We start from the raw sequence: 52,336 nt of genomic DNA on the forward strand, positions 1-52,336 counted from the left end.
AGGGATCAAAATCATGTAAATCTAGTTGAAATTTAGTGACATAAAATAATATACCACTCATATAAAAAGTCCAAGTATTGTTGCAAAATTAGTAACAGGGTTTACAATTTTTAAAAAAGAGTACTGTTAATTTTTTCAAATCAAATGGGTTGTTTTACATGTAACTTTTGTGTACATTTCTTATACATTACTGATTTTATACTGATTATACTGATTTTCTAACACTGGAAAATAACAACATGTTAGAAATATTCCAGTGTTAGAAGATCAGCACTGCCCAGTGTTAGCCATTGTTAATCTTCAAAACTGACTAGGTTACTTTTAAACATATAACACTGTCAAAAGTGTTAATTTAACACTCAACAGTGTTGTATTTAACACTCAGAGGAGTGGCCCCATATAGACACGCTGTAGTGTTAATTTAACACTGGAGATCTTGCTGTGTAGAGAGGTTTTGGAAGTAGACTGTTACTCTGACACTAGCAGACACACGACTGGGAGCCTTCACAGGAATGGGGCCTCGGTCATAAATCTGCTCTTATGGAATGCACCCTTTATGCAGGTCCCAGGAGGGTCAGAGGTGGTTGCCATAGTGAAGTGGCCAGAAAGCTGGAGAAGAAGAAACCTGAGCTGACATCAGACTTGAGGTCACTCTAAACTGTTTTTGTGTTTATCGCACATAATATAAAGCACTTATTGTCTGGGTGTGGGCTTTCTGTTTGTTTGGGTCTCCTCCGTGAGCAGAGACACGGCAGCCTTTTTTTTTAACTTGAACCTTCAACTGCTTAATACATGTAAGAAAATGCACTTTGAGCATATTTGTCTTTCCTCTCTCATAAAATGAACCCAACATTATCCTCAGTTACGTTAACACAAAGGCATCTGCTGTGATGCTCACACCTCTGATGTTTGCTGATTGTTTTTATGCACAGATATAAAAATATGGATATGTACTGAGAATGATCATAATAATAATGATTCTGACTGACTGAGTAAAAACTGAATTGAACCGGGACCTTTTGAATCAGAAATGGAATCAAATTGATTATAGAAACTGAAATCAGTACCCAGCGCTAGTTGTTTAGCTCTGTATGCCAGCTTGATGCTTGAATAGAGCTGATCCGGTGTGTTAGCTCCTCTGTTAGCGTACTTGGTGTGCTGGTGAAGTTTAGGAGACGCTGCTTTTAATTCTTGCGTCAGTAAAGTCACCTGCAATGATGAGCACAGCGTCAGGATAGTGGTTCTGCTGGTTGCTAATGCTACTGCACAGGTGTCTAAGGCCCGAGTTAGCATTAGAGGAACGTAAACAACAGTGATCATCACTACAGTGGACTCCAAGTGTTGTTCAAGAAATGCACTTCATTATCTGAACATCTGCAAGTGGTGCGACACCACATCTATAAAAATAGGTTGTGGCAGTTTGTTGAATTATTCTATTGTGTGTTGGCACAATGCCCCAGTCAATTAGACTCAGAAAAAAGACTCCCAAGAGTTAATTTCAGACATTACAGGCCACATGAAGCAAATTAATTGTGAAAAATAATGACAGTACAATTAGAAAACGGCTGAAAAAGTATGGCTTGTTTAAAAGGGCTATCAAAGAAAGCCTTTTCTCTCCAAGAAGAGCGTGTTCACATGGCTTAGTCACACCTGAACAACCCACCAGCACGTGAACAAGGCAAACGTGGCTCTATTACACAGAAATGTCTATAAACATGCTCATTTACTCCAAATATCGATGCAGTTACTTCCGACCCTCCCGTCTTTGGACAGTCAACAATGAACCAGCTAAAGAACAACAACAGATGGATATAACATGATGTCAGCTAATGTTAGGCTAGAGTGTCCTAAAAACAGTCTCCTGCTGACAGTTTGTTTACATTCTCACATAATATGACAGCTTATCTGCAATTCAACAATTTTACATTTATTTAGGTATTTATTTTATTTATTGTCATTGTCAAAGAACAATGAAATTGCGTTTGGGGCTTCCGTACAACCCGTAAAAAAAACAAAAAAAAAACAAATACCCCTTAAAACCCAAGTGTAAATATTTAACCCAGTGTGACTTCAGTGCAATGAGACAATCCTTAGCAACAACATGAGAACAAGACAGGTAATGTTCATAGGACATTCAGACAAAGACCTGAGAAACATGACAAACTGCAACAATGCAACCCGTTCAATATTATTGTACTGTGAGATATGATGGTTGTCTATTTAAGAAAGAGGGGGGGGGGCAGGGGGGGAAGAGAATAAAGATATAATGCACCAATGCAAACCAGTTCAGTGCTATTAAGAAGTTGGATATGGTTATTGTCCGTGAGAGGGGGGCAGAGAGGGGAGGGGGGCAGAATTCAGGAGCCTCACAGCCTGTGGCTGTTGGCCAGTCTGGATGTTCTGGCCTGTATAGACCTGTACCTGAAATCCCCTTCAAAGAAAGTCGTACTAATGCTCGCTAAGTTTGAGAGCCTGATCCAGAGTAAATACTGACAGCTGAGCCTTCACTCATCACAGATGAATGACGATCCGAGTTTCTGAGGTGACTCAGGGGTAAAAATTTAATTGCAACACATTTAATTTACACTTTTGATTGCTAAACTGATTGTTAAATGTTGATATCATTAAAACATTTTAAAATAAAGTGTGTACAAAATGGTTTTATACATAAACAGTGCTAGAACACACCATCCATAGCAGGGCCGCAGTCTTTGATGCATCTTGGTTGACTAAACTATGCGATCGTGGCTCAAGAGTTGGGAGTTCGCCTTGTAATCGGAAGGTTGCCGGTGTTGTGCCAAAAAGTGATTGTCTGCCAAAAACTGATTTCCGGTATTTGCCAAAAAGCGATTGCTCATATTTAAAGTGCTATAAGTAACTTGTTGGGCTATAATATGTTAAACATATGTCAAATGCATCCCTTATGGATGACATAAAGTCATCTTGAGCCACAAACAACATTCGTGTAGCAAGATACAAGCCGCAATCAGTTTTTGGCAGCGACTTTTATATAACCTTTATTTATGCAGTAAAAAAAAATCTCATTAACATTAAAAATGTATTTTGTAAGAGTAAGTTGCCCAACAGGACAGCAGAAACGGCAGCAAATATTACAATAGTTCTGTAAAAATATTTTAAGTGGGGATAAAGGACCGGATTGGTTATAATGTAAGTACAAGTTGTAAAGATACTTAAAAAACAGATAATTTTTTAATTCTTTATGTAACCCCTTTGTATCCCCTGTTCACTGAAGTCTATTTACGAACATACGTAAAGATATTACACATAAAAAATACACAGAAACACTGGAAATCAGTTTTTGGCAGACAATCACTTTTTGGCACAACACCGGTTCGAGCCCCGGCTTGGACAGTCTCTGTCGTTGTGTCCTTGGGCAAGACACTTCACCCATTGCCTACTGGTGGTGGTCAGAGGGCCTGGTGGCGCCTCGCCTCTGTCAGTGCGCCCCAGGGCAGCCGTGGCTACAATGTAGCTGCCATCACCAGTGTGTGAATGTGTGAATGACTGAATGTGTAAAGCGCTTTGGGGTCCTTAGGAACTAGTAAAGCGCTATACAAATACAGGCCATTTACCATAAGCTTGTCCTACAGCAGCAACGTTATAAACTAGGAGGAGTAAGAAAACAGAATTCAGTTAACTGCAGTCTGCAATACAAATACCAAGTCTCCCTCTGACTGGCTGCACTTTCATGAACTTAGATTTAAATAATAACTGGACTTTGATTTTCTGACACCTGCAATGCTCATTTTAAGATTTGGAAGTCAGTTAGAAGGCTACAAAATCCATCTGCTTCCAGTCTTCCTCACAAGTTGAAATATGGTAACACTTTTATTGTTGATATAAAGGATATGTCAACTCTACTTAATGTCTAAGGAGCTTGGTAAGAAAAGTTTCTGGACTACTTTAAGTTTCCTTAAAGAAGCTGTTTCAGCTCTAGGATCAACTGTTGGAGAGTCCCAGATTAAAGCCCTGTGGGAGTGTCCCCTCAAGAGGGTCATGGACCCCCTGTTGATCCTCTACCTAATCACATGAGCCTAGGTGTGAAAACAGGTGTGGGTCCCAATCAGCAAAGCATTTGGGTGAGCTCACTGTGAGACCTAGCCCCACCCCCACCCACCCACTTGGTCATTTGTTGCTGAGAACAAATGACCAAGCATGTGAGTGGGCGCTAAGGCGTCTGGGAAGTGTCTCAAAACATGGATTATAGACAGTTGGTGTCGTAGGCTCTGTTCAAAGATGGTCGCTCACAGTGGACATAGATGCTTCTTTCACTCCTCTGTCCTCTCTGTCCAAAATGTGAACATTGGCATCCTCAAAGAGTGACCTTTGACCTTTAGATGCAGATGAACAGCTGAGTCTTGTCCCGTGGAGGTGGCTCTGCCATGTTGTGCGTTTATGAAGTGGCTGTTTGGTCTGAGCATTCCTCTACACTGTGCAGCAAACACCACATTGTTAAGTTTGTGTTCAGGAGTTTTGTCTTTGTGATGAACCAGTTTGTGTGTGAGTGTGTTGCTGGGATGTTTCTCTGATAAACCTGCTACATGGTGATAACAGTGTTGTTCTGTTTGTCCTTCTGATTCTCTGTAACACTTGAAAATAAACATTTTTGCTTGGCTGTTTATTGACCTAACAAGGTGTTTGGATCAATGTTATATTATCAGTATTATACAAAAGCTTGGTTTTAGTACAGATCAGATTAGTTGGATTAAAAGCTACTTAACTAACCACACCCAGTTTGTTTGGTTTGATTCTGTGCTGCTTCTCATCAGAACATCCATGTAAAAGACATTTTATAATCTCAATGGATATTTTATTCCTGGTTAAATAAAGATTAAAATAATTGAAATAACAAAAATAAAAATCTACTCAAAGTGATCTAATGTCATGGTCTGAGTGAGCAGACGGGCATTTCCATCAGTGCCGGAGCACCCTTGGCTCCGCCCGTGGGCAGGACTTCCTCAGCTTCACGCATCTGGAGCTAACTGGGACCATCAGGCCAAAGGGGATTTAAGCTCTGCGCTGCCATCTCCTCTCTGCCAGTTCGTCAGCTACCTGATGGTGGTAACCGGCTCTCACGGTCATGCTGCTATTCTCAAGTAGATTGACTCACGCTGTTTCTTGTGCTTCAGGACCTTTTCTCCAGTGTCGACTGCTGCTCACCACTTGGATCTCGGCTCCTTTCCACCTCACTGGGAAATATTTCCAAACCTGACCTGCCTGTCCTCCTGCTCACTCACCACTTTGGATCCAACAAACCCCAGGTCAGCCGTTTCACCTTTTTCAAATTCCGAGGAAGTGCCTCACCTCCCCCTCATTACCACACCTCCACCTCCTGCAAGTAAGCTGGAAAAACTGTTATACTTACCCTCTCTGGTTATCCACTTTAACCCAGCTCTAACCCTGCTCTCCCCATGTGATTTAACCAGTCAAGCACAAACGTACAGAAAATGCTGCATCAAGCCTTGTAATCATAGCTTTCCTAGTTTTGTTAAGCCTGGATTGACAGCTTGGTGTGATGGTTAGTGCTGTTGCCTCACAGCAAGAAGGGTCTGGGTTCAAATCCACAACCTGGCTGGTTTGCAGTGTGTAATTGTGTGGATACCCTCAAAGGCATCCACACTATTTGAAGGAAACGGTTTCCAGGGCCTAATCCGTGGATCGACTTCCTTCGAGGCGTGGACGTCTATCAGCAGAGAATGTACCTTCACCTATCAGCAGAGAATGTCCCTTAGTCTGTAACACAGTCAAATATATTCTCAAGTAATATTCAAGCATGCCATTCAGTGTGTTAGTACGAGCTCGGGAGCAGCTTGGGAGAACAAGAAAACAGAGACTGCTTCAGATTGTCTTCCCAAATTGACTCAACTTTATTCACAAGTACAACAGTTTATATAGAGGGTAAAATTCATGAGACAGCAGATTATCAGTTTAAACCAGTACAGACCAAGATAAGGGAGCGTCTTCCTGCCCTTGGGTGAAGAAGCATCCTTTGTGTAGTGTATCAGTTCAGCTACAATTGTGATTATCTCAGCGACATATTTTCAAGGCACAAAACAAAGAGTTCTTACATTAGTGAAATCTGAAACAAACCATTTGGCCTCAACAGGCTTCTCCTAAAAGATTAAGAAACTAATGTAGCTGAGGGAGTGATCTCTGTGGTATTTCAACCTTGTACCAGCCTGTGATTCTCACACATCAATTCTTGGGTCAAATAGAAAAATAACTAAAACAAATGGGCCTTATTGAATAACAGAGTTTTCCTGCATAATGTCACTATAAAACAATATCCAGTAAATGCTACCATGGTACTAAAATACCTAACACTATTGAGTTCCTGTTTCTCTTTATTATTCTTCATCTGCAAGTTGCTTCCGTACGTTTTTCGGCGCTTAACTACTCCCTCAGTTTTTGTGCTATTTTCACCATTCAAATCTTAAGAAATTCTGCTCTTTCCTGCTATGACTTTGGTGCTCATAACTTCTATGCTTTTTGAGATATTGAATTTTTTATGCAATATTTTTTGCCCATTTCTTCCACATTATCATTCTGGTCACTGGTTTTCCTTGCCCGGTTGAGCTGTGTTTTAGCTCAGTGAGATGAGCAGCCGTTCTCAGACTGGGAGGCCTGGGTTGAAATCCCGCTTATGGCAACATTTCTTTCAGTTAACAGTTAAACTTTTTTAACTCTTTTCAGCAAAATTTTCAGTTTTTTCTGCTGTTTTCAGAAAAAAAAAACTATTTTCAGCAGAAATTCTGCTTATTCACCTCATTTCTGCAAAAATTTTCAGCCTTTTCACCTCTTATCAGCACACTTCTCAGCTGTTTTTAGAAAAACTCTTTTCTGCAGAATTTTCAGCCTGATTCACCTCATTTCTGTAGAATATTGAGCCATTTCACCTCTCATCAGCACACTTCTCAGCAGCTGTTGTGGATAGGCGTAGCTTTGGGTCACGTGTTGTCGGTAATAGTGATTGTTATATCACCTGTTCACGGCCCGAGGGGAATTTTTGTGAATGAGTGGGTGATGGGGGAAGTCGACTTTCGCTGACCGCTCAAGCTTAGGTTGTGTTTGATCACTGTTTTTCTACGGATTTTAAGGATTTGATAACAAATAAAGGAGTTTTAACCTGGAACTTTGACTTACGTTTTAAACAGCGGGCGCGTCAACATTATTCCCCTATTCAGCTGCTCGGCAACTCAAAGGCTTGACAGTCGCCAATAGCAGCTTCTGCTCATTTGAGCAGAATTGTCAGTCTCTCCACTTCTTTGTAAGAATGAGTTTGGCTCAGTGGAGGGCCAGGTTTGAATCTTGCTCAGGGCAACATTTTTTTCACCTGTTTTCAGCAGAAATGTAAGTTTCTTCACCGCCATACAACTTTTTGCAAGTTTTCAACTTTTTCAGCTTTTTCAGCAGACAGCTTCAGCTTTAAAGCGTCTGAAGGAAACGGTTTCCAGGGCCTACTCCGTGGATCGGCTTCCTCCTATCAGCAGAGAATGTCCCTTAGTCTGTAACACAGTCAAATATATTCTCAAGTAATATTCAAGCATGCCATTCAGCGTGTTAGTACGAGCTCGGGAGCAGCTTGGGAGAACAAGAAAACAGAGACTGCTTCAGGTTGTCTTCCCAAAGTGACTCAACTTTATTCTCAAGTAAAATTCATGAGACAGCAGATTATCAGTTTAAACCAGTACAGACCAAGATAAGGCAGCGTCTTCCTGCCCTTGGGTGAAGAAGCATCCTTTGTGTAGTTTATTAGTTCAGCTACAATTGTGATTATCTCAGCGACATATTTTCAAGGCACAAAACAAAGAGTTCTTTCATTAGTGAAATCTGAAACAAACCATTTGGCCTTCAACAGGCGTCTAAAAGATTAAGAAACTAATGTAGCTGAGGGAGTGATCTCTGTGGTATTTCAACCTTGTACCAGCCTGTGATTCTCACACATCAATTCTTGGGTCAAAGAGAAAAATAACTAAAACAAATGGGCCTTATTGAATGACAGAGTTTTCCTGCATAATGTCACTATAAAACAATATCCAGTAAATGCTACCATGGTACTAAAATACCTAACAGTAAGTGTGGTGTCTTTTTGGGAAAACGTATTACAACACACAAAGTGAGTTAAATAGTGGCTGTGCTTGTGATGCTAACACACTCTTATAACTGTTGGAAGACGTTAACTTAGAGATCAAAACTGTGTTTTTAAGGTCACACATGAGGGATTTGTTGCTTTTACAGCAGTAACTCGGTAAACTTTATAGAAGATGAGGTCGGTGGTCTTTAGCTGAGACTTCAGCCTCCTCTGATAGGACTGAGGCACAGAAGCTGCTGCTTTTTGTTTTCTTTTTCTCATTCAGAGTTTTAAAGAGAATACTGAGAAGTAAAAGCTGCACAACTGATCTACAGAAACACTTGAATCTCCAATCAGTCATATTATGGTACACAGCACAGATGCTGCTTCTAGGGTTAGGGCGAGGCAACGGGAATCACATTTTTATGAGTCGTTTGTATTTAGGTTGTTTCTGATAGTATCACTTCTATATATTGCATGTGTAAAAGAAAGCAACACCTTATCTTATAGTGAAGAACCATCATTAAACACTGGAATTCAAAGTTAAATCGAATAAATATTCTATAAATATTATTTTAAGAATTACTGTCATGTAGATGAAAAAAAGAGACAGCTCCATTCATTCATATCAGCACAGAGAGAGAGAGGTGCACTGTGCTGCATTAAAATTCAAACTGAGGGCAGATTTTTCAGCTCTGACACGGTTTGCTCTTCAGTTGAGTTGAGTTTTCTATTTTTAAAAGAAAACGTTATTTGCTGCACAAAGTGACTTCGTCCTTATTCATCCATCCACAGCTCTGACGTATAGAATATATTTATACTGCCAAAATAAAAGCTAGAAAAATACATCCAGTAATTACAAACAATATGATTCTTAACAAGTTTTTTAACATGTTTTTTCCTTTACGTTACCTTTTTTTTTCTTTTTTTTGTTATTTCCTCAGAAATAAACCTGAACCTGTATCTGTGAGTGTTGTGACTGTCCTGCTAATCGGACCTTTTGTGTGTAGATCTTTCCTAAATCCTGGTTACGGACTACGAGAGGAGCTGGAGTTGTACAGAAAGTATGGAGCACCTCTTACCGACCCCTGTTCCCCCATGGACCTTGGAGACCCGGACCCCTTTCCCCTGCACATTGCATATATCCACTTGGTGTTTGTTGTTCACTGTAAATAAACGCACTGTCTTTCGCCTAAGCAAAGTCCCTTTAACAAACCTTATGAACAGTGTTCTTCATTTTCTTTCAATTTCACAATTATGCACCACTTTGTGTTGCATTGTGTTTGTATCACATAAAATCCTGTTGAAATACATATAATTTATGGTCTGATAGTTATGCTAATGTTGCTGTCACTACAATTATTACAGAGATTCAAAGAGTGAAGAACTCACATATGGCACGCACAGTCCTCAGCTGGTACAGGACTGCACTCAAAGGACTTATGATGCTTGAAGACAGAATAATAATAATACACAGAATAAAAATAAATATCAAACATAAAGAAAGAAAATCTTGGCTGCTTGTAAGTTATTTCATTCATACTGTTTGTGCATTCTTCTTCATAGCATGCAGGTAAACGCACACAGGACTGATTATTCAGTGACTTTGTCCTCAAACTGTGGAACCCGGTTTTATTCTAATCCAGTATTAATGTTCTCAAGGATATAATTTCTGGTTTTGTTGTTTTTCAATAACACATTTCGATGATACACTGAATGTTCTGTTAGAAATAAAAATATTCTTTTAGTTTTGATATAGTGTTTTTAACACAGTCATTACTCAAAATTACAAAAAAAATACTAATTAGTAAATAATTTTTTTTATAATTAAGTGTTAAATAACCACAATGATTTTTTTATATATAATGAATGAAACTCCAGAAAATAAAAACTCGAAATAAATCAGCAAGTTATAAAAACTGAAACGGAAAATCGAATTGATTTGTTAACATTTGTGTGACTTTAATGATCCTTTGATGTCGCCTGTTTTCATGAATTGAATGAATGGCGGTGTTTTATTCCACGCTACAGGAGGCGAACATGACTGGATGTCCTGTCCGAGAAACTAAACAGTTCTTATGGCCGCCAACCGGATCCTTCCGGGTCACTGTCCTTAGTGAGGACCCTTCAGACCGGGAAAGGTCTGAAACACTAACAGACTTAAACATTTAAGGGGATCTGTAGTGATACACTGTTACAAAAGTCCTCTAATTGTCGCACACTGGGGAATGCGAACATTTCTGCAGCGTGAGAAGAGAAATCACAGCTCGCACCTGATTATCTGCAGCGCATCTTGACCTGAGTTCATTTTTGAGCCAGCAAAGGACGAACATGTCCGCTACACTGATGCAAAATGGCTCACTGCTGCTCCTGCTTGGAATTCTCTGCACGTCCCTGATGGTGTCAAACTCACGCAAACGGACACACAGAAATAGCGGAGGGGGAGGGGGATGCTGAGCCGCTCCAGTGAACCCAGTATGGATGCTGACGTAGGAAACTGGGATGGGCGGAGCTTGGGGTTCGTATTGAATCTCCGGGGACACCGGCTGGTCTGTGTCGTTCATTCATCGGTGGAATTATTCTGCTCCGAAATTAGCCGTTCCACCATCAGCCATCCTGACTCCTCCGAACACCGACTCTAAGGACGCTACTCCTGGCCATCCTCTGTGGTAAGACCCGAACAGCGTAGGGCTGGAGGCTCGGCAGCAGATGCTGGCTCAGCGCTGTCCTATATGTTGTCTAAAGGAAAATTACCAGCTTATACTACCATCCTATACGGGCTGCGGGGCGCGCGGTGCTCAGCAGGCCGGCTCGCTTCGTGATGACGTTTTGATGGATGCGAGTTATTTTAATGGGCAGTATTGCAGTATTCTATTTTTGGTAGTATTGTTGCAAAACAGACAACTGCATCGTGTTCTGCGTTATTATTCTTATTCTTATTGTTGTCCCTCCACGCATATGTCCTCCCGTTAATCGGTAATACCACTGTTATTACTGTGATTACGTTTTTCTCTTTTGGAATTTCGTAATAATTTGTCCGCATGATTTAAGGCCAGGGTTTACTTATTAATCCACAGCGTCACATAAGCAGAAAAATGTATTATGCTGTAACGCGCTGAACATTTCAAAATAAAAGCCCTTATAGTTAATTTTAGAAAATTCATCTGATTTTGAGAAATTGCCACATTTCAAACATAAAACGATCTTTAGGACTTCGTTAGTGTCAACCTGCTATCTCTACTCACATCTTTTAGACGACCTATTCAATTTTTTCACAGCGAGGAACAGAGAAGTTCTGACAGTAACACAATCTGCGTCCTTAAAAAGGACAGTGAGTGACTTCATGTAGACCTTTTTGGGCGTTTCTTGCTAATATTCTTGAACATTTTTTGTTTTATTACCTACCAGCTCATTAAGGTCTAGTCTAATTCTTCTGTGGTTTAATAGATGATTGATTCAAACTGAATCAATTCAACATTCATAAAAGGTGAAAGCCTTTCTACTCTTCATCACTCTGGAAAGGATGAAGAGTGGAAGGTGGTTGATCCAGATCGTGATGCCCAGGAGAGTGGGCATTGGACCTTTTGACCACATTGTTAAGCATAGTCTTAGAGAGGGTCAGGATGCCTGAGGAATGGAGAATATCTTTCCTGGTACCAATTTTCAAAAACAAGGATGTTGTACCGTGGGATAAAGCTTATGACTCATCGCATCGAGGAAAAAGTTGTTGAGGCTATGCTAAGAAGAGAGGTGATGAGCAGTAATTAGCAGTGCGGCTTTATGCCCAGACAGAGCCCCACAAATGTGATAATTGCTTTGAGTGTTGAAGTGTAGAGAAGGAGTTGCACGGTGTCTTTGTAGCTGTGAGAAATCACTCCAAGACAGGCATGTGGGAACGAGAAGTGTCAGAGACATATGTCTGGCTGGTGCAGGACACGTATATGAGGACAAGGAGAAAGCGATGAGGTGTATGTAGAAGGGACAGTTGGGTTCAAGGCGGAGGTGGGATTACATCAAGGATCTGCTCTGAGCCCCTTCTGGTTCACAGTGGTGATACAGAAGAGGCCAGGCTGGACTCTTTGTGGACTAGGATGGTTTTTAGAGATGGTGGGACTAACATAAACCAGAGGCTGAACTGGAGCTGTCAGGGGTATGACCAATGGGAATGACCAGAATGGACAGGATTAGAAATGAGCATATCAGAGGGACAGCTCAGGTCAAGCATTTTGGAGAGGCAAGGCTGAGGTGGTTCGGACATGTGCAGAGACGTAGTGGACATGTAAGGATGCTGAAGATGGAGGCAGAAGAAAGAGAAGTTTATGATTCATAGATGCAGTGAAAGAGAATATGCAGAGGGCTGGTGTGACAGAAGAGGGTGGTAGGAATAGGATGAGATGGAGATGCAGATGATCTGCTCTGGGAACTCCTAAAGAGAGAAGCCAGAAGGAGGGGAAGTTTGAATAATTATAACAGAAGGACCTTAGTAAACAGCAGGATGAGGGCTCAGTCTGCATTTTCAACCCAGCTCATCTACCGTCACACATCTCAGAGAGGGATCCACGCTTAGTTTTTGGGATTGGGTTTTTCTCTTACCCAAATTAAGGCTTCCACTGAAAAGGTGTGGCCTTTCGTTACTGAGTAATATATAGCAGCACAGTTACTTCATGACTCAGTTACGTAGTATTGATTTGTCACCAGGTTTTGGTCATCTTTCAAAAGGTTTGTTTTCTTGCTTTTTCTATTCTTTCAGGAGTAAAGGAAGAGTGTTGATGTGATAACAGTGAACCAAACTGCCGAAGTGTACATTTAACAAACATTCTTTTTTCCTCATTAAATATTTAAAAGCATTTTGCATACTGAGTCAAATAACCCTTAAAAAATAAATGAAATAAAACTGACTGAGTGTGCACAGCTCCACTGTTCCTCAAAATCAGCATTATGGCAGGTTGAAATTCATCATTAAATGTCATAGCATTTTTTTCTGTTCCTTTTTAATCTAGCACATTGTTAAGAATGATATGTTTACCATTCATTGAGTGTCTTGGTATTCAAACAATTTTCTAATGCTTAACTATAAATGAGTTGAAATTCTTGAGTAAACATGAAAAACATTCAGAGACTAGTACAAACAGCCATCACTTCACCCAGCATTCTCAGCCTGTTATAGGCCAATCTCCAACCTTCCTTTTATCAAACAAATCTCCAAAGAATTGTTAAACAGCTAACAGATCGTCTGCAGAGGAAGAGTTTCATCAGGATTCAGCTTTAGTGAAGGTTACTAATGATCTCGGCCTCTGACAGTGGACTCAGCTCTGCGCTTGTCCTGCTAGACTTCAGTGCATCGTTCGATACTGTCGACCAAAGTATGTTAGTATATAAAGTAGTGCATGCCATAGGAAGTAAAGGTGCAGTGGTTTGAATCATATGCAATAGACTCCTTTTAATTTTTCCAAGTAAAGTCACACACCACGTTAAATTCCACAGGATCCCGTGATGGGACCAGTTCTGATTACATTATGCGTAAGAACTCGATGACCTCTAATTTCCTGCTTCTACATTTAGATAAACTGAGGTCATTGTGTCTGACCAGATACTTATTGTGCCTGGAATTAACTTCACTGCCAATAACACTGAGGAATCCTGGAGTCGTGTTCGGATCACCCTAGTGGAGCTAGGTTGCTCTAAGACTTACTTGTGAGTTTTCAGCTTTCATGACACTGTTCTGTGAAATAAGCTTGGAGTTAAGAGATAAACACGTTCTCGAGTTTCACAATTAGGCTTAAAACGTTCCTTTTCGAGTTGGGGCTGGATCAGATGATCGAGAATCCTCCCGTTGTTACGCTGCAATGGGCCTAGGCTGCTGGCTTCCCAGGTGTTTGTTGCCCATACATTTTTGACTCTCTGTGAGCTTATGAACCACTCTGCATTTAATCATTAGTGTTTAATCATCTTTGGCTCTCTTCTTCAGTTTGTCCACCAAAGATTTCTTCCAGTTAAAAAGGGAGTTTTTCCTTCCCACTGTTGCCAAGTCCTGTATTGTTGGTTTTCTCTGCATTATTGTAGGGTCGTCACATTACAATAGAAAGTGTCTTGAGGTATATAAGCTATATAAAGATAATTGAATTAAATTGAACTGAATACATTCCAGGGCTCCAAAATACAAGCTAGCTGAAAGGTTTATGTAATTATTCTGGACAGTAAAAATCACACGATGGTCATTAAAACGGGTTCAGACTTGATGATGATTCATCTCCCATATCATGACCGCATAAGATGGCTGAACAAGTATTGGTATCATCATCAGTATATTGATCCTGAATTTACATGGTATTAAATTAATACTAAAACGTCCATGATCACTAATGCTAATGCTCCCCACTTCAATCACAGATGATAATAATAAAACGGTAATAACTATTCAAAAACATAAAAAAAGGGTAAAATCCGAAACTGCTGCACATGAGATTAATGCTGCAGAAAATCGTTTACTAGCACGATTTGTGAAATAAATATTTCAGTTAAATTAATTATTTTAACGCTGCCTGCGCTATCAGTGTTATTCCTAATGAGGGAGGCTCTACTTTAACTTTAAAATCAATGCCTTTAAAAATTAACGGTGTGTGTTCTGTGCTCCAGAGGCTGCACAAGCGCCAAAGAGACTGAAGGTTAGAAACATCTATAAAAACACTTTTACATTGTCTGCATCACCAAATACAAACGCACCCTGTGACGAATCAGCAGAGTGTGCATGTCATGCAGTGGTTTTAGTAAAATATGGCTCAACACTCGTACATATAAAACACCCATCAGCGATGACATGTTCCACTTAACACATGCAGAATAAAAGGATCAGTGACAACACGGCGCCTCCAGCTGATTTGAATAGAGAGAGAGCTTCTGATATGAGCTGATCTCTTTTGACAGTTTGGTATTTGGAGTTGAAAGAGAGGAGGCATTATTGTATTAATCATGCAAGTGAGAGAAAACACAACACGGACATCCTTCTCTGTCCACTTTTGTCAACAATCTTTTTAACACTGTTTCTCTGACAAAGGCAGTGGACGTCAACACGGGACGGTTATGTGGACAGAGATCCGCTCATAGTCTGCTACCCTGGGTTCAGATGGTTGAGAGTGAGCCTAACAGGTGATTAAGTCAGCGTGCACAGCTCGTTACAGTGATAGGCTTTATAGTTCATGCTTGTGCTGCTTCCTCACCAACTCATCACCAATGATTCCAATCTAGTGTCTGATTGTGTGCTTGTTGTATGTTTCATAACGAATCACGTGACTATGTACATGGCTCTTGCGTAATTGGGCTAAGTGGATTTGTGCTTGTTTTAAAGGACTTTGAGACCTCTATAATATTAGCCGACAGAGACCTCATGCATAACAGTGTTTACACATTATTGATGTTCGAAGTCTTTATGTCTATACTGAGCTGAGCAGCTCACAAAGATGCAACTAAAAAGTGCAGGTGGAGGCTGCACTATACAGTGCTGTGAAAAAGCATTTCCCCCCTTACTTGCATTTTTCAGATCATCAAATAATTTGTAATTTTAAACAAAGATAACCAGAGCAAATACAAAATGCAGTTTATTAATGGAAAAAGCTAAAAACTGAACTGTGAGAAGTCATAAAGTAAACCTATAAACTGGTTGCATTGCTCTTGGCTGTCAAGCAGTTGCTATAACTGGCAATTGATATTTCACGTGTCTGAATGAATTTTGTCCCACTATAGTTATCACAGTTATTTTAATCCAGCTGCAGTGGATTCTACATCCTGTGTAAGGTGATGTCAAAACATCTCAATCAGATGTTTCTGGGTTTCGGATTTGACTAGGACTCTCCCCAACCTTTGTCCCTTTGGTTTTTTTTCGTTTTCAGTGGTTTTGAGTAGACTTACTGTTGGGTTTTGGATCATTGTCCTGCTGCAGGTGTTTAAGCAGAAAGACAGCCCAGGAAAACAAATAAACAAACAAAAACCCATCACAGAACATCCAGCCTGTTCTCACTCCCGAGGTGTTACATCCCGATGATTTGTCACGTCCCGAGGCGTTCCTGAGAAACGCGAAAGGTGACCTTCCACGTTCTTATGCTACACGCCGGGTTATGGATGAAATCCAGTTGACTGATGCTCCCGTGGTAAAACACGTTCCAGCCATGTATTCCAGCCCAAACTCTAACCTTAACCAGCACATTAATGATGTTAGACAGTGTTTTCCCAAGACATTTAAGTAAAATGAACGTACATATTTAGATTCATTCCAAACAGTTCTCATGTTTCCTCGTTTTTCCGATCTCGTGATTGAGGGACGTGTTGGGTACCCAGAAGCGTAAGATGTTGACGGTTTGTCACCCAGCGTATGTAAATGTTACACTTTGGGAGACAGAACGTGTTGGAACATCACACTCTCTTCATTAGTTCCCTTTGTGTTGCTTGGTGTCCTAGTCTTTTCTGCGTTTGTCCATTGTTTTTCCATGTTCCCCTGTGTAGCAATGTTGGCTCATCAATAGAGGGCGCTAGGACGCCACTCCCATAAAAATATCGTGAGAAACAACTATAAAAATAAGTTTTCAATGGATGAGTTTGCTCGTACGTCATGTTGCCTGCCCTATTGGCCAAACATGATTACATTCTGATGATTTTGTAACAGCCAAATGGGAGTCTGTGGACAGACTGCAGTTTTTTCCAGTCACAGGGGTCTGAGCCTGAGTGTCTGTTGGAGCTTTGAATTTGCCCCTCGGGCTGCAATTTTGTGCATCCCTGACCAGTTGGCATGGACTGCCTATCTTGTTTAAGAATTTGATTGGACAATTCAATGTTATTCACACATCATCACAGCAGGGGCACTCACTCGTTCGCTACTGCTTGCCTGAGGATGGCGACTTCAAGCGCTCCAGCAAGTGAAGTTGGTTAGCTGGATGTGGTGTGAGCAATGCCTTCTTTTGCATTATGTGTCTGCTGTTGATTTGTCCTGGTGCCAAATTGTTTTGGACCACTACAGGTGTACGGGGCTTAAAGCACTTAACAGAAAACTGCAAAAGACACAAAAGTAGCCACTTGGACAATTGCATAAGGCTACACCTCTTTGGCGGGTTGAGAACAGTCGAACAGCTGCATGAAAGCTGTTGAACTGGCAGAAGAAAGTACGATGAAGAGGTGACAAGAAATCAGCATATTTCTGTCTAGAGTCATAAGCTATGCAGAGCCTATGAGTTGTGTTAAGGTTCAAAATATTGGGGATGGAGACAAGAGAAAAACCACAATAACAACACTGGTCCGGTCGGGTTGAGTCAAACGATGATTTAATGATCACACACGTGGGAGATGGACACTGATGCAGACAGCCTCAAATCTCAAAGTGGTGGAGCATTGCTCAAACTCTTATAGCCTCTGGTTCTCCCATCTTATCATAAAAGCCTAAACATTCACATTCTTTCTCTCACACGGCGCCTAAGCTACGACCTTGGCTCCCTGTTTATCTGCTCGTGCTGAGTTGGGGCAGAAAACTCCAGCATGCTCTGTTCTCTTCTAATCAGACAAATAAGGCGATGACTTTCTGCGAACAGTATTTCTTATAACTCAACAGTATAATGCATCATAAACAATATCATTCATTCACAATAAATCAGCAGTCTAATGCAATGCAAATCAGTTTAAATACTGCAATAATTATCACCTTCTTCTAATTCAGGAGAATAATGCCAACTTAAACTACATAATAATTCACAATCTTTATTTCGGGGTCTAACATGGCATAAAATAATATCATAATTTTACAGTTGGCTTAGATATTAGTGTAGATATTTGTGTTTGCAAAACTGTGTTGATTTTAGATTTGTGTGTTTTCTCCTGACCTTTTGGCTGTTTTACACCTTTTGTTTCACCCGTCGGCGGGAATTGATTCGAGTTTAGTGATTCTGATTCCTTGTTGATTCTCTTGTCACCACCGTCGCTAATCAGCAATAAAGACATTACATTCATGCAAATTAAATGCATGCTGTGGGTCAAATTTTTGTGCATGATTGTTGAGGTGTTTCCCCTCTATGTTGTGATCACTGTTGGAGTCATTACTCACAATTATTACACGTATTGCACAGAACACGCTCCTTAAATGTAATGCAGTACTTTACTGAATTACTTAGAGACGCTGTCTCATAATCACCATTTAACAATATAAACCTGAGGCTACAACTCCACACAACAACACAAATCCTTAATGAGGACTCTAAGATATTTCTCTTAGTAGAATACAAAGCTGACCGCACAAAGCAAAGATAAAAGCTGTCGCCGCGGTGATTCTGCTTTAGAAAGGTGAACAGGTAGAAATGGAGGCTGCAGCCTGACTGGGTAAGGACCTGGCTGCTGGGGTCAGCTTTCACTCAGCTTTCACTCTGGGTTCTTGGCTAGCTTAGCGTTAGCATGCTGTCTTGGCAGATGCTTGCAAAGAACCAAAGTTGTGTCAGGAACATAATGCAGCTGTTTCTGCCCTGGATGCAGTTTTCCACCTTACCATGTATCTCGTTTTTTTTATGGAATAAAAATAAATGCCCTGCGACAGCCTGGGGACCTGTCCAGGGTGCACCCTGCCTTCACCCTGAGACAGCTGGGATGGGCTCCAGCACCCCCTGCGACCCTGTAAAGGATAAGCGGAAGTGAATGGATGGATGGATAAAAATACATGTCCATATCCATGCTCTAGACTGCGTCGCTATATCCTCCTCTGACACGATAAGCGGGATTGATAGGCAGGCAGACTCATAATTCCAAGGAATTGGACTATCAGGAACCAGCTTTCTACAAGAACTAGTTCTTGATTCTCATCCCTAAGTTAGGTATGTTTCCTGTTCAGTTGTTTCTTCCTGTTTTATTGTTGTAATGTTGTTTTCTGCGTCTTGTGTTGTTACTTCCCCCCACTTCATTATGTCTATAGTTTCCAGCTGTGCTCCCACCTGCTTCCTCTTCCCGCATTATCTTATGTGTACTTATACCTATCTTTTCCCCGTTTTCTCATCTTGTTTCTGTGGTTCTTTTTTCCCTTTTCTCCTCAGCCTCCTCTGTGTATACCTGTGCATACTATTTCTTAGCTCCGTGTTCCCTACTGTACCTGTCAGGGCCATCGCACACGCAGTCACGCGCAGCGTTGTCCTTGGAAATTAATGACTGCACATGTGCTGCAGTGCAGCTTGGTCAAACAGAGAGGAAAGATGAGAGGGGGTGAAAGAGGAGAGAAGTAAAAAAAGAGAGGGGGGTAGGATTGCAAGAAGGAAGAGGAGTGGAGGTTCTTTTTTAAAGAAGCTAAACAGATGGTTCAGGGAAAGCTGAGGTTTGACAGAGTATGAACTTCAGATAAGCATTAAGACTTACACAGAAAGAAAAGAGGTTTTCATTGCTTGCAGATAGCCCTCAGTCGAGATGTACTACTGTGAAACAGTGCTTATTAAAACCGTGTGTAACTGAGCAAACTGCTTAACTCACGCCTTTACTCTTATCTGAAAATGGACAGAGCAGACCAGAAATACAAAACACAAAGCTGTCATTCCTGCAGTTTTCTCACCTTCTAGTGTTTCATCGTATTTATAACACCCACTGAAAGCTGCGGCAGTAATGACACAGATAATCCAAGCCCATCCCCCACACCAATCGCTGCCTCCCCTTGACCCTCATTCATTTTATAGACAGGCAGTTCTTCATTATTAGTCAAAAGGATTCGTTTTGTTCACGAGGTTTTCTGATTGCTTTGAAGGTTTTGCTAATGTGAGGTTATGGAGAGGTTATGATCACCCTCAAGACAAAGAATAGTGACAGAGGGATTTGCTTAGTGCTGTGTGTACATCAGACATATAATCCACTAAGGAAAGAGTAATACATTTGTTAGCAATATGGGTGGTGGTTTCCTCCATGCCAAAATATCCATGCATACTTCAGAAAACAGAAAACAATTCAAATGTAGCTAATTACTGTGACTCTGTGTAATAGCTTATCATAGGTACTTAATGGTGATGCCGGTCTTGTGCCAAAAAACGTTCTCAGTTTATAAAATTGTTCTTGAGTGGATTCTGTCGCTGGCTGATTCTGCAGGCATGTAATAAACTGAAGGGGTTAGTTAGGGGTGAGGTGAGAAGAAGAACGCACAGGAATATAGGACAAAAGATACACCGTGGAAGAGAGCCAGAGTTGAACAGTGAAGGTTTTAAGCCTAATCTTAAAAGCAGAGAGTCTGTCTCCCAAATCGAAACTGGAAACTGGTTCTACAGAAGAGAGCTGGTCTTCCTCTTCTTCTACTTTTAAATGTCCTGGGAACCACAAGTGAGCCTGCAGTCTGAGAGCCACGTGCTCTATTGGGGTGCAGGTAGCAGAGAAGAGAGGTCAATATGGGGAAATATCCTCTCCTTCTGTTACATTTGAGTCATTTGAGTCATAAAATGTTTCTTCCACTGAAAATGTCCAGACGAACATTTCTTCTTACCTGGATGACTAAACATTCATCCAGATGTATATAATGTAAATAGAATGAGTCTCAACACTGGAACGCCATAATTAACCTCAGGGTGTGACGGCAACACTCAGCTGTTCATCTGCATCTAGAGGTCAAAGGTCACTCTTTCAAGGATGCCAATGTTCACATTTTGGACAGAGAAGACAGATGGTTTGAAAGAGGAGTGGAAGAAGCCATTTAGTGAGCGACCATCTTTGAACAGAGGGCGGGGCTTACGACACCAACTGTCTGCCATCTATAATCCAGATGCCTTAACGCCCGCTCTCATCCTGGGCCATTTGACCTCAGTAAATCACATGATAGGGTGAGTTCAAGTTTCACAGTGGGCTCACCCGAAACCTTGGCTGATCGAGACGTCTTCAAGGAAACTTAAAGAAGTCCAGACGCTTTTCTTTCAGAGCTTGATTGTTGTCATTGGTACTGAGGTGCAGAGACAGAACACTTCTGGGTGCCAACGAGGGCAGCAGGGGGCACCTTCTGGCGATTTGGCATTAGGCTGGTGTTGTTGAAGGTGACCCACAGAAAGATGACATAGACAGACTTTATTTAATCCCACACTGGGGAAATTTTACCCTTTACAGCAGCACAAGGGACAGGAGGAAATGGGGAATTAGAGATATGTTAGAAAAACAATAAACATAATAATAGTAGTATCCTGTGTTTGTATTATACAGCTTGATTGCTGTGGGATGAAGGATCTACGGTAGCGCTCAGTCCTACAATGGGGCTGTAACGATTTACTGCTGTAGGAGCGTCTCAGGGCCTCCACGGTCTCATGCAGAGGTTGAATGTTGTTGTCCATGACGGACATTAGCTTGGCTAACATCCCCCTCTCACCCACCTTCTCTATGGAGTCTAGGGGACTGTCCAGGACATAGCTGCTCCTCTTCATCAGTCTATTAAGCTGTTTCCTGTCCCTCTTCGTGCTACCACCTCCCTAACAGACAACCACATAAAAGATAGTAGAAGTAATCAAAGTGGCATTAAAGGTCCTTAGTGGTGTTCTTCACACCCCAAATGTCCTCAGCCTGCCCAGCAGATAGAGCCACGTTTGGCCCAGAGCATGAACATTGTGTAGCCAGTCCAGTTTATTGTTATGGTGAACAGCTGGGAATTTGTACATGTCGACTACCTCGATGTCGAAACCATGGATGGTCATCAGTGCGATGGGGGCTGGTTTTCAGTTAACCACCATCTCCTTTGTCTTATTGGTGTTTATGTGCAGGTGGCTGAGTTCATACCAGATGACGAGGTCGGTGATGACCTTCCTATACTCCAGGTTGTGCTGTATACCAGTTGGCAGACAGCATGGACTGTCAAATGTCCATGCAGTCATTTGACAGTCAACCCCTGCTGATTCCAGCTTCTCCCTCAGCAGTGCTGGTTGGATTGTATTGAAGGCACTGAAGAACTCCAAAATCATGGCCCTCACAGTGCTTCTAATAATCCAACGGTAAAAGTGGTCTGTGCAGGAGGAAGATGACTGCATCATCTACATGAAACAAACTGCAGGTGGTCCAGCAGCATGCGCACCAGAGGTTGGATGTGATCTTGAACAATCTTCTCCTGGGTCTTCTTCAGGTGGGAAGTTAAGACCACAGGTCTGAAGTGGTTAGTCACCCTGGGGCATACAGTCTATGGCACTGGGACCACACAGGAAGTCTTCTACAGGACTGGGACTTTCTCCAGAATAAGGCTCAGCACCGTCAGGCCTGTTGCCTTTCTGGTTCTGAACTTCTTAAGTTTCTTCCTCACCTTGTCAGCACTCAAGGAGGGGGTGGGGTGCTATTGGCGAGGGAGTAAAGTGGTGAGTAATTAGGCGTAGAAGTGACATATGGAGTGGAGTGTTCAGGGAGGGGGTGGGGTGGTGTGATTGGTCACAGGGAGAGGGGGAAAGTGTGTAGCAGCCTTGGGTGGTGTTAAGAGGGGGCAGAGCGGAGTCTCTGAGTCAAATGTATGAATGAATATCTCATAACTGACGGATTGTTAGGGCCCGGTCTGTGTTTGTTTAGTTGTTTGTCCTACCACACTCCAGTGAAAAAGGAAAGTTTAAAGTCCTGCAGGTATCTGTCCCACCATCAGAATCAGGGTCGTGTTTATTGGCCAAGTATATGTGCAGACACATACAAGGAATTTGGTTCCGGTAGATGGAGGCTCTCAAGCACAGCAATCACACACACACACACACACACACACACACACACACACACACACACACACACACACACACACACATACGTCTATATATACATTACACATGCATAGACATACATACACAAAGCTGTGTAAACCAACTATAAATAACTAATCTAAACTTCTACATAGAGCTGGGCGATAGACCTCGCCGCTCTTGTCCTCTTAAAAAAAAAAAAAGAACAGCCAATCCAAATTAAGTACTGCAGAGCTGAACCAGCGGCACGTCACGTGACTTGTTACGTACAGCACAAGTGCCAAGCCGCACCTGTATGTGTTTGGGAAGCAGCCAGTCACCGTGCCGCCTGGGTAATGGAGGAAATGAGTGTGCCGACTAGAGAAAAATCAACCGAGCGTGACCGAAGAGAAAACAGATGATGGTTCCGATGCCGGAGAGATTGTCGAACGGAAGAGCCACAGAAGCTCCGTAGTGTGAAGGTATTTCGGCTATTTCAAGTCTGACAAAAAGCAGAGTAGCGTGCACTGTAAATTGTGCCGAAAGCAAGTCTGGAAATACAATAAAGCGGTGCATGCTCAATCTCTGACTGGATGCGCTGATTCGTCATTCAGCTTTTGTCAGACTACAGTAACTGTTAAAACTGTTTGAAAAGCTCAGCTATACAACAAGGAGAGATTGAGAATTTCCTTTTAGTTCTCAGTTTATTTGATATTGACAAAAGTTAGTCAGTTTTGTCTGTTCTTCTGTAAAACAAACTAAGATTTATTTTTAGAATTAATATTTTGTTTCTAAGTGGAATTGACAATTTAGTCTGTTTCGTTTGTTCTATTTTGAAACTTAAACGCTTTAGCGGCTGCCTTTTGTGTAGTTTGCAATATTTGCCTTTATTTATCTGAAAAAGTCTCATGTTCCTTAAGTACATCTACCCTGTTGAACTTATTATGGGAAATAAATATTTAAATAAAAACAAGCTGCTGATTATTTCACATTTTACTTGTGAGCAACGGCACATTTAAATCTTACAAATATAGTTATTTGGCTTATATCGTGATAGATATCGTTATCGCCTGAAATGAAAAAAACATATCGTGATATGAAAAAATCTCATATCGCCCAGCTCTACTGTCATCTCTACAGTCTTAAGAGTGTTCAGCTCCAGATTGTGCTGACTGCACCAGAGTACCAGCCGCTCAACTTCCTGCCGGTATGCAGACTCATCACCATCCTGAATGAGGCCAATGACAGTGGTGTCATCTGCAAACTTTAGGAGTTTAACAGCCGAGTTCTTGGAGGTGCAGTCGTTAGTGTAGAGGGAGAACAGTAGTGGTGAGAGGACACATCCTTGAGGGGCACCAATACTGAGGGACCGGGTTTCAGAGGTGATCTCCCCCAGCCTCACTTGCTGCTTTCTGTCTGTCATGGAAACAAAGCTCTGCCTTCAATAAAGCAGTCTTACCCACTCTTGAAGTGGCTTGCCATGCAGTTAGCTGGACGTATGGAATCACTACTCTTCAGTGGAGGCCTGCTTCAGACTGCTTCATCCGTTGAGTCATTGTTTTACCAGATGGAAAAAAACCTGACCTATAAACAGGTCACAGGATCCATCTAGTCACATATACAGTTGTGATACAGTCTCACGTACTCAGAACATTCAGAGTGAACAATCAGTATCCGTGTAACCTTTATCTTAATTCAACTAGCTCTGCTGTACAACAAAATAAATCACTGCAGCATCATATCCTTCTATGTGAGCTGTAATTCTATCAACTTGAAGGCCTGACGATGTTCACAACTCCTAGATTTAACACTTAGCTGCATTTGGCAACTCACTGTAGCTCACTGGACTTGCACATTATGAAGATCTCAAAGAAAATAATGACTAACATGACTAAATTATTTTTCTGTTTTTCTAGCTGGGCTACAACCTCCACCATTGAACTCATGCATGCCACGTTGCATGGCAATGGTTGAGTAATTACTATCTGATGGGACTAAACATGCCAATCAAATGAATGATAACCTTCATCCAAAATATATGTAAAAACTGTGGTTAAACCCTGAAACAGAGACTATAACATTGCGGACCCCCATAACGCGCCAGCTGCAGGCCCAAGGCTGGAGCCGAACAATCACTCTCTGATAACGACTGTGTTACGGCTATTCTTCCCATCCCATGCAAGGACACCTGGGTTGGCTGGAGGACTGTTTACTTAGCCTGATAGGGCGAAGGACACTGTCTCAGCTGAACTATGGACACGCACACACACACACTTACACTGATAGGCACTCACTCATCCCCCTCCCCTTCCAACGCCTTCGATGCTTGTTTCCTGCGAGGGAATGCAGCGGCTGTGTGCCGCGCTGGAATGGTAGCGCTGTGCAGGGCGGCTGCTGTGTTCGCTTCGGATTACTCCTCACCCCCCACCCACCCCTGTGGCTTGTCTGTGGACATTTATGTGCTTTTTGTGCAAAGGAGTTTTTTTGTTTCCTGTTCTCATGCTGTCCTACCATGGAAGCACAGCATGAGTAGGGGTCTCTTTTTTCCTCTTGCACTTTCCCCACTGTAGTGTACATTTCAATGTTTTTTTTCTCTGATTCTACCAATCTCCGACCTGTATCCCCATGTAATGTTTGTGCTATATGTGTAAGGTCGGGGGGGGGGGGCAACCATTTCACTGCAGGGCAACCTGCATGTGACGAATAAAGCTTTGATTGATTGATTGATATACCACAGCTATTAGTGAGTGCCCAGGTTTCTCATACTGAACGCGTTTCGGCTGTTCTCAATCCCTAGTTGAACTCAAACTCCAGGCCTCAAGGGCCGGCTGCAGGTTTTAGATCTCATCCTGGGTCAACACACCTGAATCACACGATTAGTTCGATATCAGGCCTCTGGAGAACTTCAAGAAATCTTGAGGAGGTCATTTAACCATTTAAATCAGCTGTGTTGGATCAAGGACACATCTGAAACTTTAAAATACAACTCTTTCAGTCTGCAGCTCTGCTGGTGGATTTTGGTCTGCAATGACGATTTCTGTGTCACGACGATGGCTGTCAGATACTGGAAGAGTTACTAAATCTGGACTGTCAACAGGGAAGTTACATGACTGGTCAGTCTGTGAGATTTGGTCTGGATATTATTGATCAGAGTCTGAGACACGTTGCTGGCTTAAGTCCTTGTGTCTGCCTCACAGGCTTGTCACTACTCTCTGTGGATAGATAGCCTCAGGGGAGTAGTCCTGATGCAGTCTCAGGAGTGGAGTGGAGGTAACAACCAAAGATAAGTTTGCAAACCCAGTTATTTCAGTCTTGGTGGAATTGTATGTGCTGGGTTTTTGATTGTACGTTGCTATGGCAATTGCATACTTAGTAAAGTGATCAGCAATTAAAAGGATGTCTTTAGTTCCACTTTCGTCTGGTTTGAGAGAGATGAAATCCATACAGAGAGTTCAAGTGGCCTTGTAGTACTGATGTTGCCTAACAGTGTGGCTTTGTCAGGGAACGCCTTTCTGCGCACACATCTACCACAGGTCTTTATTTCCCTCTCTGCATCATAGGCCATTCTGGCAACTAAAATGCCTGCTGGCAAGCTAATGTCCAGCGGATCCCAAAAAGCCCTTTGGGAGGGTGATATTGGTCTTGGCTGTCTCTTGATCTAAACCTTTTGGTAGATTGAGGATAACCATGAATCAGATCATTGAGGGACTTCACAATGCTGGAATAGTCTTTTAGAGACCTTCGATAATATCCAGCAAATCCAAGAAAAGATCACAATTCTCTGAGATCTCGAAGGACTTTCCAAGAACAAAGGGCAGAGATTTTCTCTGGATGTGTCAGCTCCATTTTGGGACACTACGTGCCCCTGGTACCGCACTGAGGTCTGGAGAAACACACACTTTTCAGGTGATAACTTTAATTTGAACTCTCTGAAATGAGTGAGGATCTCCAACAATCTTGCTTCATGATCTTCCAGGGTTTTAGAGAACACAATCAATTTGAGAAAAAAACTAGCACCCCTTTCAAATGCATATCCTTCATGCACTTCTCCATTAGGCTTCAGAATGTGTTTGGCGCATTTTATGAATGTGCGTGAATGTAGTTAGAAAGCACTACATACAGAGAAAGTGCTTGTGGGAATGGGTGTGATTGGGTAAATGAGTCATGTTGTATACAACGCTTTGAGTAGAAAAGCGCTGTATAAGAATCAGACAATTTACAATAAGTAGCCAGGGAGAGGGAGGTCTGGGCTCCTCTGCTTAGCCTGCTACCCGTGTGACCCAGTGCTGGATAAGAGGAAGAAAATGGGTGGAAGGGTGGATCATTTAGCCCAGAAAAAAGTTTGTTGCCCTATAAAAAAAGCCTCCGTAAAACCCATCACAGCACAGAAACAGCTTTAGTGAAGGTTCCAAATGATGTTGACCTCTGACAGTGGACTCATCTCTGTGCTTGTCCTGCTAGACCTCAGTGCAGCGCTCAGTACTATTGACTACGGATGTTCCCGGCGACTAACTTCTTAGCCGACTTATTGAGAAAAACAATTAGACTAACTGACTAATCTGAAGCTAAGAAACACTCAGATATTCTGTTACATTTAAGAACAATTAAATGGAAAATGTCTAAAATTAATAACAAAGGCATTTTATCCCATTCATCACATTCTTCAAAAATGAATCTTTCCAATTAATCGCGTGGCACCTCGCATCGTGCTAAATATAATTTGAAAGCATGTTACTGCAAAAGATGTTCACGTGTTAGTAAAATATGACAATATGCTCAAAAATTGTAAATAAACAGTGTAGTACACTCTGCTGTGCATTATGAAGGATGCCGCTGTTTGAAAATCCATAACCACTTCAATAAAAGTTACAATTTAAAATAGCAAAACAAAAAGTCATGCAGCCAAGTCAGGTCACGGGTGCAGCAGCAGAGAAGCTCAGACCTGCCTCTCACCACCTACTCCTGAGATGTAATCTCTCCAACATGTCCCGGGGTTACTGTGCTTTCTGATACCAGCATTACATTTTGGGGAAATTTGAACCACAGTAGCACATATGTTGAAATGGGCGACGCAGGCCAGCCTTTGTTCCCCACGTGAATAATTAAGCCGTATGCACCCACGACACTTTTAATAGTTCATCACTGCCCTTCTTTGGACTACTTTGGATTGCAAACCAGGAACATCCCACAGGAGCTGCAGTTTTGGAGAGTTTTGCATTCACAATGGGACATGTAAGGGGAAGGGGTGTGGCTATATGCTGCTGACACAGTGTTCACCATAGCATGTCTTATGTTTTATTATGCAGGTTTAATTGTGTGAAGATTATTCGGTGTTCTTGCCATGATGATCCTCTCATTTTTGGCACGTGGCGATCACATTAACCGGTCTCTGACACAGTTTATTACAAGAAAGCTAATCAGAGATTCCTTCTTATCAGGAGGCTTTGGAACCACAACGTGCTGGAAAGAGTTTAAGTGAGCTAGGTCAGAAGCATCCTTATGTTCAGTATTTCAGTCTGGTAACCCAACTGTGGCAAGTAAGAACTAAACAGAATTATCAGAGCTGCTGGAAAAATTACTGGCGGACAACAAACTTCGCTGGATAAGCTGCATCATAAGGCTGTTCTCAGGGAAGCTCGGTCTATTGTTGCTGACTGTGAACACCCTCTTTATTCTGACTTTGAATTAGCACCCACAGGATGACCTTATAGGGGTCAGTTGTGCAAAGAGCAATCGGTATACTGAATAATGAGATGCTGCGATGTGTTTTTATTGTTGTTGTATGTGTTGTATGTGTGCTTGTGTGGAAGTGTGAATGCAGGTTGATGTGAAGTTATTTGCTTGATTTGTTTATGGCTTCATGAACTGAAGACAATTTTCCACTGATGTGGATAATAAAGTTAATCTATTCAACTCTATTTTTTCTGTTTGATGAGAGATAAAAACAAAAAAAGTAAAACCCTACATATTCTGGTCTAATTAAATTACTTAACACTAGAACACCAATTGTCAATTTATCAGCACTTGAACAAATCATTTAATAAAAGTGAAGTTATGAAGCACAGAAACAAGAAGTAGAAAAATATTCTTTACTGTTGTGTTTTGTAACTCAGAAAAATAAGTGATGTTTCATCTAAACGAATCAGGTTGTAGAGCCCAAGAAAACCTTTTCTGAATTATCGATGCCGTCTTAAATATCCCATTATTCATAACCAGTGCTTTGTTGTACAGGTAGTGGGCTTAAACCATTAATCGCACATGCTAGATGGATTCAGTGAAAGCTTAGAGGAATGGTGTTTTCTCTGATGCTGGTTAAAGGCTTCTGCAGTCCTTGCCCAGGTAAGGGAACATTCAGTAAAGTGCATGTTTTACTTTTATATGTGGTAACTACTTGATCACAAAAGTCAAAATTTGTAGCATAATATGTGTTTCTATATTTCCAGAAAAAAACAGGGGCAACTGCTTTTCCATTCAAGCATGGATCCAGATGACAGAGACAGCACGGCTGCATTGTTAATGAGCCCCTAAAACCTTGCACATAATAAAAGCTGCTGTTCTATTTTCTGTTACCAAAATCAATTAAAAAAAAACCCTTTTAAACACAAAATGTTTTGGAGTCTTTTATACTTTTCTCACATTTATTTAAGCAATTCAAAAAGCATACATAACATTCATTCACCATTTCATTCATGGCCAGGAGCCCTCAGAGTCATTTACTCTGATTTTAAAAGAATAAATATGAGTCAACTATTGTAATTTGCCCTCTTTCTGCTAACAGGCTCCAAGCTATCCCATATGGAAAAGAAATAGTAAAAACTTATGTGATTTACTCATGAAAGCGGCCACTTTCTCATTACTTTCATATATTGTTTTAGGAAGTATCCAAAACATACAAGTTTCATTATATAATTTTTCAAGGGATCTTATATCTGTTTTCACTCTTGTATGCTTTTCATACAAGTTTCACACAAGACAGATACAAACTTTATAAGATTTATATATATCTTTTCCATATGGGATGGCCCTGTGATAGTGTAAGGAACTACTGCCACTGGAACTCCAAGATGTAGTCCACCAGCATTTTAAACAATGTGTTGCAGACCAAATCGAATCTGTTAGAAAAATTACATTTATTTGAACATTTTTGAGGTTTCTTTTCAATTCTGTTTTATTTATAAAAAAATAAATAAAATCACAATAAAAGTCGCCTCAAGGTATATTATATATTGTAAGGTAGACCCTACAATAATATGGACAAATATTAGGAATCATATGACCCATATGAGCAAACACTTGGCAACAGTGGGAAGGAAAAACTCTCTTTCAACAGGAAGAAACCTCCGGCAGAGCCAGGCTCAGGGAGGGGCGGGGCCATCTGCCTGAACCAGTTGGGTGAGGAAGAAAGAGCAAAAGATGTGTCTATTTGTTCTTACCACTGACCATCAGTGATATACTTCCACATAAACATTAAAACGTTACCCAGCTGGAGGTGAAGCCCTAACTTTTGTCACATCAGCAAACAAATTAAGTTTGCTAAACGAAGTGTATTAGAGCCTAATCACTTTTAATAATGACCACTAGCCACAACATTAAAACCACCTGCTTAAAATTGCACAGACCTGCTTGTGTTGTCAAAGCAGTCAGAGCATGGGTGCAACAGATGTTGGGGGTGTTTGTTGTGTCTGGAACGTCTTCTGCTGTAGCCTGCAGATCCTTGATTAGATCAGGATCTGGGGAGTCTTTGTTGCATTTTCTTCCAGCGGAGGTGCATCGTGAATAAGCTGAATGAGACAGCTGCCATCAGGGGGCACTGTTGCTATGTGGAGGTGTGTTTGATCTGCAATAGTCTTAAGGTGCATTGTACATGTCAAAGTCACATCCACAACACTGCCAGAAACCAAGGTTTTTTAGCAGAACATAACAACATTACGGTGAGATGTTCAATTATTTTTTACTTTACCTCTCAGTGGTTTTAATATTGTGGCTAGTTTGTGTAACCCCAAACCACTGCATGGAAAGAGTGCTTCAGCGATGCGTGTGACATGGAACACACACAGACATATCTGAGCAGACTGAAGGACGAAGAATGCTCAAAGTTTTTGCATGTGTTCATATCAAACTGTTTTCCTGATCCTTTTGCATGAGGTTGCTGAATATTTAAATACGCTTTGCAAATTTGGGGCTTGTTTACTCCCCAGTCAAGCCTACAGAGCCTGCATGATTCTAAACTCTCCAAAGTTTTTTGGAACAAATAGCTTAAATTCATCAGATGCAATCTTTTTCAAAAGAATAATTTATTGGGTAAGTGTAAGAACTGCAATTTGGTTTTGATATTATGTTCATATAGGTAGTTATTTGAGGAAATTTCCAAATTAAAAAGACATTTTTTTAGGATTGGAGTAAACTTTTTTCTTGTTACAGTTGTTCAACCTCTGTGTGGTTAACATGAACAAAGTCACAGGCAGTGTGAGTACTTGTTTAATCAAGATAACTATATTAAAAAAAAGACACTAAGCACATTCTGGTTAATTACAATTTGTCCATATATTGGTATGTCACCAGAATCAGAATCAGAATCAGAATCAGAATGGGGTTTATTGCCAAATGTTGAGCAGGTTTACAACATTAGGAAACTGATATGTTTCAGTGTACTTAATTTCTGCATTATATACAGTTGTGAATTTTACATACAATTATGATGGGCATGAATTTCATAGTAGTTGTGCTTTTAATGATTTCTTTGAACTTTTATATTTCCTTGCTGGAATGATTATAGCATACACCTTTAAAAGCTAAATTAAAAATTATTTTAAAAAAATAATTGGGGCAAAAGTTAGAATTTATTTAGTACATATATATATATTACTCAACACTCTGAAGAAATGGTGCTAAAGGTTTTACGATGTCTTTCTGTCAATCCATTCTCTTTCGCTTATCGTTGTCAGGGTGGCGGGGGGGGGGGGGGGGGGGGGGGGCTCGAGCCTATCCCAGCTACTATAGGGCGAGAGACAAAACCCTGTCCAGGTGCACCTTGGACAGGGTTTTTTAGAATTGCCAGTTAACCCAACTCCACTAACTGCATGTCTTTGGACTGTGGGAGGAAGCTGAACCCACACAAACATGGGGAGAACATGCAAACAACATGGAGAACACGCAAACTCCACACAGAAAGGCCCTGTCCAGGGCAACAGTGCTGTGAAGCAACAGTGCTAACCACCGTGCCACCGTGCTGCAACTTTATTTGGACTAGACAAGGCCAGTTAACTTCTCATTAGTGATCATGATTAACCACTACTGGTAGATTAACTACTGCTTCTCTTTGCCAACATAAAGAAGGATTTTTTGACAGTACTTACTGGTTGACCAATGCTCAGATCAAAGGGAAACTCCAAATAATTCAGTAAAGATGCAAGAAGCACGATTGTAGATGTAAACAAGCTTTGAAGACCTCTTGGAGCCATTTCTAAACAACTGGAGATTCCAAGACCATAATTCCAAAATTAAAATAAAAAACTGTAGTAGTTATTCAGGTGTGTCACCACTTTGCTGGGTCTGGATGAAGACCCAGACTGCCACCATAAGATGTGAAGAAATGTTTGGATGGTTCGGAACAATCCAGGAAAAAAACAGGGCTCAACACTGCTATTAACTGGAAGCTGCTGGACAACCAGTGTCATTGTGTAGGGAAGCAGGTTTTAGATTCCCAGAGACTGAGAGGGTACCAACCAAGGAAGAAGATCCTGCTCCAAAAGACATCGACACATTCTTGATTGATTAAAATTTGAAGCTGCCAGTTTTTACCAGCTGTGTCAACCAGTCTCCTCTGGCAATGCCTTGGAACCACCTGCACCACCACACCTTGCCACAAACCCCATCGCCAGTGTGGGCATGATGAGCGAGCATCCGAGGAGTTAATAGCAAAGGAAGTCAACTACCCACTGGATTGTCTGTGACTGTACTGTGTTTCCCATTATGACAGTTTCTGGGTGAAACCCCCCTCACCTGCTGGGAGAAAATGTCCCATAGCCCAGGTGCTCGAGGGATTGATCTGCAGCACGAAAGGGAGGGAGCATCAGCATTAATCAACAGCTAGCTGGTGGGAACTCGGACACAGCTGGGAGTTCCAACAGGACAATGAATGGATAAAACAGACTAACATTGGGCTTATGGAATACCTGGAAAGCCCTGAGCTCAGCGTTGGTGAAAATTTGTGGACCATTCTTAAAAACCAAACCAGTGCTAGGAAACCAACCAACAAACTTCATGAGCTAGTCCACTGAAATAAACTGAAACTTCCAATTCTCCCATGAAGAGTCATCAAATATCCATCCAGAATTAAGCCAGAAGCTTCTTGATGACTACCAAAAACATCTGGTTGAACTAAGGGACATTTAACCAAATATTAGGTGTTTATATGAAACTGTATGTAAACTAACTCATTAAAGATGCACGCTGTACCATTCCATCCAAACAAAAAGAACAGTTCAAATAAATAATTAACAGATCTAATGCTACGATATTCATGCCAATGATAACTGCATGAAAACTTCTGACCGTATCTCTGGTCAGCACCTTGAGTGCTCTGTCTCTGCACACACACAGTGGTCCTCAGTGTCACTACAAAAAGAGGAGCATTAATTAATTGAATCCCCTCTACCTGGTCCTCAGCCTCCTTGGCACTGCAGCCCAGTGCACCACTGCAGCAGACCCAGAGAACACCCCCCCCTCACTGCCCGACTCATGTCAGAGCTGCATCGAGCCAAACCCGGGGGTGTCTGGCTTTACAACTAGATACCACCGGGCATTGAGACCCTCTAGCTCCATGAGGCACTGGAAAGTGGCCGGGGCTCTGAACAAGCCGAACAAAGTGTGACAAATTGGAACAAACCGTATGGAGTGGAGAAGACAGTGTTTTCCTTCGACTCTGGTTGGTTAAATCAAGTGTTGTGAAAAATCAAGCATTACCTAATCGGTCCAGGAGCTCATCGACCCAGGGCATGGGGTAGGCATCAAACCGTGACACTTTTTTCACCCTGTGGTAGTGACACAGAACTGTATAGACCCCTCTTTCTTCATACCAGAACTATGGGGCTACACTAAGTGCTGTGTGACTCTTCTCTCACTCCCATTTTCAGCATTTCAGCCAATTCTTTCTGAATTGGCTGAAATGTTGCTTATGTTCAGGCAACCTGAAGGGCTGTGAACTCCCGGTGACGCCAAGCTGCGTTTCAAAATGGTTCTCTATGAGCATCGTAAAGGCGGAGATCACATCTGCAAAACTCTGTTGCAATACAGCAACATCCGAACATCTGAATCACGGTCTTATTCAAGTCTTATTCAGCCGCTTCATCAGCCCATCAGTCTGATGATGGTAGACGCTGATTTAACACCCAATCATTCGTCCAGCTCTTTTAGTGTGCAAGACATGAACGACGTGAGCTGGTCTGTCAGTATCTCTTTTGGGATACCTGAAACAGCGCCTGCACCACTCTCTTTGCAGAAAAGGTGCACAGCGGCACTGCTTCTGGGTATTGGATTGCATAATCCACCAGAACTAGTACAAAGCGACAGCCATATACACTCTGGTGAAATGGCCCAATGAGGTCCATTCCAATGCGCTCAAATGGGACCTCCATTTTATTTTATATGCTGGAATATGAAGAATGGGATTATAGGATTACTTTCTTGGAAAAGTAATGAGTAACTAATTACTATTTTCAAGTAACTTGACCAACACTGGTCACATGACTGCTCCAGTGGGAAATCTCCCGTGGGGGTGAATCATTGACCCACAGCCCCAAAAGGTTCCCAAATTCAGGGATGCGATATAACTGCATTCTGCCCTTAAATTTAATCAGCAGCGGCACCATGAGATATTTGTGGACGTCCCCATGCACACATCTGACCTCCACCCACTCAGCCTCTAACAATACTCCCGGGCGAACCAGGGTTTGGTTGACCAGAGTCTGCGTGCAGCCTGTGTCTACCAAAGCCTGGTCTATACCCACTTGACACCTTAGCAGAATGCGGTAGTCCGTCTGGGACCGGGGGAGGGTGCCCGAGCCCCGGCGATGGGGAACACCTATCCCACTTCCATCAGCGGACCGTCAGGCCTCAGGTGTCCTGGCAGCCCACACTTCTAGCACTCCTCCCCCGGCATCTGTGATGCGCTCTGTTGCTCAGGAACAGTGCCGGCTGTTTCTGGACCCTGGGAAGGCAGATAGGACAGAAGTGGGTTAGTTGTCCGCCGTGGCCAGGTGATCCTCTGTGCAACAGCAGCAACAGAGCCAGAGATCACACACCCCCATTTGCCATATGTAGATACAAACGGAAGACATCAAATATATGAAGCAAGATATATGGGATTATGTAGTAAAGACAAAAGTGATAAATATGTTTTATATTTTAGGTTCCACCCTTTGCTTTGTTGGCAGCGCTGCAAACCCTCGGCCTTCTCTCAGTGAGCTTCATGATGGGGTCACCTGACGTGTTTCCCCTCACAGGTGAGCCTGTCAGGGCTCATTTGTGGAATTTCTTGCCTTCTTAATGAGGTTGGGACCATCAGGTGTGTTGTGCAGCAGTCAGGTTGGTGCACAGCTGACAGCCATATTTGACGACTGTTAGAATTCATATTATGGCAAGAACCAATCAGCTGAGAGAAACAACAGCCCATCATTACTTTAAGAACTGAAGGTCAGTCAGGCTGTAAAACTGCTAAAACTTTGAATGTGTCCCCAAGTGCAGTCACAAAAACCATCAAGACCACGATGAAACTGTCTGACATGAGGACGCCCCAGGAAAGGAAGAGCAGGAGTCCCCTCTGCTGCTGAGGATTCATCCGAGTCACCAGCCTCAGAAATCACAAGTTAACAGCAGCTCAGATCAGAGCCCAGATAGATGCACACAGAGCTCCAGTAGCAGACACATCTCTACATGTTCAGAGGAGACTGTGTGAATCAGGCCTTTATGGTCAAACAGCTGCTGAGAAACACAAGGAGTGGACATTAGACCAGAGGACATCTGTGCTTTGGTCTGATGGGTCCAAATCTGAGATCTTTGGTTCCACCTGCCGAGTCTTTGTGTGAGAGAGAAAAGGTGAACGATGGTCTCTACATGCATGGTTCCCAATGTGAAGCATGGAGGATGAGATGTGATGGTGGGGGGTGGGGGGGGGGGGGTTTGCTGCTGACACAGTTGGAGATTTATTCAAAATTGAAGGCGCACTGAACCATCATGGCTTCCACAGCATCCTGCAGCCACATGCATCCCATCCAGTTTGTATTTAGTTGGACCATCATTTATTTTCCAACAGCACAATGACCCCAAACACACCTCCAGGCTGTGTCAGGGCTGTTTGACCAAAAAGGAGAGAGATGGAGTGCTGACCAGATGGCCTGGCCTCCACAGTCACCTGACCTAAACCCAGTGGAGATGGTTTGGGATGAGATGGAGCTCAGAGTGAAGGCAAAGGACCAACAAGTGCTCAGCATCTCTGGGAACTCCTTCAAGACTGTTGGAAACCGTTTCAGGAGACGACCTCATGAAGCTCATGGAGAGAACGCCAAGAGTGAGCAAAGCAGGACGCAAAGCAAAGGGTGGATATTACCAAGATATAATCTAAGATATAAAACACGAGTTATTTCACAGTTTTTTGTTTACTACATAATTCCACATGTGTTCATTCATAGTTTTGATGCCTTCAGTGAGAATTCTAAAGAAACACACACACACATACAAACACATATGTGTGTGTGCAAGGTATGCTCTTAAATATAGCAGAGGGGATTTTCTGTCTACTTCTACCTCACCAGCTTATCACCTACTTAGTGGGTTCATCAGACTTCTCTTCATTACCAGGAATTCTACTAAATATCCAGACACTTTCAAACAGCTCACTGTAAGAAAAAGCAAAAGTTTTCATGCCATCAATACACAATCATAATTAATAGTTAGTGGAAATGCTGAGGCTTTTACAAAGACTCTTTCATCTCCAAAAAAAAAAAAAAAAAAATCTAACAGTTTCCATAACCCCATGTATGGATCCATTTTTATTGCACTGCAATTCATTTATCCTAAAAAACTGTACAGCTGCCCCCAGAAGGCTCTTAGATGCATTTTGGAATTCAGTTTTAGCCACTTTAGTATTTAAAAAGCTTTTCGATCATTTCATCTTTATTTACTTTATTAAACTTCATTTAATATAATTTGTGAAGGTGAAGTTTCAGGTCATCACTTCTCATAGTTTTACGATAGAAATCACTATTGATCTTTGAGACTGCTCAGTCACTGGCTGTGCTGTTGGAATGTTTTTCTTTATATAGTCACCCCACAACCACAAAAATGAGAGCACTAGTCATTTGTCTGTTGAGGGACAGGAACATCAGTGTCAATATAGAACTGCCTTTGTTAATAACTTTTATTAAAATACATTAATCTCTGTAATCTTTACAAATTACAACTAGACCAGATTACGAGGCTCTCCACAGTTACACAACAACATCAGTTTAGCTGTGGCTATGATAGAAATGTGCAGTTACTTTATACATTTACTTGAATTGTTATTAATCCTACACAGAACCAGCCAGCGTAGGTGACATAGTTTGAGTGCAGGACACAGTTGTCTTAATGTCATCACAACAAGCACAGAATGATTATTGACAGATTTACAAACTAATGATTTTCTGGTGCCTTTGTGTCAATGGTGTGTTTCATGTATAGGCGGGGCTGCGTGGGAGAAACGGATCCTGCTATCATGCAACAGAGTGATATGCTAATGTCTTTGCATCAACATGGAGGCTACTGGCATGAAGCACTGGAGCCACAGATGCACCCAGGAGACATGAATCATTTTGGTGTCCATGTTGTCATCACTTGACCAACCAACTGAATCCATGGTGTGTTCCTTTGAGTTTTGTACTATTTGGGGTTCTTTTCAGTGTGATGGCCCAAACAATTCTGTGTTTAACTGGTGCAAAACACAAAAAAGAAAGCTGGAAACATTCCAAATATATTTTCTTGCTTCTTAGCAGAGAAAAAAGATGGTATGTTCATTATGAATGTATGTGACATGTGACTTCACCAGAGTGTACTGACCATGTGAGCTAACGTTTTTCATAGGTTGTTAAAGAATGTCAGTGTACTTTCTCAGTTGAGTGCAATGAGGAGGCTGCATGTTTACAACATATAACAACAACAACGTGTGCTGAGCACATGGCTCGTTCTCTGCTTGTAAAGAGCTGAATATGTTCACACATAGAAAATGTATAAAAATGTGTGCTGTCAGCGTTAATCTCGTTAAAATGACTTTAACACCATAACCGCAGTTTGAAACTGTTCTTCGTTTGTGAAATGCACAATGAGCTAACCGCGCTAACGCGTTGATGCCATGGTAACTCGCTAATGGAGATTTGTGGTTATGGCGTTAACGGCATTTTAATAAGCTTAGCGCTGACAGCACTAATAAAACTGAATGATAGCTATTGCTGTCCTTGCCTTTATGGAGGGCGATGTGCTTCGGTGGCATTTCAGCTTCCAGCATTTTCCAGTTTTTGCCACCTGTGCATGTGACAGCCTATACATGCTTTAAAATCGTGTATTGAGTGAATAACACATAGAGACTCCCAACAGTGGGTAAACCTCAGTACAGCTGCAGCTGTACACACTTCACTGTTAAGCATTACTGATGCATAAAAGCAAAAAGTTTGTTCACACTGTGGTTCACACCAAAGATGACCAGTGTAAGAAATTTAATACCAGGAACAGTCTTTTCAACTTATTGTCACCTTGGTTAAAATGCTGTGTATGTTTATTATAACCACTACTACTGCTCTGTGAGTGAAAGGCACACTGCCTACATTTCCAACAGCAGCCTTTTTTTTCTGAACTGAAATTAATGAATAATGCGTGTTCTTCATGACTCACCAATAAAGTCACATCATGGTCTGGTCCTTGTTTTTGTGAATCTTTTGGTTACATTTTTTCCCGCTGTGTTTTCATGCCACCAGTTCTAAAGCTCCTTTGGGCAGCTCGGACAAAAACTAGACGTAGGTCCGCACTGATAGTTGCACGTTAGATGGTCAGTCAGTGTTGCCCAATTCCATTTTGTCTGGAGAACACTGCCAGCCATTGAGAGAGAACCATTAGGAACACGAGAGAAGTGTTTGAGAGACAGAAAGGCAAAAATAAAATAGCATTCCTCTCACTGGTAGGACCAGGATACTCAGCCAAGCATGGCACCTCATCTCACAGCTTCAAAGGCATGGTGGAAAAATACCAGCGTCCCCAATGTGTACATTTCAATCTGTTGTGACCAGACAGTGTTTTCACTGCAAATGCCCTTGCAGCTCACATGGCCGATTAATAGATTGTAGGAACAAGTTTAGCATTTCTGTGTTAGCCTGCACTTCCCCAATGAACTGTCCACACTCCAGTGCTTCAGCACATCACAAACCCAGACAAACAGACTTATAATAACCCAGCTCAGCCACAATAACGAAAACAATAAATATATCATGCTTTACTAGTCTCAGTCTCTCTAGTCTGCCTTCCATTAAAGACATAATTATTTTGCATCAACCTTAATTAAAAATATCACCAACGACATGAATGTGTTTGGATTCATGGAAGAAACCAGAGAACACAAAGTTCTGAGGGGTTCAAATCTAGAACATTAATCCACAAACAAACATCCAGTTGTTACACAGAAATACGACCTAATGACGGTGCAACGTTTTACTACAGGCACTGTTTATTGTTAGCGTACAAATTAAGCATTCCTCTACTTTCCAGGATTCTCTCAGAGTTACGTCTTTATACATTTCATCCATATATTTTACTTTTCTTTAAATTTTCATCAAAGGTTATCTGATTCTCTTGGGCCATTTTTGTACATTTTTGACATTTTATAATTACAAGTGTTCAGTGTGAGCAATTCTAGTAGTACAGAATTATGTACTGCAGGTGTGTGGAGGCTGAAGACAAATGTATTGCTTAACATAGCAGCTTTGTGTTTGACAGATGCTGAAATATGTGGACAGGTTGTTGCTTCTCCTTAGTGCCCCTATGGCATTCTTATGTATTCACATTGAACAATAAATATTTGTTTTTGTAATGGTAGATATTGAATCAAATGTCATTTCTTTTTCTTTGTGTGTGATTTTGTCACTTTGAGCTTGAGGTTAATCTTACTGTGGAAAAGTTGTAGTCTACAATGGGTTGTTATGCAAAGTTTGCAACTGTTCTTCATTTGTAAACTGTACATTTCAGAATTTGTGATACTGCAAGACAAGTACAACAGAGTTTTAGGGCCACATTAAGAAAAAACATGTTATTGATCATTTTGAGAATAAAGTCGAAATTTATTCAATTTATTCAATATTTTGAAAAAAAAGTTGAAATACAATTTTGAGAAAAAAGTTGAAACATGCAGATTACAGTTGTTGTTTCAACACAGACCATCACAGTCGTTATGCAAAATGACTTGTTTACATGAGTCAGTGAAGCAAATCAGCCACTCGACCAGGTTTGTGTGGTTTCTCTGACCACATGTAGCTTCTCCACCATCTTTATACTTTTCAGCACCCTGTGTTTATGTGCTAAAAGAGAAACGACGTCCTTCCTTGTTACTAAAACCGATTCTGAAGAACAATTTCACAAACTCAGAGGGTACAGCAGCTGTCGAAACAACTGTATAATCTCCACATTTTGACTTTATTCTCAGAATGATCAATAATATTTTTTTCTTAATGTGACCCCAATACTCTGTCATACAAAAGTCTAATGTTTAAAAATAGACATAAATTAAAACATACCAAAGTAAAGCGATCTATCTCCTTTCATCTCAGACAGCGCTGGCAGTAATATTAACCTGTCAGTTAACATTACTGCCATGTTGTGGCCACAGTTGGTTGTTGCCACTGAAAACTGTGCTTCTTTCAATCTCATAGAAAACTGCAGCTCTCTGTGTTTTGACGGTTTTGTCCATCTCCTGTTAACAATGACTGGAGCTGTGCAAGCTGAGAGGCCAGCAGCTTTTTTCCTGGTGGCTTGCACATGATGGCATGCCTGGCAAGCTGCCGCTGAATCTGCTTTCACTGCTCTGAGATCAGTTAGGATCTATGCTTCAGATGGGAACACAGAGAGCATTAGCCAGTAAATGATCTTCACTAATTTAGATTCATAACAGACGAGTTTGCTTGGCCAACATGTGTGATGCAGATAAGATGAAGCTTGAAAAGGTTGTAGTAATGTGGTCCACACAGGACAGCCACTACAGACTTATGATGTTTAGAATATGATGCGACATTAAACAGTATTAAAAATGAGCCATCTTCTCTGCTTGCCCTTCTGTGATTCAGCCACAACTGTGGTTGAATTGGACTTGAGTTTTCAGAACCACAGGATTTCACCACTTCTGTGTCTGTAGTTGGGGTCATAACTCTGTGGCAACGATCTTTTCATTTTCTTCACTGTAGTTGCTCGTGGTTTGATGTGCAGTCTATGCCTCTGGCTGTACTCTGCTGCGAGTATGTTATTGTACTGTGAATCATCTTTTCCAGCTGAAAGTAAACTCTAAAACCCCGTTAACACTTCTTTCATGGCAACTGCTGGCAGATTGTTGACCAAGTTGCTCCAATCATGTTCTTTCAGAGGTTGCACAATCTGTGTCTTCTGAACATACGGCAAAATCCCTCTTTTTCCCTTTGTGGTTCGGTGTTTGAGGCCTTGTGGTTTGCTGTTGCCACAGTCTTGTATTTGCCACCCACTGCTACACAAATTGACATGCAATGGTATGTCTACCGAGGTGGTTGATGTCAGGTTGATGTAAGGTAAACGTCCCAATTCATGATCACCTCTCAAAGTGATGTGCAGCTATTGTTCTTCACATTCCTTGATGTTTCATTGGTAGTAAAAGAGAGATATTTCAGTCTTTGAAGTGGGGCTGTAATTTGAAGAGAAAGGCTTCATTGTCTTTAAGCTGAATTTTTTCTACTATGCATAGTAGGACATGTTCATCTTGGATTTTGTGCTGCAATGGCCAAAACCTTTCTTCCCCAAATCTGCACTTTTTGGGTTTCTTTATAATAATTTGATGCTATGCAGGCTCTTCCTTGAACTTTTCTTCGACTGGAGTTCTTTCTCCCGATCAACACCAAAATCTTGCTCAGCTTATTTCTGGGGTTCTCTCTCTAATATAAAGCACCTATAGTGGCTGTTTTTGTGAACTATTGCAATATAAGTAAAATTGGATTGAATTGAAAAATGTGTTACTTAACATCAGAGACGTGATCCGTAAAGCATTTGAGCACTGATTGTATTTGAATGGAACCAACGATAGACCCGGTCCAAACCGGGGGCTTTCCCACAGTGTTGTGAGAAAGAAAACATGTGCTGTTAAATAATTTGGTTAATGAACAAGGACTCTTCTGGACTCTGTCCGAGATAGAACCTCTTATTTTACATGCACGGCCTCTCCACTAATGCGAAAATCTGCAATCCAATTTGCAGAAGCAATCAGCTCCTAATTCTTCTTCTCATGTATGTTTGATTTCCTATTGGTTAGTGCCTTTGAATAATGAATGTGTGTCTCTTGGTGTGGTTAATACTAAAGTGTTTAATGTTTTGTCCCCTTTGCTAAGGATGGAATCGGTGAACTTGGTTCACCAGCCATACACCTTGAGGTCTGTTATATTCTGCTTTCAGAAAATGGTAAAATGATTTACTTATCTGTGGCTAATTATTTTTGATTACGCGAGAATGACATCCCGCTCTGAAGCACAAAATATGATTTAATATAGTCCACAATAATATCTCTTCCATTTTTATCTTATCAGTTGTTCCAAGATGAAGATTGATACCAGCCTGAATATGCCCCAGCTCCCAGAGGCCCTGTCCCAGGCAGGCCTTCAGTTTACTGTGGCAACTGAGGAGGACTTTGATGAAATCATGGCTATGAGCCAGGACATCTATGGAGGCCTTGACTATCTACCTACTAGATACACTAGCTGGCTGCAGGATACCAACCGTACAGTTATACTGGCACGCAAACATGGAAAAGTGGTAAGTTCACTCAGTAGTAAAAGTTCAGTTCACTGGATAAATGGCTGTAAAGCATCACCCTGATAAATGACCCAGCCAGCCTGAAACCTCAGCAGGTTGCATTCTACATATACATCTACTATACATATAAAACATAAAAAAAAACATATATCTGAATGCTGTTTGTTGATTGGAGCACATAATTAAGTAAATTATCTCTCCTATTAATGGACCGCCAAACTTGCTACTATGAGCTTGAGTAAAACACCCGGCAACTAGATATGACTTCCTCACAAACTAGCAGAGTTGGCCCCTTAGATAAATAAGTAATTAAAGGTATCCATGTCAGCGTGATGGCTTGTAATTTCTTGTCTGTTATCTTCCTTTGTTTGATTGCTTGGTAGATTGCTCTGGAGTCTGTCTGTGTCATCGATGAGGGGGAGACCATGCTGGTGGAAGGTCTCCGTGTTGCCCCCCAGGAAAGGGGCAAGGGCGTGGCAGGTGTTCTGCTACGCTTTTGTGCTGAGCTGGTTAAATCTAGGTATCCAGAGGTCAAAGTATGCCGCTTGACCCGTGATGATAAGCTTGGACCAAAGGACTTTGAAAAGTACCGCATCATAACTAAGCAGGTAGAGTAAATAAATGCTTTGATCTGTCCTGATGTTAAATGGCTTCTTAGTCATCATGAGCCTTTTTGGGCTGTTTGCATGCTTTCAATGCTGCCTTTTCTCTCTCCAGGGAATCCTGCTGATGCGCTTCAGAGCTGAAGACCTCAAGCTGCATCTCTCTGAATTTGGTCTAGAAGGAGACAATGAATCCACTTTGTCCACCTTTTGCTCCAGTCCTCCTCCAGTGCATCTGGACCATACAGCAATCCAGCAGCTGTACTTAAACAGTGACCTGATGCACGGGGTCCTCCCTAACGCAACCATCATTCAAGACTGGCAGCCATTCAAGCTTTTGCCCAGTAACATGGCAATCCTACTAAAGAAGGAGATTGACTGGATGGTGGATGATGTGTCCAATCCTACTGTGGCCAGCCTCTGTACCTTCCCATTCAGGGTCCCCATTGGAGATGACTGGTAAATGTTCCTTCTTCATTTATTGATAGGACTAAATGGATGTTGCTGAAGCAAGTGTACTGACAGTAACACGAACCATTGTCTATAATAGCAACTTTTAATAGTATCACTAGGGAGCACAACAATTTCACTTTTTTCTACACGGTACAGATAGTTTCTATAGAGACCGTTCTTATTCCCAACGCGTAACATACTGACGATTTGTCACGTCCTGAGGCGTCCCATAGCACCTATGATATGCACCGTGTATTGCAGCCCTAACCTTAACCACAGTCTCAATTGTATTAGATAGTGTTTCCAAAGCGATTAATGATGAGAAAGCAAAATAAATTTACATGTTTCATTCCAAATGGTTCTCATGTGTCCGACTGTGTAACATACCGACGATTTGGCACATGGCGTCGAACGTTACGTTTTGGGATGAGAACGTGTTGTTTCTATAATGTGGTCATTGCATTTACAATCATACTGCTAAGAATGGGAAACTGTTTTCACACAGTCATGATGTTTTCTTTAACCAGGTATTACCTGAACATCGACATGTTTGGTAAAGACCTCGCCCTCGCTCGACAGCAGTTCTTGTACCACCTGCAGCGCCATACTGCCACCTTGAAGGGTCATGTGATGTGCCAGATGTTCCTAGACCCACCGCTTTGGAAGGCCATGGCTGAATTCTGCCACGACACCCTGAGTGTGGAGCTGGTGAAAGAGTATACTGAGCAATGCGTGGTGGAGTGTGATCTCATCTAGTTGCAGAAGGTGGATGCAAATAAGGAGAAGTTGTCGAGGCATGACAGGAAGGAAGACAAGGGTTTAAACAACAAGAAAGTAACACAAATACAAATAAACACAACACTCTGTACTGAGGAGCAAAATCAAGTAAACAAAATGTAGTTTTAGATACAAAACAAAACCTTGAAGAACTAACAATACACAGACACATGATGGGAACTTAAAATCATCTACATCATGTAATCAACTACAATAGGTCTATGATTAATGCCGAATTTATAAAGTTTATAGTAATTAACTGGTACACTGGACGCGTTGATTTTGCTACTGAGGTGTATTTAACATGTCGTTTCCTCAAAAAAACAAGAGAAGGAACAAAATAACACAAATACCTCTTTCCATGGATCTAAAATGGACTTGTGGAAAAGCACTAAAACACCCTGTTGTTTTTTTAAATGATTTTCAAAGAATGATCAAATCTGATAGAGTCCAACAGAGTCACATAGGATGCGAATACACGTGAGGATTATTGTCCTGACGAGAGGTCGTGAATTCAATCAGAAGTTAGAAAAGTTCTTTAATTTCACTGAATAAAAAGCAAACTGTTTTTGTCATTGCTATAAGTCTTGCGCGGACCCTATTGCAGTTGAGCTACAAAGATGTAAAAAAATTAAAAAGTGATGAACGTGAGGATACTTTTCCCACACACTGTCGTAAAGTAAAATTGTGCAAACAAAGTGCAACAGCTCATTTTCAATTCTGTTCTCTGTGTAAATATGGAAATTCTAAATATGTGTAATGCTGAATTGGGTTGTCAAATCTGCACATTTCTAAAGGCACTTTATTAAAACTACCCTTGAAGGTTGTGTCTACATTATATCGAGAATCAATCGTTTGGGATCAAAAACAGCGCCCTCCAGAATGTTCGGGGCAAAGACAGCACATTTTTGCAGCTTTGCCTCTAAACAGCACCACTGTGGAAATCACAAATCAATATGTTACTGAAGTGCAAGCTTTCAGGTTTAATTTAAGGGGTTTTACAAAAATTATGCATGAGCTGTATAGTATAAAATGGCGTAGTCCCCCTACCTTTCAGATGTTCAAAAATAAATGGAACAATTGACTGACAGATGCTTTTGTGGCAGGTGAGGCCTGCTTCACTGTTATTTAGTGAAAAAGAAAGCAGACATAATATTTGAAGGTTAATCATAATTCAAAGTGTTTCACTGTAAATTTACTGTAATTTTAAAACAAAATCTTGCAGGTGAAGAACGTCGACATTACCAAAGGTTGATTCTGTTCATCTGGACGTTTTCAGTGGGAGAAAGGTTTCGTCACTCATCCAGGTGACTCCTTCAGTCTCAGCTGACTGCAGGTTTCCCCAACCTTATAAATAGCAGGAAATTGGCTGGAAAGGTCCAGCCAATCCAGGAGAGAAGGACAACGGCTGACTAAGAGAAAACCTGTAGTGATCCCATATGTGTCAGGAGTATCGGAGCAGTTGATTTTTTCTAAACACCAGGTCTCTGTGGCTTTTAAACCCCAAAACACGCTGCGCCAAAAGCTGGTCCACCCCAAGGATCGGGTCCCCCGACACAAACAGAGTAACATAGTGTACGCTGTTAAGTGCAGGAGGATTGTCAGGATTTATTCATCGGGGAAACCAAACAACCTCTGGCTACAACACAGAAGAGCCACCTCGTCAGGCCAGGACTCTGCAGTCTATTTACTCCTACAGGCCAGTGACACTCTTTCAATGATGAGGATGTAACATCCTGGACAGGGAGGAACGCTGGTTTGAGGGCGGAGTCACGGAGGCCATTTACGTGAAAAGAGAAAGACCATCTCTGAATCGAGGAGGGGGCCTAAGGGTACATCTGTCACCATCTTACAATGCTGTGATTGCAGCCATTCCCCAACTCTCTGTGAATGGTGCTCATGGTTATTGATCAGTGGGTTTTGATCAGTGGTTGTTGATCAATGGTCATGAGAATCTGCATGATTAAGATTAAGGAACTGACCTCCCAGCCCATCGTTCCTTCAGTGGGCTGGTTTCAGTCATTATGCAAATGTCCTGTTTATAAGATTGAAAGCTGCAGTCAGCTGAGACTGAAGGAGTCACCTGGTGATGACGAAACGTTTCTCCCACAAAACGCAAAAATCCACAGTGCTCATCCTTTAAACACACTCTTCACCAACCTTACAAGGCGAGTTGTGTTCATACAACCTGTAACGTTACTTTGAGTTAGGAGATAAAGATATGAGGTCCATCTCAGTCCATACGTCCATGTGCAAGCACACTTCTCCCACACTACAGAGAGCAGTGGCGCACACTTGTGACATCATTAACATTAACTTAAGTTGTCTTAAAGAGACACCACACAATTGTGACTGTTACACACAGCATCTGCCTAACATGGTGGAGCCAGCATCGTGCCAGTGAAACTGGGTCACTGACAACGTGACTGCTGATAGAAGCAGCAGAATTCATTGTGAAGTGTGCAGCGCTTTATTCTCTGCTCAGACCTAACCAAACGATGCTCAGACAGAAAATGATCAGACAGCACTAACAGTGCAAACAGATTAGGACCCAAATCATACTGAAAAAGCAACCCAACAGTTTCTCAAGGTAAAAGAAACGGGACGTTCTTCCATGCCCAAGTCTCACATGTCTCAACCCAGCAAGCACCAAATCACAACAGCCACCTCAAGGAGCTTTAGGTGTTAAGGTAAAGACCCTGAAACATAGAGAGCAAGCCCCAACAGTCAGCCAAGCAACCAGCAGGGGGTAGGAGAGAGAGCCAGAGCTCAGGACACACTGTGGAAGAGGGCCACAGTTTCATAATAACTGAGGATTAAATCCAAAGTGGTATGTCAGCACATAGAGGGAAATCTATTTTTGTCTTGAGTAAAGATCGAGCTGAGCAACTCAAAGGAAACAACATTTGCTGATGTCCATTGTTTCTAGACTTCAAGCAGACATTGGTTGAAAAATGCAGTCCTTCGTTTTTTAAAGTGTCTTAAAATTGATGTTAAGACATAAATTTATGTTATCCCAGAAATTTTGAACCTCTGAAAATGGGGCTTTGCAAAACAAGTCATTGAATTTTTCTGTTAAACCCTTTAAATTAGAGCTGACTGTCAGCTCATCAATCACAGTTTTTTTTAATTTACAATCCACTGTGGAGTTGTCCAAAGGCAAAACTTTGTCCCAAACATTATGAAGGGCGCTTTAGTAATTTACTAATTTTGGGTAACATCATCTTTAACCAGCATTACCTTGGGAATGTCAACAGCAGGAATGGACAGGTCAAATATGGACAGGTTTATGTTTTTTCTTTTAAACACATGTTACTGAGTTCATATGTAACTGCTGCAATACCATTATTAACTTCTTAAAAGGTAAGACAAATTTAGGCTTGAGTACTTTCTTACAACAATGCCAAACAAAAATGCTAATGTTTCAAAAATACTTCGCTGATGACTGTGCAGCTTACTGGCTTTGTATAAAACAGAGACGAACGTTATGAAAGTAAAAGTTTGCGTTAACAAATGATTTAGTATATTGTTACATTTTTAATGTCAAGTAGCCTTCAAGGATCTTTTTCAAAGATAATATTAGTTTGTGTACAGCTAGACCTCGCCCAATAAAATCACAACACTTTAAACACAAACTCGACTGCTTTTTAATGCAAAATGTTTCGATCCACAATGAGAAACAGCTTTAGTGTTACTTTTATAGGCTATTTAAGTGTGCTCTGCTGGATGTGTTTGCATGATTGTCCTGAAAAGTGTTCTAAGGAAAAATCTTTGGCTTTTGAAATCAGCGCCATCATCATATAAAGTTTTTTTGGTCTATTTTGTCTAAAATGTTACTTTACCACCAAATTCCAGCACAAATGTGTTAAATTTGGTAGAGTCTCACCTGTCTGTACTGCATTAGTGCTTTATCTACAGCATATTTCATTTTTACGAGGAAGCTTTATGGCCTAACTGTTCTTTATAATTCTTCACCGAACAGAATTGAAATTACATCTGCATCTCCACGTATTATATCTCTATTTCTCTATTTAAATGACCAAATACAGAGAGAGAGTGAGACCAGGTAAATAGTGTGTATCTTTTTAGAAATACACTTTCATTTGTAAAAACTAGTTTCCTTGCCTTGGCAAGCTTTAATCTTGACTCTGACTACCTTCTTCTTCTGGTATGCAAATATACGTGAAAGGATGACTGTGTCTGTTTTATAAGAAAGATAAATCTTTAGTTTTACACAGAATTCCTCCTGCTTTTTGAGTCGTCACATCCTCAGCACATTTCTAACAAGACAGGCAGTCAGCTTTTCACTCGATAGGTTGTAACCAAAGAAAGTATATCCTCAGCTAAGCCAGTGTGCCAGAAGAGAGTAACGTTGACAGTAAGCAATGCTTTCAGCCTGGCCAACCCTATAAACGTCTGCCTCTTCTGCTGCTTCTCAGTCTTACTCATAAACAAGACACTTTGTTGTTTACTGGTGAACAAAATACTTTGTTACAATGTGACTGCTGACTGCCGGTTAATCCCGTATTCCATGTTTCCTCCACTTTTAAATCAAAATAACTGAAATTTGTTTCCCAGCTGTGACTCAACCAACCACTAGTTTTCATAATGTACCATAACTTTCTACTGCTGTTGTGTAATGAGAAGTCAGTTTGTTAGGTTGATTTTTGTAATCACAAGAAGTCATTGCAGGGAACAACTGAAAAAAACAACAATAAGTTCATTTTATAGTCTTAAATACACACTGAGACATTCAAATCTTTGAAGCATATATTAAATAAGTTGCTACGTATTTTAATCACAATCAAATAAACATTTTGATAAGCTTAAATGTATCTTTTAATAGCAACTAGGGCTAGCTTAGGCAAAGAAATGGATCAAGCTTAGTTACTTTTTGTCATAAAAAAAATATATGAACAAGGTGTTTGGCTCTGAAAAAAATCGTGTATTTATTGGAAAGCGACTGCAGAGAATGTGACCACATTCATTAGCAAACTGTGCAGCTCTGCAACATGTTCCTCTCTACGTTGGTTAACAAGTTTATTAGGCCTCCTGTCAGAATAAGAACAAAACACAAATATTTATAAATCTGTCGAAACCTGTTTACAAATAAATTCATATTGTTATTTATAATAATAAACTAAATTAACATTTTTACACCCAAAATTAATCCAGCACATTGGACTTTCCTAAAAAGTCTAAAATGAATGAATCATAATATTCAACCAGTAAAACTTCTGTTCAGAAATGCAAGAAAAAAAATGTAATTTGGCAACTAAATAAAAAAGTGCATAACAATTATTACCATCATTATTATTATTTTGTTTTTTGTGTTAACCAGTAAATTTGAAAACCCATGGGTAACAACATTAATTATATTTTAACACTTAACATATAATTCTGATTACACAGCTTGTGCATACTGGTGGACTGACCAGCACAGAAACACAGAAAACAAATAATTACCAAGACTTTGGTATAAACGTGACATTTGGTGGTCTAACGAATTTGTTATACACTCAAACTCATAATTTGTTTAAATGCAAACGTTTGGGGTGTTAATTCACTGATACTTTTACAGATTTGGGCATAACATTAACATGTTTTCCATTTTGTGGTCCTCACACATAACTTCAAACTGCACATATAGGAAATGCAAATGAAGCAGTTTTATCAATGCAAACACAAAAAGCTGCGTAGTGTTAGGCAAAGTTTGCAGATCTCCACCTAAAACTTATTTCCTTATTAACAAACTAAATCGACATAATCACAACAATTTGGTTGCTGTTGAGAAAACAGCCATGATTCTTCGGTATGCTAGCTTCTGTAAAAGACAGTGGTTGCACAGTCAATACACACGATTTTGTATTTAGTTATTTGCAGGATCCTGTGCTTGGAGGTTAGAAAACTACAGAAACATACACACAACCTAAGGGATTTTCATTGTCCATGTTCCAGTGGTTCATTGCTACTTTTGGACAATTAGATATTTAAAAAGCCGTTTGTCAGTTTAAGAATTACGACACTTTACAGCTGACACTGGCACAAATCACCAGCAAGCACAAATCAAATGACATATTTAATTGTTCGGACAATAGGAACAAAATATTTTAATATCAATTCAGTCAGCTTAAGATTGGCTTCAGCACCTGTGCTGCTTTCAAGCCTGAGGATATGAATTGGGGACAGTATATTAAACGACTAAGTCATAGATCAGACAGGCTTCCATCGTTTTCATGCCTTTTCTTTGCTTAGACTCATTTACGCAGTAAATACCACACAAAAAGAATATGTTCAGGCGATTTCGTGCTCATGACTGAGCCGTGTGTGCAACAGGAAAGCTGGAAAAAGTGCCAAATTTCATGCTGAACTGGTTATCTGAATGAATTTATGAAAGAGCGGCAATTTTTGTTGTTGTTGTTGTTGTTTTCAATGCAAGACTTGTTTGAAAATTCATTTAAACTTTGCCTGGTTTGTTAAATAACCTATAATAACCTATTTAATTTGAGGTCAGTTATATCACTTTGTCTTAAAGATGTGAGGATTGTTTACTTAGTATACAAGTAAATAAACAAAGACAAAGGCATTATAGGGCAAAGTATTATATTAATGTATGTTTTATGAATTGCTGTATATGCCATTAAGTTAGTGGGTAAGCAACATGCACTTTAATTGTCTTTGGCAATAATAGCTAAGCTCCCATCATATGTAAAGCAGTCTCAACCTCACGTTCTTGTCACACATCTCAATGTGCAAAAACAATGATGCAGCGTCATAATGTAAAACGTCAAAACTCTGTCAGTCTGTTCCTTCGAACGTGAACCACGTCACAGGAGACATGTAGAGCAGTTACACATGAAAATGAAATCATATATTTTATTCTCTAAACAGACTAACAGATTAACAGAACAAACATTGTTTAACGTGTGCTGAAACTATGATGCAGGTTTGGGTTTATTATAAAACCAGGAGATAACAAAATATACTCGTACATTTAGTGTTGTAGCTACTTTATGTGTGTGTGATTCCATTTTGTGAAACCCAATAAGTTTTCATTTCAGAGGAAAATATTATTCTTTTTACTCCCGTACATTAACAGCTGTGTTGTCATTAGAAACCTTGAAAACTAATAATGTTACATGCAAAATAGAAATAAGATACATTTTTAAGAAGTTAGATTAGCAATTGTGATGCAAAAATGTGTAGTATTCAAAAAACCTTTTCTTTTCATGTGTTCAGTGATGCAAATCTTGACTATATGTACTTTTCAGCCTTCCCTGTGCTTCATTTATATTGCTTGCTTAAACATGTCTTGAATGATAAGGCCTGGGACCTCTAGAATGACATGAACAAACCTTTCTCATTTGTTGTATTTTAAGTAAAGGCAAGTAACGAGTCTGTGTTTTCTTCGACATTATTTTTCTCTTTCTGTTTAAGATGTTTTTAAATACTCTGAGGATTAGCGAATAGCTGATATCTGTTAAGACATAGTTCCACATTTGAAGGAGTCGTGTTATTTCCTGTCTTTAGAGAGTGAAGTGACAGGAGCTTAAATTAAAACACAATTTAGCTGGCTTTAGTTTAAGGCTACAAACATCAAGCACATCTATAAACGGAAAAGCTTTCTGAAGGTCATTTGCTGCTTTTTGTTTGTGTTTTCTAATTTTCAGTCTTATAAGCAGCTTGTTACAAAAACACATATT

The 52,336-nt window shown here is 40.9% G+C and overlaps 1 protein-coding gene across 2 annotated transcripts; it reads left to right on the plus strand.

Annotated features, from left to right (window-relative positions):
- Window positions 1-10,258: 10,258 nt before the first annotated feature.
- On the plus strand, window positions 10,259-52,029 carry nat16 (N-acetyltransferase 16). 2 transcript variants are annotated; one of them, XM_082527681.1, is made up of 6 exons: window positions 10,259-10,761; window positions 37,462-37,637; window positions 42,576-42,801; window positions 43,185-43,409; window positions 43,519-43,862; window positions 44,384-52,029. In XM_082527681.1, exons 3-6 carry the CDS (start codon window positions 42,586-42,588, stop codon window positions 44,610-44,612), a joined length of 1,014 nt encoding a protein of 337 aa, XP_082383807.1. In that variant the 5' UTR covers window positions 10,259-10,761; window positions 37,462-37,637; window positions 42,576-42,585; the 3' UTR covers window positions 44,613-52,029. The 2 variants fall into 2 exon arrangements, with proteins under 2 accessions (XP_082383807.1, XP_082383806.1); XM_082527680.1 differs by lacking the exon at window positions 37,462-37,637 and having other exon boundaries at window positions 10,260-10,761.
- The last annotated feature ends 307 nt before the right edge of the window (window positions 52,030-52,336 follow it).

The sequence above is a fragment of the Aulonocara stuartgranti genome, assembly GCF_965226115.1.
Source record: "Aulonocara stuartgranti genome assembly, chromosome: 3".
In the NCBI taxonomy this organism is placed as follows: domain Eukaryota; kingdom Metazoa; phylum Chordata; class Actinopteri; order Cichliformes; family Cichlidae; genus Aulonocara; species Aulonocara stuartgranti.

Excerpts from the sequence above, each read along its gene's own strand:
- nat16 (XM_082527681.1), top strand. The coding sequence starts at position 42,586 with ATGAAGATTGATACCAGCCTGAATATGCCCCAGCTCCCAGAGGCCCTG. Across the intron at positions 42,802-43,184 it reads CACGCAAACATGGAAAAGTG|ATTGCTCTGGAGTCTGTCTG; the intron begins GTAAGTTCACTC and ends ATTGCTTGGTAG. Across the intron at positions 43,410-43,518 it reads ACCGCATCATAACTAAGCAG|GGAATCCTGCTGATGCGCTT; the intron begins GTAGAGTAAATA and ends TTCTCTCTCCAG.